Genomic DNA, 72,089 nt, shown 5'->3' with positions numbered 1-72,089 from the left:
GCGGAAAATAGGGAACTGGCATTGTGGCGTCTTGTTAATAGGTTAGTGCCGAAAATGTATAAAAGTATAACGAAGTGTAAGCAAAACATATATAAATTGGTGTAAAACAAGCATGTAGCATCAAAAATTATAGATACGTTTGCAACATATCACTAACGTAGGCCTCTATCCGAGCCTAGCGGAGGCCATGCTCCTCATCATGAAAGAGAGGATCGTGGGTGTCCTGAAATGCCTACACCCTCGCAGGTCTACACGGCATCGTAGTTCGTCTCCGGCGTCGCACCGGTGCACTTCAACGGGGCCTCGGTTCCCGACCTGAACCGGACGCCGAGGAGTGGTGACTCGTACCCGGGCGCGACACAGAAGACACGATAAGTCCCGGAGGAAAGCATGTCGGTGCCCCGTGATACGTCCCAAATGTATCTATAATTTCTTATGTTCCATGCTACTTTTATGATGATACTCACATGTTTTATACACATTATATGTCATTATTATGCATTTTTCGGCACTAACCTATTGACGAGATGCCGAAGAGCCAGTTGATGTTTTCTGCTGTTTTTGGTTTCAGAAATCCTAGTAAGGAAATATTCTCGGAATTGGACGAAATCAACGCCCAGTGTCCTATTTTTGCACGAAGCTTCCAGAAGTCCGAAGAGGAAACGAAGTGGGGCCACGGGGCGACGACACACTAGGGCGGCGCGGCCTGGGCTCTGGCCGCGCGGCCCTGTTGTGTGGGTCCCCCGTGACGCCCCTTGACCTGCCCTTCCGCCTACTTAAAGTCTTCGTCGCGAAACCCCCAGTACCGAGAGCCACGATACGGAAAACCTTCCAGAGACGCCGCCGCCGCCAATCCCATCTCGAGGGATTCAGGAGATCGCCTCCGGCACCCTCGCCGAGAGGGGAATCATCTCCCGGAGGTCTCTTCATCGCCATGATCGCCTCCGGATCGATGTGTGAGTAGTCCACCCCTGGACTATGGGTCCATAGCAGTAGCTAGATGGTTGTCTTCTCCTATTTGTGCTATCATGTTAGATCTTGTGAGCTGCCTATCATGATCAAGATCATCTATTTGTAATCCTTCATGTTGTGTTTGTTGGGATCCGATGAATATTGAATACTATGTCAAGTTGATTATCAATCTATCATATATGTTATTTATGTTCTTGCATGCTCTCCGTTGCTAGTAGAGGCTCTGGTCAAGTTGATACTTGTGACTCCAAGAGGGAGTATTTATGCTCGATAGTGGGTTCATGCCTCCATTAAATCTGGGACAGTGACAGAAAGTTCTAAGGTTGTGGATGTGCTAGTTGTTGCCACTAGGGATAAAACATCGATGCTTTGTCTAAGGATATTTGTGTTGATTACATTACGCACCATACTTAATGCAATTGTCCGTTGTTTACAACTTAATACCTGAAGGGGTTCGGATGATAACCTGAAGGTGGACTTTTTAGGCATAGATGCATGCTGGATAGCGGTCTATGTACTTTGTCGTAATGCCCTGATTAAATCTCATAGTAGTCATCATGATATATGTATGTGCATTGTTATGCCTTCTTTATTTGTCAATTGCCCAACTGTAATTTGTTCACCCAACATCTGTTTATCTTATGGGAGAGACACCACTAGTGAATTGTGGACCCCGGTCCTATTCTTTACATCTGAAATACAATTTACTGCAATTGTTCTTTAATATTCTTCGCAAACAATCATCATCTTCCACACAATACGTTTAATCCTTTGTTTACAGCAAGCCGGTGAGATTGACAACCTCACTGTTACGTTGGGGCAAAGTACTGTGATTGTGTTGTGCAGGTTCCACGTTGGCGCCGGAATCCCTGGTGTTGCGTGATGTCTACGGGTGCTTCTATTCTTGTAGACAGTGTTGGGCCTCCAAGAGCAGAGGTTTGTAGAACAGCAGCAAGTTTCCCTTAAGTGGATCACCCAAGGTTTATCGATCTCAGGGAGGAAGAGGTCAAAGATATCCCTCTCAAGCAACCCCGCAACCACAAAGCAAGAAGTCTCTTGTGTCCCCAACACACCTAATACACTTGTCGGATGTATAGGTGCACTAGTTCGGCGAAGAGATAGTGAGATGCAAGTAATATGGATGAGTATGAGTGGTAATAGCAATCTGAATAAAATATGGCAGCGAGCAAACATGTAACAAAACAAGTAAACAAACGGAGATTCGATGCTTGGAAGCAAGGCCCAGGGATCCTCGCTTTCACTAGTGGACACTCTCAACAATGATCACATAATAGAACCACTCTACACCCTCTTGTTGGATGATGAACACCACTAACCGTGTAGGATTACACGAACCCTCAATGCCGGAGTTAACAAGCTCCACAAGCATTCGATATTCATGTTTAAATAACCTTAGAGTGCAAGATAGATCAACACAATTACACCGAGAACTAACATAGCATGCACACTCGTCACCATCACACTATGAAGGAGGCATAGATCACATCAATACTATCATAGTAATAATTAACTCCATAACCTACAAGAGATTATGATCATAGACTACGCCAAGTACTAACACTGATGCACACACCGTCACCATTACACCGTGCGGAGGAATAAACTACTTTAATAACATCACTAGAGTAGCACATAGATGATATTCAACTAGATCACATAAAGAGAGAGATGAACCACATAGCTACAGCGGAGCCCTCAGCCCCGGGGTGAATTACTCCCTCCTCATCATGGAGACAGCGATGACGGTGAAGATGGCGGTGGAGACGGCGGTGGAGATGACTCCGGGGGCAATTCCCCGTCCCGGCAGGGTGCCGGAACAGAGAGTTTTGTCCCCCGAATTGGACTTTCGCGATGGCGGCGGCTCTGGATGGTTTTCTCTATTTCCGTCCTCTTGGTCGATGTTTTTAGGTCAGGGACGATTATATAGGCCGAGAGTCGGAGTCGGAGGGGCCACGGGGTGCCCAGATGATAGGGGGCGCGCCCCCCTTTGGCCGCGCCGCCCTGTGGGGTGGGGCCCCCTGGCACCCCTCTGACTTTTCTCCGGTGCTCCGGAAGCTTCCCGAAATTATAAGATCTCCGGAGTTGATTTCGTCCGATTCCGAAAATATTTCCTTACTAGGATTTCGAAACCAAAAACAGCAGTAAAACGAAGAATCGGCCTTTCGGCATCTCGTCAATAGGTTAGTTCCGAAAAACGCATAAAAATGATATAAAGTGTGAACAAAACATGTTGGTATTGTCATAAAATAAGCATGGAACATCGAAATTATAGATACGTTGGAGACGTATCGCATCCCCAAGCTTAGTTCCTACTCGTCCTCGAGTAGGTAAACGATAAAAGATAATTTCGAGGTGACATGCTACCAACATAATCTTAATCATACTATTGTAAAGCATATGAGATGAATGCAGCGATTCAAAACAATGTTAATGCAATGAGTAAACAATTGAATCATATAGCAAAGACTTTTCATGAATAATACTTTCAATACAAGCATCAATAAGACTTGCATAAGAGTTACTCATAAAGCAATAAATTCTTAGTAAAAGCATTGAAGCAACACAAAGGAAGATATAAGTTTCTGCGGTTGCTTTCAACTTGTAACATGTATATCTCATGGATAATTGTCAACATAGAGTAATATAACAAGTGCAATATGCAAGTATGTAGGAATCAATGCACAGTTCACGCAAGTGTTTGCTTCTTGAGGTGGAGAGAAATAGGTGAACTGACTTAACATAAAAGTAAAAGAAAGGTCCTTCAAAGAGGAAAGCATCGATTGCTATATTTGTGCTAGAGCTTTTATTTTGAAAACATGAAACAATTTTGTCAACGGTAGTAATAAAGCACATGTATCATGTAAATTATATCTTACAAGTTGCAAGCCTCATGCATAGTATACTAATAGTCACTAGTAGGAAAACCCTTATAGGCGAAGCTTAGTTCTGTGGCGCACCGTTTTGAGTGCGCCACAGAAACTTATTTTGTGGCGCACAAAGCTCGGTGCGCCACAGAAATAGCTTAATTTTGTGGCGCACTACTAAACCGTGCGCCACAAAAACTTGGTGGGCCCCACACCCCGTCACCCCCAATCATTGGTTTTACAATTTCTATGGCGCACAAACCTTGGTGCGCCACGTAAATTACTTTCCGTGGCGCACGGCAACAAGTGCGCCACAAAAATAAGGTATTCCGTGGCGCACCGTTTTGTGTGCGCCTACGTAAATAAGGTATTCGTGGCGCACCGCGCTCGGTGCGCCACGAAATAAGCTATTCCGTGGCGCACCGTGGTTGGTGCGCCACGCAATTAGCGAACCAGATCTACAAAAGTGAGCCAACCTCCCACCTACCACACTACACAAGCCATTCTTCTTCCTCCATCTAGCTCGTCCCCCCTTCTCTCTCATACCATTTTGACTCTACTTTTCACTTGCTTGGGTATTTATTGCACTTACTTTGGTTGATACTTAATTGGAGTTGAGGAGAAGGCTCTCCATACTCTCTCCTCCTCTCGAAGTCATCGATCGCGGTCTCGTCTCGGTATCGAATCTAGAAGGTGAGTAGTTGGAGGAGACATACATATGCTTGGAGGAGACATGCATATGCTTGTAGATCTTGTGTGGCCGTCGTGTGTATGGATGCTTGTTGCAGGTGAAGCGCTTGTGTGTGTGCCGGTGGTGCATGGATGTTTGCCGAAATGTTGATTCATTTCCGTTTCGGCAAGTTTTGCACTACCCATATGTCCTACTTTGAGGAGAGGTCATGCCGAATTTTTCCACTCCATGTAATACCTTGAGGAGAGGTACGGCCCATGCATGTGTGTGCATTTGGTGCGGTTCTAATTTCCTGTTCTATGTATACCATTTGCAGTGCAAGCATGGTCCTCTCGATGAGTTCCGCTCGAATCTCTAGATACAAGATAGACGCGAAGGAGGACATGATTCGGAACAATAGGCGCCGTATAAGATGTCCGTGTCGATCATGCAAACTCGAGCGTTGGATCAACCCCGATTCCGGACAACCGGAGGAGCACCCGCCGAGGCGCGGTTTCATGCAAGACAACCAGGCGCGGCCGGCCCCATCAAATGGTGCGCATGAAGACCATGTCGAGCGAGATGACTATCATCATGAAGAAGACTATCATCATGCCGACGGGGACTATCATCATGAAGAAGAAGTCGACGGAGAAGATCATCATGAAGAAGAAGATGCCGGCGGAGAACATCATCATGATGAAGAAGAAGATTCCGGCGCGACCCCGCTAATTTCGGCCTTGCGGGACTCTCATGTTCAAGATCTTCTCCTCCAGGAGACGAGCAACGATAGAGTTGCAGCTAGAGAGAGAGCCAAGCTGTCGCAAATGGAGAAAGACGGGATGACTCCGATCTTTCCCGGGTGTCGTCCGCAGGATACGCGCTTGCATGTAACGCTTGATTACCCGCAGATGAAGACGCAGTAACAAGTGGACCGATTCCAGCTTCAAGCAAGAGCTTAAAATTCTGGCACGATCGTCTCCCGGAGGGGAACACATTGCCAAGTAGCACCGAGGAGGCCAAGAAAGTCGTGTGTCCCCTTGACCTACCGCACGAAAAATACCACGCCCGCATTAATGATTGTGTGATTTATAGGTGCGAGTACAAGGACAGAACCACATGTCCGGTGTGTGGCCACGGACGGTACAAGGTTGGGAACAAGAAGGTACCTCGAAAGGTGGTATGGTACTTTCCTATCACTCCCCGTCCGCAGCGGTATTTCGTGGACCCTAAGGAAGCAAAGCTCATGCAATGGCACGAGGAAAGGCGAAGCCCGAAGAAGATCCGGAGATGGGCTATATGCCGACACACCCTTCGTACGCCGGACAAGCTGGCAAACATTGGACATCGCCTTCCCTAGGTTCGGGGGCGACGCAAGGAACATCGAGGCCGGGTATGAGCACCGATGGACTCAATCCGTTCGGCAACCGGAGTAGCACGCATAGCACCCGGCCCGTGTTTGTATGGCCTTACAACCTACCCCCGTGGCCGTGCACCAAGCAAAGGTACATACACCCGAGTATTCTCATTCAGGGGCCGAAACAACCAGGTGTCGACATGCATTTGTATCTCGGGCTGCCGAAAGAGGAGTTAGACACGTTGTGGAAGACGCCACCGCGTACGTGGGACGCCTACACTAGAACTTATTTCGATATGGGAGCCGCGTTGATCACGACGGTCACGGACTATCCCGGTTACGCATATGTATCCGCCTGTGTGGGCCACGGATTCAACGGCCGTGTGAAGTGCATGGACGATACCCCGCATCTACAACTACCAAGGGATCCCGGGTCCTCGAAAACCGTCTACCCAGTGTGCTCGAAGGTGGCTTCGCTTGGATCACCCGTGGAGAAAACGCGGTGATCCGTTCAATGGTAAAGATGAGCCCGATGGACCCCCACGCCCAAGAAGCGGCGCGAAATCGATGATCTTCTCGAAAAATTGGAAGGAGTGCCCAGCGCCGGGAAAGAAGCGACCGAAGCCGCAGCCGCCGCTTCGGTGTATGGAAAGCGAGGTCTATTTTCCACGACTTGGAGTACCGGAAGGTCCTCCACACACCCCACAGCCTCGATGTCATGCACATTACGAAGAACGTTACCGAGAGTCCGCTTGGCACTCTTTGCAACTCGTAAAAGTCCAAGGATGGACCGAAAGCAAGATACGATCTTAAACATTTTGGCATCGTGAAAGATCTTCAAGCCCCCGATACCGACGATGATGATGATGATGATGATCGACGGAAGGGACTCAACGTCTCCGCAAAAGGGCTAAGAAGAACGCGGTGCAGCCTTCCCGCCGCTCGCTTCACAACGAGTCCGGAGGAGCTCGAGCAGCTTTTCGTGTGCCTCCTAGGAGTGAAAGTTCCTCACGGTTACTCGGGGAATATAAGCAGATATCTGGACGTAGCGAAGAAGAGGTTCACCGGGATGAAGTCTCACGATTGCCACGTGCTAATGACGCAGATACTTCCCGTTGCGATCCAAGGCATAATGGACGAGCACGTCCGTGATACGCTGTTTGGCCTATGCAACTTTTTTGACGTTATCACCAGGAAGTCGATCGGCGTGAGGCAGCTCAAGATGCTACAGGATGAGATCGTGGTGATACTATGTGAGCTCGAGATTTACTTCCCGCCCGCATTCTCGTGATATATGCGTCCATCTCCTTCTCCATGTCGTTGAAGACATCAAGCAGCTCGGCCCAACGTTCCTCCACAACATGATGCCTTTCGAAAGGCGGAACGGTGTCATGAAAGGATACGTTCGCAATAGGGTCCGTCCGCACGCAAGCATGGCCAAGGGGTTTCTAACCTACGAGTGCATCTCCTTCCGCCGAATTATCTAAGCACCGAGGACGACGAGGATCATGTTGGTCTACCCCCCAGACGCACCTCGGGAGGCTCGCCGGAGTCGGTCACCGCGAGGGCTACCGCTCGGTCCATGTCGGCATTGAAAATCGACGCGACGACTTTGACAGGGCTCACCGGGTCGCGCTACAACACTTAAAATCGACCGAACCTTTCGTGCAAGAGCACAAAAGCATGGTCGAGCAGAATTACATCGATATGGGCCGGCCGAGGAAGATGGGAGACGTAACCAAAAAGCACAACTCCAGCCTTCACGCGTTGGTTCAAGCAAACTCAACTCGGTTGAAGCACGTAGAAATACGCCTTCTACCGAAGATGAAAAACTCATATACACCTTATCACAGGGACCCGCGCATAACGTAAGGACCTATCGTGGGTACGACATCAACGGTTACGCATTCTACACCGAGGAAAAGGACAGAAATAGTGAAAATCAAAACTCAGGAGTAACTATGCCGTCATACGCCGATGACGAGACTAATGTCAAGGAAAGATTTTTTGGAAGGATCGAGGAGATATGGGAGCTCAATTACCGTGGAGAGACGGTGCCAATGTTTCGTGTGAGATGGGCCAAGAAGGTCGAAAAGAAGGCCGATATTTCACAACCATGGTTATACCCGATGCAAAATCGAAGAACGCATCCGCGAAAAATGAGCCATGGGTACTCGGTAGCCAAGTTGACCAATGCTTCTTCATCACCGATCCGTCGAGGCCTAGCCGTGTTGTCGTGAGGAGGGGCAAGAGGAGCATCATAGGAATGCAAGGAGACGCCAACGAGGAAGACTTGGACAAGAACGGTGACCCGAAGATGGAGGAGGAATTCGACATGCACTTCGACATGCCTACTACTAGTAAAGTAAGAAGCAAGACCTCCCTACCCTCTAAAGGTTGTCCGTTCACGCGAAGAAATCTCAAGGTGGCCGGCATAAAGTATTCAACCGCCAACAACCGAAAGGGCAAGAAGATTGCGAAGAGACGCTAGAGCTCGTTGCCGTGACGAAGAAGATCTTTTTTTGGTCTATCACATGTGTGTGAGTGTGTGTGTTAGACAAGTACATGCATGTGTGTGTGAGAGAAACAAGAACATGTTTGTATGAGACAAGTAATTTATAATTCTCTCTACTAATTACTAAATAATGTTGTGTTATTTATTGAAATGTAACTAAAATGTGAAAAAAGGAATAAAAATTGTGTGGCAGCCAGGGTTCGAACCTGGCTACTAACTGCCTAACATTGGCCTTAACCACTAGACTAGTGCTATGTATTTGTCAAGACACAAGCAAGAAACCGTTTTGTTTTGCTAAGTGTCTTAATTCCGTGGTGCACTCCCCGCTAGGTGCGCCACGTAAATAAGGAATTCTGTGGCGCATGTCGTTGTTGATGCGCCACGAAAGCTGAACTCCGTGGCGCACCGAGAGGGATGCGCCACAGAATTTGGACACTTGGTGAAATAACTCGATCAACGAGCAGCTTTCTTCCCCACTCGCTCACTCACAACCCTAGCGCCACAAGACTTCTCTCGCGCAACCGCCACCACCGCCTAGCGCCGTCGCCACCGCCTAGAGCCACCGCCTAGCGCCGCCGCCGTTGAGGAGGAGGACGCCCGAGCCGCCGCCGCCACCGAGGAGGAGGAGGACGCCCGAGCCGCCGCCGCCACCGAGGAGGAGGAGGACGCCCGAGCCGCCGCCGCCACCGAGGAGGAGGAGGACGCCCGAGCCACCGCCGCCACCGAGGAGGAGGAGGACGCCCGAGCCGCCGCCGCCACCGAGGAGGAGGAGGACACCCGAGCCGCCGTCGCCGAGGAGGAGGAGGAGGACACCCGCCGCCGCCGCCCGTTCGGTGAGAGCTCCTCTCCCCCGTCCTCCCCACTCCCCCGTCCCCCGCCCCTCTCACCTCCCCGTGAATGCTCTCCTTGCAATGCCGCTTCGAATTCCCTCTCCGGCTAGCCTAGTTGCTATGGATTGCTTGCAATGTTGCTATGGATTGCTCAAATGTGCATCTCCTTGCAATGCTGCTATGGATTGCTCAAATGTGCATCTCCATTAGTTGTTTGGTTGGTTCAATAAAATGCATCAAGTAGCAAATGAATGCAGTAGTGCCGCCGTAGTCAAATTGAATTTCAAGAAAAACTAGGTTGTAGTGCCGCCGTAGTCAAATAGGTTGTAGCAAAACAAAAAAACTAGGTTGTAGTGCTGCTGTAGTCAAATAGAATTTCAAGAACACCTCAATTTTCTTTGTAAGAGAGAGTCAAAAGAGGGTTAGTATGAATGCAGTAGCAAATAAAAATGAACAAGCTAATGTTGTAGCAAATGAATGCAGTAGAAACTTAGCAGATAAAAAGGTACTTGCTATCAAGAATAATGTTGTAGCAAAATGAATGTAGAAACAAATGACCTATATCTACTTTGGTGGCATGCTGTAGTGTAGTATGTATATGTTATTGCTAGGATTTGTTAGCAATTCTTGGTGAAAGCTAATGATGCTACTGGTTTAAATGGAAATGCAAATGATGCTACTGCCTAGGTTATTGCTAGGATTTGTTAGCAATTCTTGGTGAAAGCTAATGATTTAGGTTCTCTTGTTCATGCAAATGATGCTACTGATTTAAATGTAAATGCAAATGATGCAGTCAAATGCTATTTAATTTATTGCTTGCTATTTTTTTAATTCATTGGTTGCTGTTTTTTTTAATTCATTGCTTGCACTAGAGCTAATAAAGTTCTTGCTATTTTGTTGGCAGTAGAAAATTTAGGTTTAGAAAAAGAAAATGCTTGGGTTAATAAAATGAAATGCTACTACCTAGGATTTGTTAATAAAATGAAATGCTACCGCCTAGGTTTAGAAAATGAAAATGCTTGGGTTAATTCACCTCCGGCCACCTCTCGCCCTAGCAAGAATATTCCTCTCGAACCAAAAATGCCTCTCGCCTAGCAAGAATGGACAGGCTCTCTCGACTCCATTTTGGGGAATATTCCCAATGGCTTGTCTCTCGACCCATTTTGGAGAATATTCTCCCTCTTGTGGATTGACATCACAATTCAAAAAAGAAACCGATGGCATTGTCCTATGTAACACAACCGTTCAGCTTGTGTTCTCATACCCTCTCGTGCATGCCCTCCATCCTATATAAATGCCTAGTGTAGTGAACCCGAAAACCACACCAAACATGGACAACCCGTCCCGGAGTGCAAAGAGGAGGAGCACCGGCTCCCTTGGTGCCTCCGGCTCTAGGGATGCCACTCTTTCCAAGACTTTTTCTATGGGTAGGGCAGTACAAGGAGTTGCTAGTGTATCGTAGGAGAAGTGTGCAAGAGAGGGAAGCTTCGCTGCCGTGTTCGGGGAAGAAGAAGCAGCAGATGGCTTGAACCAGCTAGGTGTGTTCACATACACTACACAAGTTCTCCCAGGCCCAAAATCCGTACCTAAGGGCAAGATCAAACCGAAAAAGTATAAGCATCAGCTGAGGGAAGGAGGACCCACAGAGGTGTTGCCCTACTATGTAGAACCAAATCTTGAAGAAAAGGTTAAAGCTGGAGTTATCTTGTGCTGGCTGAGGAAGGGCATGAAAAAAATCAAAGATTTGCTATCCTAGTTTGTTGTAGTTAGTTGTAGTTTCAGCCATCTAGTTTTAGTGTGTCCTAGGTTGTCCGAATAATTATGTAATGTAAGGGTTGATGTAATGCTTCCATGCAATGATGAATAAAAGGGTTTATGTAATGCTTCTATGCGTATGGTAGGAAATAATGTATGTAATGTAAGGTTAAATGATGCTCATGCTCAAATGTTGGCGTAGCTACCGGTTGGCTTGCTCTATATCGCCTTTTTAAATTTAAGTAATTATCTACTAAAATTTGATTAGCTATTGGTATAATTCTCTTTGAATTTATAAAAAATTTAAGTCACTAGCTACTCGCCTTTTGTAATGTATATTTATGAGTAATAGCATTTTCATTTGAAGTCACTAGCATTTCCATATGATGCTCAAGCTTCGCTATTTAATTATATCTCGGAATAATAGCATTTTCATTTGAAGTCACATGTTGGCAAGTAGCTACCGGTTGGCTTGCTCTATAAGCTTGTATGCTTGTTTATGCTCTATAATGCTACTAGTACATGAAATGCTACTATTTGAATTCATTTATGAAATGATCATGCTCATGCTCATGCTCATTATCTTGTATATGCTTTTGTGCAGGTGTTCGCTATATGTTGTACCAATGGTACTGCCCATATATCTTTGTGAAGTGCTAGCTTTAATGTACTCTGGTTTTTGTAGTGCTCCAGGTTGTGTAGTGCTCCAGATTTGTAGTGCTCCAGGTGGTAGTGCTCCAGGTGGTAGATGCTCCAGGTTAAGAAAGTCATTGTTGTTGTACTGCTCCAGCCTAGGTTAAAAAATATGCTGAAATAGATGCTCCAGGTTTATGTTGGCTTTTGTTTGATGTATTGTAGATGGGCAAGTTTGTATGGTCGATATATGGTGGATATTTTTGCAGGGATTTCATTGAGTTGCCCATTTCTCCCGAAGCGTTGATTAACTTCCGTTTCGGTTGAGAAATGGGCACTCCTACGTAGAAAAATTAGCAAAAGTCATGCCGAATTTTCTCGGTTGACTTTTGTACTAACTTGTTGCCTCTTTTTAATGAAGTGCAAATAAACATGTCGGGCAACACTTCTAAGCCCAGGAGCCAGAACGAAGAAGCGAGAGAGGCCAACAAGGACTTCTGGGAGGGCTACGAGCAGCCCCGGAAGGCCGCCGCCGAGTCGCCCGACGATGAGGAAGAGGGCCCGGACGCCGCCTCCGAGGGAGAGGGCCGGGGGGCCGCCGCCGACACCGGCGACGATGACGATACCTGGGACGACGCCGCCCAGACCGGTGAAGAGACGACCGGTGAAGAGAACGCGGCCAACCGCACGGAAGGTGATAGCGGCGGCAACCCTCGGGAGGGTAAGAAGAAGAGGACGGCGAGGAGGCCAAGGAGGGATCGGAGGCCGCAAGTGCTCTCCAACGTCACCGATCATTTCAACGGTAGTCTCCGAAAGTGGCCTACCCTTGGAGCCTTCGTGGGTTGCCAAAGGGTACGACATGCAACTAGGGTGCATCGTCCGTGAAACCGTGCCGATCCTAACTCAGGACCTCAGAAGCAAGGAGAACGAGGCTATCGCCCAATCCCTCCTCCAGAAGCTTCACCAACGATACACGTTCCCGGAGCCGTTAAATAAGAAGGTGGACTCTTTGGCTCTCACGAAGATGAGCACCGCCTTGAGCAGCTGGAAGAACCGGCTGAAGGGAAAGATCGAGGCCGGTGAAAGCTGGGAGAGGATAAGTAGCAAAGACCCGTCGCTCTCCTTAGAAGACTTTAATGCATTCAAGTCTTACTTACGGAGTGACGCTCGTTAAAAAATGGACCGCCCGGGGGAAGAAAATGCGGGATTTGAACTTAGGGACCCACCATTGCGGAAGCGGCGGTTACCGAGGAAAACAGCCCACTTGGGACAAGGAGGATGCCGAGATGGTACGTCCGGGGAAAGAAAACCCCCGGCACAAAATCCGGGATGAACAGAGCTAGGAACTTTGTCCCGGTCCCGCTACTACTTAGACTCGGAAGACGGGGAATTTATTACGGATCACGAAGACGTGAGGGATTTCGAGAAGTACCGGTAAGGATAGTTCTATATTATTTCGCTCATCTTATTAGGCAATGAAGCCAAATGGGCTAACCTTAAGTTCCTTTGTCTAAAGGATGAAGAGTTGACGAAGGCTGGCCCGTCGTCCCGTGGGTCGACGGAACCGTGGGACACGCCTTTCAACAGGGTGATGAACAAGTACAAGGAGAGGGAGCCAGACAAGCCACCGACGTCGGGTGGCCGTGTGTCCGGCTTTGGCACAAGTATGAAGCTATCCGAGTACTACGGATCGGATGCCAAGATGAGAAAGCTGGAGAGGAGGTCATCGGCTAAGGATAAATCCGAGGTTCAGGAGCTGAAGAAGAAGGTGGAGTCACTAGAGAAGCCTGGTGGCCGAAAAGCCCGTGGAGAACACGGAGATGATGAACAAGTTATTGGACGAGAAGATCCGGCAGATCATCCCCCCTGGGTTGATGGAGGGGTTAGCTGCTTGGAATGCGGGAGGTCAAGTGGGGCCGATACATGTGCCCAGCATTAGCGGCAGCAACTCAAGCTTCCACGTGTCGCCGACGGTGCCGCTCCACCTCGACGCCGGCGTCGGGGCTCCACCGTACGCCGCCGCAGCTCCAACCGCCGCCGCAGCTCCAACCGGTCGCATCGACGCCCCCAACCGCCGCCCTTGTATCGACAAGTAGCCGAGATCGACGCCATCAAGGAGGTAAACTCATTAGTTACTCCTTCGCGTCATCTTCTTTAATTATATATGCCTTTCGTGATCTGCCATCTCACGATGCCCAACATGGCGCCCCGACTCAGGATGAACAATGCATACTTCGCAAACGGTGGAGCCCGGCGGCAAGTTGGTGGAAGTTGCTAGCGGCTATGTCATGGCTTCCCGCGTTATGCACGGCGCTACATTGGCGGAAGACGTGGCGAAGGTCAAGTTGGTAATGGTAGTGCCGGAGTACCGCTACGCCATCCCCCCCTTTCAACCTCCGGGCACAGAAGAAGGCGAGGTTTTGCCCCTTGGGGATTGCACCTCATGTCTTATGAAATGGCCGAAGAACCAGATTCGTCTGGGGGGGTCTTCCGAGTTGTAAGAGAAGCACCGGCGCCACCTCCCCTATCATCCGGCCCAAGATCGCCGCGCGACGACACCCTTAAGGAAACGGCGGTCGCCGCCCCCACTACCCTGAAGGAACCGGCGGTCGCCGCCGCCACCCGAAGGAACCGACGATCGCCGTCACCACCATACGCCACAAACAGTTGTTGGGAGCGCTACCGCAACGACCGTCTACTAGACGCACGGTACGCCAAGCGGCGGCATCGCAACCGCCACCACCTAAGGTCCAGGACATGGCGCCACTTGATGGCAACGATGTAGATGATGATGATGACATCGATGCCTACATCAACACTGGCGCCTGCAGCCAAGATATGTACATGCCTCCTATGGATGAACAAGCCTTCCGCACACACGGCGATCAACTTAGTCGTCCCCCTACGCTCACGAGCAGCGCCCGGTCTTCACGGGTCTTTCTCAAGACACTCCTCCGGAGGCCGGCAATCCAGCTCAAGTCAAGCCTCGCTACCGTTTTCAGCCCTAACACGCTGCGTAAGACGATCATCGGGAGCCACCCAAATCAACCCCAACAACCTCGGAAGCACCACCAAGACCCGAAGCACCACCATCGGCACCACAAGCACCCCCAGTAGCTCAAGTGAAGAAGGGAAGGAAGAGAGGAGCCAAGAAGGGCGCATCTTCGAGCCAACCTGCTCCTAAGAGGATCCGGGCCAACGACATGGTACCACCTTGTTGACGTCAGAAACCCCCTGGCGGGCAGAGACGGGCAACACGGTAGAGCCGGGAACAACTAGGGCTGCGGCTGGCCCAAGTCCCTCAGAGCGACGGCCCGCAAAGCCTCCTGGTCGCACGCACCGATGCCAACTGCAAGGGCGTGCCACCTGACCTATACCTGGTCAGGAAGGTGTGGATGATGCCTCGCTTAGTTTCCTGCAGGGCACACACGTAAACGTTAAATACGAGCCTCGATCGGCTCTCGAGTTATCTCGTGAATCGGCTCAAAGAGCCGATCCACCCATGATTCGGACGAGGTGTCCGAATATATGGTGGTCCCGCTTGATCAAGGTAAAGCCGATGAGATCTACGACGATCCGGGGTTTTCACCGCATAATCGGATCATCCTACTCACGATTGGGCCTCGCGCTCGCGCACGGTGACCGTAAGCCGATCCTAGACAGGGCCTCGAAAACCAACACGAGGTTGATCCCCGAACATCCTTTCTAGGGCCAGCAAACGCCACCCTACACGCCGCCGGATCCTCCAACCCTTTGTAAGGCCTAACTATTGCAGATATTAAACTAATCCTTGTAGAACAAGGAGCAATCGTAACGGATCAGATCTACTAAACTATGATCAAGCGGGGTGCCGCCCCTACACCTAAGGTAGGTGTAAGGGCGGCTAGACATGCAAGGGTTGCACTACGAAAGCATGTAGTATGAAGAACAATGCTAACCCTAACATGTCTAAGATAACTACGTTGCTCGCCATCAAAAAGGCTTCGAGTACGAGCAACGCATGAACAACGTGGGCAGGCTTGTGCTGCCTAGATCGCAAGATGCGATCTAGGCGAGCATGATGCTTACCGGTAGAAACCCTCGAGACGAAGGGGTTGGCGATGCGCCGAGATTTGTTTGTGGTTGAACGTTGGTTGTTGTTTATTCCATAAACCCTAGGTACATATTTATAGTCCGGGGACTTTCTAATGTGGGCGTGCACTAAACCGTGCACGGGTAAAACTCTAACTTTTAATCTAGATACAATCTACTGTAATCAAAGATACACGGGCAACCTAGCCCAAGTTCTCCGTGCAAGGCCGCTTCATAGACCTTCCATGTGTAATCTTCCAAGCCCATCTTGATCGCGGCCCACCTCCTGCTTTAGCCAAAATCTGGTGATAACACATGCCCCCCTGGTTTTGGTAATGATAATTTCAAAACCACTCTGTTTTTTCCTCCGAGGGGTCGTGTCATGGCAGAAGCAGAACCTGCCGCAGCATGCTTCATCATGACGACTTGCCTTCCCAACTTCTCTCGCACGATTTGACAGCTTTGGCACCATGTCCTCGAGAACTCGCTCGAAAATTAAAACCCCCATCTCCCTTTATTTAACCGCATCGAACAGCTTCTCCTCTTCACCCCTTCCGCATTAGCACTCCAAAAACCCTCCCCGCAACCATGTCTTCTTCCTCTTCCTCTTCTTCTTCATCGGATCTTTCCCACGTGTCCTCTCCCATCCGAGAGTCGACGCCCTTGTGGGGTACGCAAGCGGCGTACGACATCCTCGCCCCAACGGCGTGGGACAAAGAGGACCACGACTCCTCCGTCAGGTCCGAGGATGACAAATCCCTGACCGACGGGGAGAGCGACCTCCGCTTCCTTGCTGACGGGGAACCGGAGGAGGAGAGCGATGACGATCGCTTCTCCCGGGCAGACTTCACCACCTCCGAGGAGGTGAAGGAGGAGGAAGAGGAGGAGGAGGACGAAGACAGCCTCCTCCGACGAGCCGCCGGCCAAACGCCGCCACCTCCGGCCCGGGAACCTCGGCCGACGTTGACAGCGACGACGACGCTGACGAAGAGGACGAAGACAACGAGGGCCCTGTCGGCGGCCGCTGGAGCAGCGATGACGAGCCGGTAGGGAGTAGCACCGACAGCAGCGATGACGGTGACGACGACGACGAGGGCAGCAGCGGCCCCTAGATAGGATCTTAGCATAGGGCCAGCAGTACCAGTCGGGGCAATGTATCCCCCTAGTACTTCCTTTTGCGAGCAATCAGCTCTTCTATGTAAGAAATCTGGCTTATCAATGAAGAAATTCCCCAATTTGATTTCGCCGATTCCCTTTATGATAATTTAGCCGATTGTCCTTCATTCTGATTCTGCCGATTACCAATCTGGTCTCTCACGATAAATTTCGTGATAGATCCCCCCGGACCCAAACTCCTTGTCAAACAAGGCCAAGCCTTAATCGCGCAAATCCTAGGAGTCGTAAATGCAGATCTCTCAAGATGGCATGTTAAACTTCGCGGCGACACTCCTGAAATAATGTCCGGTCTCCTTATTAACTTTAAATTCCAGACATTCTTCGGCCGCATTATCCTCTCCGAATTCCGCTCGCTCAGCTCCGGCAGCCTTCCTTCGCAATAATCCACCGTCTTTCGAACGAGCTGTTATGAAGAGTGAGCCGATTTCGACAAAATCGGCTAAACCTCGAGGGCGAGCTGCCCCCGAGCCTCGGCCAAGGCGAGGATAAAGAATGGACCATCACCGGCTTCCAACTGTGGTGCCGCATCTACCGATTCCAACAAATCGGTCCCCGCATCATTGATATTTCGGGGCGGGCTCAACCACGTCCAAGAGAGCTATCTCGCAGGGGCCACCAGCCGATCACCTTTCTTCCGTTGAGAGTCTATACAGCCGATCCAGACAGGCTATGATAATTTTGCAACATTAGCACCATTCTTTAGGTAAGTTGTGATGCAGAGTTTAGCCGATTCCAACGAAATCGGCTCCCCAGAGCAGAGAACCTTCAATGTGAGCTGCCCCCCGAGCCTCAGTCGGGCGAGAATAGCAGTGAGCTGATCACGTCAACCATCCTCGGTTTCCAACTCGTAACGCAGTAGCCGCCCTCCCCCGAGCTTCTTCAGTCCAATCCTTGCGCCTTGCTGATCAGATCAGCTCCTCATCTGTGGCAGGCTGCAGCAACTTCTGGTGAGAACGTCCTCGCATTTCTGACGCCCTCCGGACTCTGGGCGCAACGTCTCCTGGAAGTGACAGTTACTGAGTCAAAACGTGGCAGCCGATGGCTTCGTCATTGGCGGGTCATTGGCGGTTCTCCTGGTCAATTAGGGGTCCTTGAAGGGAAGACCCACTCCCTGTTCCATTGATTCTTAAGTCGATGTCTGCACATCGGCTATGTCTGCACATCGGTTATGCCTGAATTTTTTTGAATTTTTCGGCCGATTTGTATATCGGCCCCCATACTTCAATACTCCATCATCGAAGGATGAGACGTTTCTACTGCATATCCTCGTGTTTTATCCACCTGGGTGCCCCCCGGAGCCGATTCTCGTCAAGAGAATTGATGGTATCGGCTCGTTGGATAACATGTTGAACCCAGGCAGAATGGATGGTGAGGATAATTTTGGCCGATCGCTAGAATCGGCCTCTCATTGCTTTCTCGGTGAAGGTTTTGTGATGTCCCTTCACAAATCTTTTTGGGGGCCGATCACAAGGATCGGTCTCGCTACGTTTATCCATCGACATTTGCTTTTGTTACACGGTCGGGCCGGTGGATAAAACCAGCCTAACCCCGTTCTTTGTCACGTCGATGCGCTCACGGTCGTCCAAATTGATACCCGAGAGCGGCTCTTGGCCTGATGTCTCCCAAATGTCCATGCCGGCCGTTGAAACCTCGACCGAATCATCCGCACGGACGACTTCTACTTCATCTCCATCCCATCGTATCGGGCATTGGTGCATCGTGGATGGAATGCAACGATTGGCGTGGATCCAATCCCTCCCTAGTAGGACCGCGTAGGTACTCTTGCTATCGACGATAAAGAACGTCGTAGGGACAGTTTTTCTTCCTACGGTCGGATCCACATTCGTAACACCTTGTGCGTCGGATGCTTGGCCGTTGAAATCGCTCGGTGTTACGTTGGTCTTGATCGGATCCGAGCCGGAGCGTCCCAACCGACGTAGCATGGAGTATGGCATAATGTTGATCGCCGCTCCGGTGTCCACCAACATCTTGTTGACAGAGCTGCCCATTGATGTAACCTCGCACGTACAGGGCCTTCGGATGCTCGTAACTCCTTTCCTTTGGCTTCTCAAAGATGACCGGCCGTGGGCCGCAGCCTAATTGCGCCACAGAGTGCTTCATATAATCTTGGAGCGCTAAACTCCGATGGAAGAATGAAGACCATGTTTGTGCCAGCCGATGTATCATCATCGGCTTTCCTCTCGCTTGGGGCGCCACTCTTTTCTTTGTGGCCGACCTTCTTCGTCCGAGGTTCGCCGACTCGGCGGCCGGATCGAGCCGTGCCTTCCTTAGCGTGTGCGGTACACTCTTTCAGCCTTCTTCCAACCCACGCAGACGCTGAACCCTTCGCTTTTGGGAACGGCTGAGCCCATCAAGGCACCACCTGGGCCGATGATATTTATCTTCTTCATCATCGTCCTCTCGTTCCTCGAGGTCTTCCACCCGAGCGGACTCAGCGTGTTTGTTCCGAGGCGGGAGAGGCCCTAGACGCTTGAACACGGACACGTTAGCGGCATCCTTCTTCCTTTGCTTGCATTCTGGGCAGTTCTCGATTGTTGGCAATCGGCTCATTCCTGAGTCCCAGCAATGTTTGAAGAACGGACAGTCCCAGTGCTTGTCCATGTCGTCCTGCCCCCTTGACCTTCCTTCAGCGCGACGACTGTACCCGTCGTCGCTTCTATCATGTTGACGGTATCTCCTGACCTCTGCATCAGACCGACAATTCCTTTCATCATCTACGTCGTAGCGCCGACGTCGGTCGTGCTGCTGCTCATATTTGTGGAGGAGGTGCTCGGAGAGTGGACGCTGATACCGCACGCGTCTTATTCCCTCCCCTGTCAGGTACCGCATGTCATCATCTTGGGGCCGGTCGCGTGGATCGGCCTCCTTTTCATCGTTGCCACGGGAGTGGCTGCTTTCTGCTTCGTCTTTGCCGTGGCGGCTTGCAAGCCCTGCCATGTTGACACCAAAGGAGGACTTTGGCTGGCCTATGGAGTGGCTGAGATCCACCATGTTGACGCCGGGCGACGGACTTGAGCCTCTATCGAGCTTGATATCGTGCGGCCAGGTCTTCTCAGAGGAGCCGATGAGTTCGGCTTCGAGGGTTGCCTTGATCTCGTCATGTTTCCTTTTGAGCTCCTCAGGCAGGTCCTCGTAATTGACCGGAGTGCTTTCCGCCATCTCGGATGTAGATGGCGATGTGGTGGATGTTGAAGGTTGTCCCACTGGGCGTGCCAGAATGTGTTGACGTCAGAAACCCCCTGGCGGGCAGAGACGGGCAACACGGTAGAGCCGGGAACAACTAGGGCTGCGGCTGGCCCCAGTCCCTCGCAGCGACGGCCCGCAAAGCCTCCCGGTCGCACGCACCGATGCCAACCGCAAGGGCGTGCCACCCGACCTATACCTGGTCGGGAAGGTGTGGATGATGCCTCGCTTAGTTTCCTGCGGGGCACACACGTAAACGTTAAATACGAGCCTCGATCGGCTCTCGAGGTTATCTCGTGAATCGGCTCAAAGAGCCGATCCACCCATGATTCGGACGAGGTGTCCGAATATATGGTGGTCCTGCTTGATCAAGGTAAAGCCGATGAGATCTACGACGATCCGGGGTTTTCACCGCATAATCGGATCATCCTACTCACGATTGGGCCTCGCGCTCGCGCACGGTGACCGTAAGCCGATCCTAGACAGGGCCTAAAAACCAACACGAGGTTGATCCCGGAACATCCTTTCTAGGGCCAGCAAACGCCACCCTACACGCCGCTGGATCCTCCAACCCTTTGTAAGGCCTAACTATTGCGGATATTAAACTAATCCTTGTAGAACAAGGAGCAATCGTAACGGATCAGATCTACTAAACTATGATCAAGCGGGGTGCCGCCCCTACACCTAAGGTAGGTGTAAGGGCGGCTAGACATGCAAGGGTTGCACTACGAAAGCATGTAGTATGAAGAACAATGCTAACCCTAACATGTCTAAGATAACTACGTTTCTCGCCATCAAAAAGGCTTCAGTACGAGCAACGCATGAACAACGTGGGCAGGCTTGTGCTGCCTAGATCGCAAGATGCGATCTAGGCAGCATGATGCTTACCGGTAGAAACCCTCGAGACGAAGGGGTTGGCGATGCGCCGAGATTTGTTTGTGGTTGAACGTTGGTTGTTGTTTATTCCATAAACCCTAGGTACATATTTATAGTCCGGGGACTTTCTAATGTGGCGTGCACTAAACCGTGCACGGGTAAAACTCTAACTTTTAATCTAGATACAATCTACTGTAATCAAAGATACACGGGCAACCTAGCCCAAGTTCTCCGTGCAAGGCCGCTTCATAGACCTTCCATGTGTAATCTTCCAAGCCCATCTTGATCGCGGCCCACCTCCTGCTTTAGCCAAAATCTGGTGATAACACACCTACACCGGATGGCTTGCCCCGGTGTCATGAAGCTGGTAAACCTATACTGCCTCCGGACATGGAACACCTCGCAAGTGGACAAATGCTCCCTTTGCAGCACTCTATTCATTATCAAGAGAGCGTCCTTCTTAAAGAAAAGGATCCAAATTACCCGGTGTTCTCGGTCAAGGTGCCGTCCAACCGAACTTCGTCAATGAAGACCCCGCGGATATCTTCTTCATAGCGTTCGAGGACGTCTTCAATCTATTTCACTCGAAACGGCTCGACTATAACTTGGTCCGCCTATACGCGATCAATCTTCGGATGAAGATCAACGAGAGAGACCCCGCCACATCGCGGTAGCGGATCCCTACTACATGCGCGATAGCCAGCTCCGGGACGGCTCAAGGACACGGACCAAGGCGGTGCGGTACCTCCGTAACTTCATGCTCATGCACAAAGAGAGCAACACCATTCTTCCGCTCGTCTTTCCCGAGTAAGTACACATCCGCTCACGGCCGTCGTAACTTATGCTTTCTTATATATTTCTTCCATTGCCGATCATTTCCAACATTCCATTTCAATTGCATGTGTTGAGCAGGGACAAATACCGCACACTCATCATCCTAGATCCAAAGTGGTCACTAGCCCAGTATTTCGACTCGTCGAGTACGACGACGAAGAAAGACTACACGAGAATAAGGGGTGTTCTCGATGAGGCTATCCTTGGCTACTCCAAAAGTGGAGGCACCTGACAAGAATGGGCAATATATCAGGCCGAACACTAAAAAGATCGGGTTCAAGCACGTGATCAACTTCCCTTGTATCAAGCAGCCAACTGGCAGCATTAAGGAGGCCTTCTATGTCCTCCATCACCTTAAAGGGTTTGTCGAGGATGCAGAGATGATGTCTCTGCCACCTAGTAAGCGAGACCCCATTAAAATGTCGAGGGAAATCAGTGATGATGATCTTAGAGAAGACTTCCATCGCATCCAAGTAAAGCTCTCGGAAATTATCTTACAAGATGTATCCAACGGATCGGGGCTCTTACACGTAGCCAGAGCGTTGCCTAAGAGGGATATCGAAGAACGCCTACATAAGCGGGGTGATGGAAGGACGTGGACGACGAAGGACTTGTACAAGCCGTTCCCGGAGCCGCTCAAGAAGACGTCTCGTTGACCGAGGCCGGTGTGCCTAGCATTACTTTGAATCGATAGACAATTTGCACCGTGTTGTAAACTAAACTTGCTTAATTTGCTCGAAACGGTGGTCATCGTTGTTGGACTTCAATTACTATTGTAGTCGTTATCGTTGAACCATATTACTTATGTGATACCGATGCTATATTTCTTTTAGGTTTATTATTATTTCCTTGCTTTAATTCTTGTGAATATGTATGCATGTGAACCCTCTAACTCTTTCCATTGCGTTATATACTAATATGCCTTGTGTCCATAGAGATGACGTACTACGTCGTGTTCGAGGGGCGGGTTCCAGGAGTGTACGAGGAGTGGGAGGAGTGCAAGAAACAGATGCACAAGTTCAGCGGCAACTGCTACAAAAGGTACCCGACTAGACACGAGGCGGTTGCCAAGTGGAGGGCGCACCAAGCGAACAAGAGCAAGATGAAGACCTTCCTTGTGCTCTCGCTCTTGCTCACCATCGTCGCGGCGGTACTCTATTTCATCCTAGTGTAGGCGGCGGCCGGTGTCACTTCGTTTGTATCTAGAGATGATGAGAACTTTCTTAATTTGCATGGATTATGAGTTGTATGGAGCTATATGTATAACTCGATCGGGCTCTAAGTAATGTGATGATGATGTGATGATTATATATGTCCATATTATATCCGTCTATATTATATCAGTATATAACCCTGTATACGGTGTATAAAACCAGTATAAAACCCGTATAATACACCAGGGAGCACAAAATCGAGTATACCCGTAGATAGTTCCGTGGCGCACTAAAAAATAATTCCGTGGCGCACCTGTTTCGTGGCGCAGCTACATCACATGCGCCACATAACTACTTATTTCTGTGGCGCACCTGGCCCGGTGCGCCACAGAAACCTTATTTCTGTGGCGCACGACCAGGTGCGCCACAGAAAGCTTATTTTTGTGGCGACGTTTCTGTGGCGCACCGCCCGTGCGCCACAGAATCAAATTTTCGTGCGCCACTGATGAGGCTTTTCCTACTAGTGAGTGCCCGCACCTTGTCCTAATTAGCTTGGACTACCGGATCATCGCAATACACATGTTTTAACCAAGTGTCACAAAGGGGTACCTCCATGCCACCTGTACAAAGGTCTAAGGAGAAAACTCGCATTTTGGATTTCTCGCTTTTGATTATTCTCAACTTAGACATCCATACCGGGACAACATGGACAACAGATAATGGACTCCTCTTTAATGCATAAGCATGTGGCAACAATTAGTGTTCTCATATGAGATTGAGGATATATGTCCAAAACTGAAACTTCCACCATGATTCATGGCTTTAGTTAGCGGCCCAATGTTCTTCTCTAACAATATGCATGCTCCAACCATTAAGGTGGTAGATCTCTCTTACTTCGGACAAGACGGACATGCATAGCAACTCACATGATATTCAACAAAGAATAGTTGATGGCGTCCCCGTAAACATGGTTATCGCACAACAAGCAACTTAATAAGAGATAAAGTGCATAAGTACATATTCAATACCACAATAGTTTTTAAGCTATTTGTCCCATGAGCTATATATTGCAAAGGTGAATGATGGAATTTTAAAGGTAGCACTCAAGCAATTTACTTTGGAATGGCGGAGAAATACCATGTAGTAGGTAGGTATGGTGGACACAAATGGCATAGTGGTTGGCTCAAGGATTTTGGATGCATGAGAAGTATTCCCTCTCGATACAAGGTTTAGGCTAGCATTATTTGAAATAAACACAAGGATGAACTAGTACATCAAAACTTACATAAAAGACATATTACAAGCATTATAAGACTATACATCGTCTTCCTTGTTGTTCAAACACCTCACTAGAAAATATCTAGACTCCAGAGAAACCACTCATGCAATCCAAATTTTAACAAGCTCTATGTATTTCTTCATTAATAGGTGAAAAGTATATGATGCAAGAGCTTAAACAAGAGCACAACAATTGCCAAGTATCAAGTTATTCAAGACATCATACCAATTACTACATGTAGCATTTTCCGTTTCCAACCATATAACAATTAACGAAGCAGTTTCAACCTTCGCCATGAACATTAAAAGCTAAGAACACATGTGTTCATACGAACCAGCGGAGCGTGTCTCTCTCCCACACAAGTATTTATTTAAACAAAAACAAAAGCAAGAACATACGGACGCTCCAAGTAAAGTACATAAGATGTGACCGAATGAAAATATAGTTTCAAGAGAAGGAACCTGATAATTTGTCGATGAAGAAGGGGATGCCTTGGGCATCCCCAAGCTTAGATGCTTGAGTCTTCTTGAAATATGCAGGGGTGAACCACCGGGGTATCCCCAAGCTTAGACTCTTCACTCTTCTTGATCATAGTATATCATCCTCCTCTCTTGACCCTTGAAAACTTCCTCCACACCAAACTCGAAACAACTCATTAGAGGGTTAGTGCACAATAAAAATTAACATGTTCAGAGGTGACACAATCATTCTTAACACTTCTGGATATTGCATAAAGCTACTGGACATTAATGGATCAAAGAAATTCATCCAACATAGCAAAAGAGGCAATGCGAAATAAAAGGCAGAATCTGTCAAAACAGAACAGTCCGTAAAGATGGATTTTATTGAGGCACCAGACTTGCTCAAATGAAAATGCCCAAATTGAATGAAAGTTGCGTACATATCTGAGGATCACTCACGTAAATTGTCATAATTTTCTGAGTTACCTACAGAGAATTTTGCCCAGATTCGTGACAGCAAAGAAATCTGTTTCTGCGCAGTAATCCAAATCTAGTATCAACCTTTCTATCAACGACTTTACTTGGCACAACAAAACACAAAACTAAGATAAGGATAGGTTGCTACAGTAGTAAACAACTTCCAAGAAACAAATATAAAACAAAGTACTGTAGCAAAATAACACATGGGTTATCTCCCAAGAAGTTCTTTCTTTATAGCCATTAAGATGGGCTCAGCAGTTTTAATGTTGCGCTCGCAGGAAATAGTATTCGGAGCAAAAAGAGAGCATCAAGAAGCAAATCCAAAACACATTTAAGTCTAACATGCTTCCTATGAAGAGGAGTCTTGTACACAAATGAATTCAAGAAGAACAAAGTGACAAGCATAAGAGGATAAAACACGAGTAACTTCAAGATTCTCAACATAAAGAGGGGAAACTTAATATTATGAAGGTGCATATAACCATATTTCCCTCTCTTATAATAGCTTTTAGTAGCATCATTGATGAAATCCAAATATACCCATCACTTAAAACATTCTTATCATAGTTCATATGCATAGAAGTATCATTAATTTTGGCATAAGAAGAGTTCTTCTCACTAATAGTAATTGGAGCAAGATTATTATCAAGAATTTGAACATGGTAAACAAGTTGCATATTAAGGGAATTGTTTTTGGTAATCCAATCATGACTATGACAAGTTTCATAAGGATAGTTATAACCTATATCATAGCATTCTTTATAATAATCATCAAAGATCGGAGGCACAATGTCATCAATAGAATAGTTATCTTTCACAATCGGTTTATCTGTGTCCACACCATCATTGTTATTAGAAGGAGATGTATCAAACACATAATGATCAGTAGCAAAAGGATTTTCAAACACCTCTTCCCCAAGCTTAGAGCTTTCTATATCATTATGGGAGGAAGCATGGATAGCACTGACACTATGGCAATTATTATCATCATTTTCAGAATTAGTTTCCTAGAGATTTGTAATATCAAAAGTAGTGTGCTCATTCAAATCATGATCACTAATGTATGTAAAGGGCATAGGAAGATCATCGTATTCAGATTCATTATCACAATAATCATTAGGAGCAACATACTTACGGTTACCTAGCGTTATCTCATTCACGCGGGGATACGCCGTTACCTCTTTCTTTTTATTCTCCTTCTTCTTCTTCTTCTTCTTCTTCTTCTTCTTCTTCTTCTTCTTCTTCGTTCCCTTCTTCTTCTTCTTCTTCTTCTTCTTCTTCTTCTTCTTCTTCTTCTTCTCTTCCTTCTCCTCGTTCCCTTCTTTAGGAGGAAGAGGCTCGAAGGGTGGCTTGTCCGCATAACCTGATTTACTTTCATAAACAATAGAAGAAACTTGGGAGGATCCCTCCTTTTCATTAATTAGTTGAAAACACACAGCGGTCCTATCATATTTTGGCAAGGTGTCATCTTCTAAAATATTTTGTATGTAAGTATTTGTATGGCCATTATCAATGCAATAAGAAAAACACCCATGCAGGACATCATCAATATCAAGATCACTCATATGTAACAAAGAGATTTTTCTCGACACTTCTTCACACCCCAAAAATAAAGTAAGTTCATCATGCTGATTAGGAGTAATTTCATCATCACAATACAAATTTGCAGCACTCATTGGGTTCAAATTATCATTGGAGGGGCATTGAAAATTAAAATGACCCATTTCATGGAAAACTTCACAAATAAAAGGATAGAGGGCACAAACTTTTTTACCAAGATCATCTAGAGCCCTAAACCACTTTCTAGTTTTTTCATTAGCATGATGGATACAATATTCATCTTTGATTTGATTAATTCCACAAGGTCTATGTATTCCACAAAAATTAACATGCTTATAGGAAATAGCATTCTTAGGAGTTTGAGCATGCTTATTACAATAATTAACAACAATTTCATTCTTCATGCAAGCCTCTTTAAAAGGTTCATGATACTTATCAAAATTCTTTTTAGGCAATTCAAAATGAGAAGCAAAGGCTTTATAAAGATTTGCAGCAACTTGAGAGTCAAGACCATAAGTAGCACTCATATTTCGAAATTTATCGGTATCCATAAAAGTTTCAATGCATTCATAATCATAATTTATACTCGACTCTTTACCTTTGTCGTTCTCCCATCCTTCAGCGTTCTCCTCAATCCGATCAAGAAGATCCCACCTAGCTTCAACCTCCTTGCTTGTGAAAGATCCCTCCGAACAGGCATCCGGATAGTCCTTGTGTTGTCCCGAAAGCCTCGCATAAAAATTATTAACAATAACATTACTGGGGAGCTCATGAATGGGACATTTGAGCATTAGTGACTTCAATCTCCCCCACGCTTGAGAAATACTCTCTCCATCACGAGGATAAAAGTTATAAATATAATTCCTATCAATATGCACTTCATGAGGAGGATAAAATTTAGAATAAAAGAGAGATGCAATTTCCTCCCAACCAAGAGAATGACTATTCTCCAACAAGTTTATACCAATGCGCCGCTTTACCGCACAAGCGAAACAGAGAATAGCTTCTTCTTCACTTCATCCATAGAGATACCTGCACACTTGAATAACCCGCATAATTCATGCAAAAACAGTAAATGATCTCTAGGATGGACAGTTCCATCCCCTTTATAGTGGTTATCCATAACACGTTCAATAATTTTCATAGGTATTTTATATGGAATACTTTCAGTAGGTGCATTTAAAATATCACAAGCATCATTAGAGTTATCGCATATGGGAGATAAAGTATTATCAGAGCAAATTTTCTCCCCTAAAGATGGGAAGCTAAAAATATCACAAAAACTAGCTTCCCCAAGCTTAGACTTCTCCATAGCATTAGAAGTAATTGCATTCATACTAATAACATTGCTACTATCATGCAAATAAGGTTCCATAGGTTTTTTAATTTTCGCATCAAACAATTCTAAATTAGGAAAAAGATTAAAAAGCTCACCAAAATTTTTGTTGTTTTCCATTATGCCTAACTAGTGAAAATAAAAACAAGAAACAAAAAGATGCAATTGCAGGATCTAAAGGAAATAGCTTCGAGCACTCACACACCGGAAACAGTGCTAAGAAATAGCTTAGTAGTCGGAGGATGTGAATACCTTTTACCTTACCTCCCCGGCAATGGCGCCAGAAAATAGCTTGATGTCTACGGGTGCTTCTATTCTTGTAGACAGTGTTGGGCCTCCAAGAGCAGAGGTTTGTAGAACAGCAGCAAGTTTCCCTTAAGTGGATCACCCAAGGTTTATCGATCCGAGGGAGGAAGAGGTCAAAGATATCCCTCTCAAGCAACCCCGCAACCACAAAGCAAGAAGTCTCTTGTGTCCCCAACACACCTAATACACTTGTCGGATGTATAGGTGCACTAGTTCGGCGAAGAGATAGTGAGATGCAAGTAATATGGATGAGTATGAGTGGTAATAGCAATCTGAATAAAATATGGCAGCGAGCAAACATGTAACAAAACAAGTAAACAAACGGAGATTCGATGCTTGGAAGCAAGGCCCAGGGATCCTGCTTTCACTAGTGGACACTCTCAACAATGATCACATAATAGAACCACTCTACACCCTCTTGTTGGATGATGAACACCACTAAGCGTGTAGGATTACACGAACCCTCAATGCCGGAGTTAACAAGCTCCACAAGTATTCGATATTCATGTTTAAATAACCTTAGAGTGCAAGATAGATCAACACAATTACACCGAGAACTAACATAGCATGCACACTGTCACCATCACACTATGAAGGAGGCATAGATCACATCAATACTATCATAGTAATAATTAACTCCATAACCTACAAGAGATTATGATCATAGACTACGCCAAGTACTAACACGGATGCACACACTGTCACCATTACACCGTGCAGGAGGAATAAACTACTTTAATAACATCACTAGAGTAGCACATAGATGATATTCAACTAGATCACATAAAGAGAGAGATGAACCACATAGCTACGGCGGAGCCCTCGACCCGGGGTGGATTACTCCCTCCTCATCATGGAGACAGCGATGGCGGTGAAGATGGCGGTGGAGACGGCGGTGGAGACGGCGGTGGAGATGACTCCGGGGGCAATTCCCCGTCCCGGCAGGGTGCCGGAACAGAGAGTTCTGTCCCCCGAATTGGACTTTCGCGATGGCGGCGGCTCTGGATGGGTTTCTCTGTTTCCGTCCTCTTGGTCGATGTTTTTAGGTCAGGGACGATTATATAGGCCGAGAGTCGGAGTCGGAGGGGCCACGGGGTGCCCAGATGATAGGGGGCGCACCCCCCCTTTGGCCGCGCCGCCCTGTGGGGTGGGGCCCCCCTGGCACCCCTCTGACTTTTCTCCGGTGCTCTGGAAGCTTCCTGAAATTATAAGATCTCCGGAGTTGATTTCGTCCGATTCCGAAAATATTTCCTTACTAGGATTTCGAAACCAAAAACAGCAGAACAACGAACCGGCCTTTCGGCATCTCGTCAATAGGTTAGTTCCGAAAAACGCATAAAAATGATATAAAGTGTGAACAAAACATGTTGGTATTGTCATAAAACAAGCATGGAACATCAGAATTTATAGATACGTTGGAGACGTATCATTGCGCCGCACTACACTCCGCCACCAACAACCTTCAACGTGCTTCTTGGCTCCTACTGGTTCGATAACCTTGGTTTCTTACTGAGGGAAAACTTGCTGCTGTGCGCATCACACCTTCCTCTTGGGGTTCCCAACGGACGTGTCAACTACCCGCATCACCCCGCACCCTATTTGACGAAATACCTCCTTCTGCCCCGACGATGGACGACTCGATACGTTAGCTTTCTCAGTGTCTCGGTCTGTAGTGTGTCATTCGTCTGACGTCCGGTGATTCGTAGGCCTTTAAGATGGGACGGAATGAGGGCGACATCCATGCAATGATCTTTGGCGCCGGCTTCGTTGGTGAAGTCGGCACCGGGACAGGGACGCAAGATGAGTGGCCACAAATGCAGGATGGGGTGCACATCTATGGCGCACGGCTGTTCTCCACCCAGCCCATGCAGGCAACAACCGTCTGCGTCAATGACGACGAGGAGACGCCAACAGGGCATGTCCTCACCAGGGATGATGCTACCAAGCATAAGGAGGAGAGCCACAGGACCTGCGGCTTCAACGTCGACGGGGACAAATGTTTGTGCGAGGTGTGGCTCGCGACCAGCCATGACTGCATAAATGGCGCCCGGCAAAAGGGCAAGGTGTATTGGGCCAAGGTGGTCCAAGAGTACCGTTGAGAGGAAGCATCACGCGCCCTATGAGATGAAAAGGGATCGCATGGAAGAGTTCACCAGAAAAAGATGGAACTACATCAAACAACAGACCACCAAGTTTTGCGGCATCGTCGATCATGTTGTTGCCCACCCCGCAGCGGCATTGGCGTGCTTGGAGTGGTAAAGAAACGAGCATCATCATTCCATATATTTACAACATTAGCAAACCATGATCCGGGCTTTAACCAATTGCAGGTATCCACGGCCTTGGAGAAGTTCAAGGCAACACATAAGAAGAGCTTATATATGGTCCATTGCTGGACTTGCTCAAGGACGCGCCAACGTGGAGGGTAGGCTATGTAGCCTACCATGAAGCTATTAAGAATGGGACAATGATGGTTGTCGTCGATGGGGAAGACGGCAATCCTGGGCAGAAAGCCCTTCCACCTCATCCCTGGGAACATAAGGCTACCAAGGCCGATCTAGCCCGGAAAGCATCAGCTCTTGTGTTGAGCCAGACCTAGGAGAAGATCATGGCCGAGAATCAAGCCGCTCAGGACAAAAGGGACGAGAAGAACCGTCTTAAAAAATAGGCCGCAGCTGCCATGTACCTCACCCTCACCAAAGAGTTCATTGAGGTCCAAAGGATGGACATCGAGGCCAAAATGGCAAACGCCGAGGCTAAATTGCGTGACGTCGAGGCCAGAAGGATGGACGCCGATGCCAAGACCCGCGCAGAGGATACAAGAATCATGTTGGCCAACTTGAGCAACATGGACGACAACACATGTGCCTAGTTCGTGAAGAAGCACGACGAAATTAGCGCGCGAGACAACTGATCAGTGGCGGCATTGTCAACCACTATGGCCTCGTTTTGCAATATATTTAATGTTATCACTATGTTTGGGTACCTTTTGGACAACAATTTGTGTTGTACCTTGTGCACAATGTGATGAACTTATTTGGGACATGAATTTGAGCCAATATGATAGCCTTATATTGATGATGTTTCCTTGTTTCTCCTACTTTTTAATATTTCTGAAAATAAATGGCCCGTGATCGAAATGTGTCGGGCCCCTGGAGCCATCCCGACGCAAAAGTACGCATATCATTTTCCATATGTGATCCGATGTGTGTGAACATTTTGGACGTGCCAGAGATACCCTAAGAACATCTCTAATAGAGCACGTAAATCCTGCCGGAACTGAACTTTTCCGGCGGATTTACGGGTTCGGGCCGAAACGCGCGCAGATCAGAGACTGAATACGTGGGCCGGCACGAATACGAAGTTCAGGGGCCCGAGAAACTCCCCGCACGGCCCCTATTAAAAGGTTTCGCAGAGGGGAGTTCGGTTCGCAAACCCTACTTCCCTACGCCGTCTCCTCTCCCTCCGCCGCCGCCAGTCGCCCGCTCCGACGAGCAATCCACGCGCAGCCAACCACCGATCCTCCACGCACCGCCGCACGATGGCCTCCCGTGTAGGTTCGGACAGCCGTGCCACCGGATTGGGCGGCGACGATTCGCCGCCGCGTCCGCCCGTCTTCCGCACCGAGGCAGAGCGGCGGAAGTGGAAGAGGAGCGAGGGCGCGCGCAAGAGGAGTGCTCGCCGCTGGACGAACTGGGGGCTCACGCCCCCAGGGAAGCTCGCGCGCTTCGCCAACCAGGGCGAGGGCTCCTCCTCCGGACAGTCGAGCCGTGCACGCGGCTGCCCGTGGCGGCGAGCAGCGAGGAGGACGACCTCGTCCCCGCGCGGTCGCCTACATTCTCCGCCGGGAACTACGTCCACGGTAGCGACGAGGAGGAGGCCGTCATGGCGCAGGCATGTGCCATCAGCGAGGCGGAGGCGAGGGCGCGCGCTTCCGCCGGGAGGAGGCCGGCGCCGTCCGCCAGGTGAGGGAATACGAGGCGGCCCGCCGGGAGGCCCGCATCCGCCAGGAAGCTCGAAATAGTCGAGCTTGACAAGGACGACGCGTGAAGCTTCCACACCGCCGACCATCTCCGCCAGCACCGGCACCGTTGCGCGCGCCATAGCTCGAAATAGGCCGCATTTTGCTTATTAGCTAGGTTAAGGTTGCCGGTGTATCAGTATTTATGTCAATTGCAAGAACTATGTAAGTATCGATGCTCAATTGGAGCATCTATGTCATCTATAAACTATGATCATCACCTCAAATTACCCGCGCCGGTGGTGTGCGGCGGCTGCTCCAAAAATAAGAAGCCCTGTAGTGGAGGCGGTGGTCTAGATCTGAGCCGCCAGATCTCGACCAGACTAGGGCTGCTGCTATGCCTTTCTCTGCTCCGGTGGTCGGAGGGAGGAGGGGCAAGAAGCAGCACCGTCTTCTTCAACGAATCTGCGGCGACAGCTTCCTCTCTCGACCTCGGCAGCACTGCTGAAGTCCCCCTGGCCGGCCGTGGAGGCGAGGTGGGGTCTCTTCACGGAGCTGAAAGGTGCGCTCCTGCTTTGCTCTTGGCCGGCCTCGGTGGCGAGGAGGAGCGGTAGCACGTCGTGTCGACGTTGAATCGAGGGGCAGTACCCTGTCACCTCTGTCGATGCGGCCGATGCCTGGTGATTGCTTTGCTGAGACGTCTTCTTCCTTGCCATGGTGGTAAGAGAAACGACGACCGCAAGCCTCCCCTGGATCGTCTTCATCGACTTCTACCTCAAGGGTGCTATGGAGTCTCTGTGCAGGAACTCCCTCAAGCGAACCACATGGCGTTTCTCAGCAGCGCCGCGATCTTTGGCCGGACAAGCGGCCCATCTCCAACCTCCATGCTGGAGGTTCCTTCGTGCTCGATCCGCCGGAGCTCGTCGTCTCTCCATCGCCAAGTGGTTCGTCCCAGGAGGAGGAGAAGCGACCGGCGGATAAGCAATGTCGCCGGAAGTATGCTATCGAGCAGCTTGGCAGCGCATCTCGACGGCAACGCCTTGAGGTCGCCGGCAACTGGTGGTGGTTGCACCCAGGGACCTGATTGCTTTTTTACTTTTAGTATCAGGGTGCTTTTTGCAATTTCGGAGGGCCTTTCCTCAAATTCTGGTTTCCCTGTGCAAAAGAAGCCAGATGACTTCCTTGTAATCTTGTATGTGAAGTAATGCATCTTCCAGGGCCTTCCTGGCCCTCCCCTTGTTCAAAAAAAAAAAGTTACCCGCGCCAATTCGAATTTCTTTTTTCAGTTCCATTTTACGGGTTCTATTCTACGCCAATGCCAATTTCGTTAGATCTCGCGTTTTCGGTAAACTGAAGTCGGCGTTTTAAGTTTGAGTTTTTTCAGACTATACTAAGATGCTCTAATGAAAGCGACGCAGTAAACATTTCTGCTAATAACTTCACATGGCGACATGGAGCCGCAGATTCAGCAACTATCGCGCCTGCTTCCAAGCAAGCAACCAGCGCGCCATGCCCGCACGTCAGCAGTACAAGCATGCATGTATCACTGCTCATGGCGGAAGGAAGCCGTCAATGGCCTCTACTGTAGGACAGGACAGCGCAACATGCATGCAGTTTCCCTTCCTTCTCACGACCACTGCTACTCTGCGACTGGTAGTACTGGTAATATTTTAATGGCTCTGTAACAGATGACAATGTCTCTGCTGTTGGCTGCAGGTGCAAGGTCTGACCAAGGCTGAGTGTTCCCCACAATCCTGGCCCTGCTGCACGCTGACAATCACGGAAAAGGTAAAAAGCTGGACAGGATATGCCCACAGTGAGTACAGAGAGACGCACTACTGCTACCTCCACCAAACAAGGCACACACATCAGTGCAGTGCATGCATCTCGCGTTGATCTGCCAATTCAGAGCGGGCGTAGTGAGAAAAAAAAAGAGAGATGAAAAAAGAGTGGGCAGTATAGTAATAGTAGGACAGTACTGTGTACACATCAGATGCAGAGATTGCTTTTCTTCAATTATTTTGAGCTATTCCAGCAGCATGCGTCGTGCACTGTGATCTGTATTCTGACAAGTGATGTGCAATATACGGATTTATCCTAGAGTACAGAAAAGGCAGGTAGTAGGAGAGAGAGCCAAGGGCCAAACAGCTGTGTGGGAACGGCATGGTGCCCCACTAACCCCACCGATTGGAGCAGTGTTTGCATTCGGGCCCGACACACTCAGACTGAAAAACTCCCAGGCTGGGCTTGCATTCGGGCCGGGTTTGGGCCTGAAAGTGCGTTAAATCAGGCCCGTAAAATTTGCTAAAAGATTCGATTATGTTAAGTTTAGTCAAATTTGTAGGAAAAGCTACATCTATAGTGTCGGATTAATCTTATTAGATACTACATTGTTAAGTACATGTCTACTTTATATACGAAAACTATTATAACCGTAGATAGTTATTCTGTAAACTTCGTCAAACTTTATGTTGTCTATCTTTAGGAAAAAAAATCATACTCCTTATTTTACATACGAAAGATAGCAGAATGACTTTTTTTTGGCGCCCAATAGCAAGTATTCGCCATCATCCTCGGCTTAGCTGGGTGAATTTTCTATAATAAACAGACCTTCCTTGGTAGGGTTAACAATTCAAATTTTATGTGTAGAGCAAAGGAAAACAAGTAGGAATTTGATAATTCTTAGCTACCTGATGTTTCATAAGTCTTGGTCAATTGCATTACCAAAATTACACAACCATAGAGCAGTTTTCGTAGATTGCACAAATTTTGCCATCTCGGGTGAACTGTCTTGGTGAGGAGTGGCTGTAGGAATAGAATAAACGAGAAATATTGCTATGCATGTCATCTGATCCCGCACTCTATCGTCTTTCTTGAGAATAGGAAAGGGGACCTAAACATGCTTTGGAAATTTATCGCATGCTTATTCTACCCAACACAACTACAAATAACTCGAAACCACTTCGCTTTCGACCGTTAAAATAAAAAATACAGTTGTGGAGAATTATGAGATGAAGCAACCGGTAAAGTGTAATTTGTAAAATAAATTTGATGAAATTGTTAAAAAATGGTCCAGCGATGAACAACAAAATTAAAATTTGGAATTAACAAAATTCACAATGGATTGACGAAATAAAATCACATCGTTGATGTGCATTATTTTTGCGTAGATCTCATCACGAGGCGATTAACCGGCAAAAAGAATTAAAGAACTAAGAGAGGGGGTACACAAATATTCAAGTATGTAACAAATTGGGTAAACACCTCGAAGGTAAATAACTCATTAGTAGTTCGTATGAGCCACGAAATAAAAAACTTACTAAACATAAGAGTTGTGTCATTGTGTGGAACAACGAGACAAACTTATTTGTGAAACGAATTTTCACCACACTGACTTTATGCGACGAAATCGAGGAATTGATCTAAGATAAGTCCAAACATAAATACAAAATTGATAGTTAACAAACTTGATACCAATCGCTGGAACGCAATCACATCATCAATTTGTATCGTTTAAGTCAAGAGATTATTTTGAATCAAAACATTGTTCTGTTAACTAGAAGAGACGAGGTGAAGTATATTAACAAAGGTGATCTGTGCAAATCCCATGCGATCTCACGTAGTAACACTACATCGTTAGAGCCAACGCATATTGAGCTTTGCTCGGCGAAAATTGCAAATTCAGTTGTTTCTACTAGGCCTATCTTGAATCTGCTTTGTGGTTCGCGGTGGCATGGCCTGGAGAAAAGTGCAGGAAACCAATTAACACAACTTTGCATTGCAAGGGGACCTCCTGCAGCCTACGAAACACACCCTTAGTGAGTTGAAATTATGTCAAACATGTATATGGACTACCACTCGACTTGAAGTGCACATAAGATTCGTGTAACATGGACCAATTATGTAAGTAAGTATGGAGTAGTGCAAGTAATATAGTTATTATTATTCTGTTTCCATGTTTGTGGTTACGTCGATGTTCTATACTATCGACTGCATGAGTTCCTTATTGTGTGATCCGAAGGAAAACTTATTTGCATGTGTGTAATAATCAACAAAAGCCAGTTCCCAACATAGTCAGGCCAAGGCACGAAACTAGGAATTTTTGGCATTGGGTTATCTATATTTTCTACCTTTTCTAGCGGGCTCATGCTCCATAAATTAATATTATTTAACACTAGTTATTGAAGGTTTTACTAGCGTCATTGGGGTCATGACACCCTTGCTTATCAGGGAGGTCCATCGCTGGTCAGGCGTATGCATTTGCTAATTTATTGTTAATGGTCTTGTTTGTTTCTCACCATGTGCATAGTTAATGAGGACCCTGACAATAATGAGGGCACATTACTACAACATGTAATCCTGTTGAGTACCCAGCCAGGGGAGGGCATCCCCCGCGCGCGCAATTTGAGCCATTAGATCTTGGTTAGAAGTGATCAAGGCTGTCCGTTTTCATCTTTAGTCTCAGACTTTTTTCACCGTGCTCTGCCTATCCGCCTTTATGCGGCCCCATCCGTCGGTTTCAGCCCACCCCGACAGCTTGGTAAAAAAATCAAGTCTTCCCTCCGCCCTTCCTCCATTCTCCCCTAATTACCTTGGAACCCTAGATCTTGGGAGGTGCCCGGTGTGGGATGATTGATTCACTGCTTCCTCCCGAGCGTCTTGCCTAGCTCTGGCCGTCACTCCGCCCAGCCCTCTCTCTGGCCCCCGTCCGAGGGCAGCGGAGCTCGGCTCGGCCAGTCGGCCGGTGGCGGTGCGGATCAAGGCGTGGAGGCGGAGCTTCTAGGAGACGCGATGCGAACCGGGCAGCAAGATGCGAGGCCACTGCGACCAACGGCTTCTAGGAGCTTCTGGGAGCTGGCTACGAAGGAGGTCGGGAGAGAATCGTGTTGGTAGGGCTCACCATCCACCGATTGGTTCCGTCCTGGGGTGGTCGCGGCGCGGGAGGCGGCCATCCAGATCCGAGGTGACCGGCAAGTGAGCAGGCCCTACTGCACAGCCCGTCCCCAACGCGCAGGTGTTCGCCACCCATCGTCGACCTCCGTTCCCCACGCTAATGTTGTTGGCTGCGTCTTCCCAAGAGCTTGATGAGCTCAAGGCCGACAGACCTCATCCTTTCGGGCGTGAACTACACCAGTTAATCTCTTATCTATCACCTTTTCTCCTTTTCCGTATGCATCACTCTGTCCTGTGCATCTCATGTGTTCGGCAAAATGCCTATGGGTAATACAGTCAATGCATGTCTCTATTTGGTACCAGAGCAATTGATTGTTGTGTTTTTACTCTAGCAGCCAGAGTCTCCTCTCCACCTGTGTGTGCGCTCCAACGTGTTCCATGCTTGACCTTTATGTTGGCATGTCCTGTTAGAGTTGATTAAAGCAGTTCAACTCAATTGGCAGGATTGTGCATCAGGTCTGATTGGAATCCACCACCGGCCGCCAGTCCCTCCAACTCCCTGCCACACAACATCAAGAACTTCCACCACGCAAATGCGTGGACGTTGCTTCTTTAGACCAGTAGCCTCAATTCGTTCTGATATAGGGCCATCTGATTCATAAAATTTCTTGGGAATCACCCTATACTTATATGCACGTCGATGCTGTAGCTCATGTACGATTGCAGATGCTAGCAGACCAAACCTAGCACAAGGCTTTAGAGGCTAGCAAACCTGAGTTTTTAAACATCAGCACTACAAGTTGTTTTTCTGACCTTTTTCCCTTGCTTTCCTTGCTGGGAATACCCAGCGTATGTTTTCAAGGTCATCTCAATGAAATATCTGAAATGATTATTTTTCTAAACAATGAAAGTAGCTATTTTTTGGTGAAAATATTGTGAATATGTTCAATAAATCTTGATTGATTTTGGCTTGCGGCTAAAATATTAAATATGCCATCAAGTGAACTTAATCATTCCATGAATTTTGTGCATTTTAGGCAATACACACTTCTAACAATTATTTCCCATGTAATTTGAACAAATACCCTATAGGTCATAACGTCAGATGCAATGCCAAGCAGTTATAGTGATTCCTTAAAATTAGTTTCTGCATATTGATTGTTTTTCTTCTACTATTGTAATCTGAACAAACATTAGTTATTTATGGTTTGGCATGTAAGTATATGGCATCTGAATGCCAATGTTATGCTGACATTTACTTTAGAACTGAGAGTTTTCCACACAGTTTTCTCCACTTGAACCAATAATGAGCATCTATTCTATTTACATTGTTATGCATGTCTCTATTAATATGTTGTTATCAAGCAACTTTGATGCTGCAGAAAGAAATGAAAAGAAAATGATTTTACGAAAATTATTCTCCGATATCATGTTCTCTCTCAAAGTTCAATACACCTAATGCTCTGCATGCCCCTTTCTCTAGGTTTCCTGGGGGAGTTTTTCTGGAATTCAGCTTGCTTTGGCAGTGTCTTTATTATGCACATGGTAACGTTTACTTTTTCTAGGATCCATTGCCTTCTGAATAGCTGAATAAGTAAACAACAAGATGCTAAAAGATATCCTAGCTTTTATCGGTTTTATGGATTTCTATTAGATGGTACGTTGATAAACTGGTACATAGCAGATTCATTGTATCAAATATTGATGCATGATGATATGCTAGAAAGCATCAGAAGCAGCTTTCACGTATGTGAGGTTTAACCTCAAGGATATTTCTATATGATTTATACCGTTAGCTCTATTGTTTTGACCCATTAGCATCTTCCATTATTTTAACTCACTAGCACCTTGTGTTTAGGTAATATATGATTACATTAAGTTAGCACCTTCTATTTGCGCCACGTGAGGTTTAGTTTATACTTATATTTGATTACATTTAAGTTTAGCACCTTCTATTTAGGGAATATATTTTTGGTTGTCATACTATTTGTTGACCTAGGCAGCAATCTCAGTCTTTTATTCCCTACCCAGCTGTAATAGGATAATGTATGGAATATGCTGCTCTCATGTTGCTGAAGCTGAGATAGATCACAGTTTATTCACCTTGCACTTGGTCGCATGACAATTCCCTATATACTTACTGTAATCCGCTTAACTTCCCGTCCTTATGACTACAAAAATGTTTGCGACCATGCATGGTTGGACTACAGCTAGATCGCATAAATGCCGACATGGAGAAAAGCCTACCGGTAAGCTATCCTAAATCATGCTTCATTTTTCAAGAATTCCAGTGACGGCAGTTTTTGTGTTTGGCTATTACCTTTTATATTGAGAAAACAAAGGGACATGTATTCAGCTGTTGAACATCAGTTTTAGGCTTGATTTACCAGATGGACAGAAATTTCAGAGATTTGTTCTGTTCATCAGATTTTTCCTTGCTAAATTGCTTCATTGCTGGTAGACTTACTTTTAGAGCATGATAAGTACTATACTCAAGAAACCTTCCTTGAAGGTATACGCACCAATAGAGTTTGGTATGGTATTTGATTTGGATTCAAATTTCTGTTTGCCATCTTGTGTATCTATGAATCTGTGTTGTTTGCTATATGTGCACGCGAGATAGTTACAGGCGTATCACCTGTTGACACCATTTACATGTAAGACAAGCTGACCTCGAAAAGGATTCTGTGGACTGTCACCCCACTGTCAGCTTCTAATTGTCACCTCACCATGAGATTTATTTTAGTGGATCTAAGTCAAAGGCTATCAGGACTTACATCTATCTTTTAAGGCGGGTTCCAAATAACCAAAGTGCATTGTCTTAAGCGCACAATCTTGTGCACAAATCAAGCTGAATAGCGGTAATATTTCAGTCTATGTGCATACATGTATCCACTAATTATATAATCATTGTCTACCATATATCAAAAATTCAATTGTTTAGTAGCTAACTCAAGTAGACCAGGTAGTGTTCATGTGCTGCCATCTTGGCTTAGTACATGAATTTACATATTTTGGTTTTCATGACATGAACATACGTGTGAGTTAAGTGATCCTGATTGTTCTGTAGTTAACTTATGCTTCCCCGTGATTCATATGGGCACGGCAATACACCTTTATTATCATCACCGTGCATCCATACAAGTAATATTTCTTGGGCTTTCACCTTTCTTATAGACCCCTTTTGCCTCTTGCCAAATGAGTGAACTCTTTTTTGAGTATAATCCTGCTCAATGTTGCTTAGTACTTCGCTGAAAAAAGCGAGCTATGCTTAGTAACTTATTTGGGTGAACCTTTTTTGGGATCCATTTGACATTATCAATTCGATAACTTTGATGTTAAAAGATAGGAATAGCTAGCTGGTGATGTTACATATTAAGTTATTAACTATTTTTCCAGGATTTCTTGTGTCAGAGATTGTGAGGTTTCAAGGCTGAGGTACCTGTGAAAGATGACAAAACTGATGTAGCTTTTACTTTCATATTGACTTTTAAAATTATCATCAGTTTACCTAAGCAACTCAGGCCCCAACGAAATTGATGTAGCTTTTACCCGAGCAAATCAGGCTCCAGTAGGAATGCGGGGTACACAAATATTTTATGATGTTACAAGTTTTCAGTCAGTTAGGTGCTGATCTACCAATTCTATCTTTCTCATTTATCAGCAGTTATTTTGTAATTTGTTTTAGCAACATGACCAAACTGCTTGAATGAAGGCTGAAAGCTAGCCATGACTATCCAAGATGGAACTACGATGAGAAGTGGCTGGACAGCGAAGAAGAATGCTAAGGTTAAAAAGAAAAGAGTAACTTCTTGGAACTAGAAGATGGTTAGCTGTGCAAGTTGCTGCACCCTGTAATTCTAGGACGGGAAAGCTTCACTTCTCTAGATGTTGCGCTTCCAAATTGAAATTTTGCCAACATTGATTGATGTATATATTGGCTGGATACTTGATGAAGTCTGAATTAATTCTTTATCAAGGAATTAACACAATATGCATTGTTTGGTCTCTGTATAATATGTACTTAATATGTGACCAATCTTACTATGTTTGATTATTTGTTGAGGTACTCCAGTTGTTAACCATTTCCCTGCAAAATTGTCACTTTTTATTAGGTACCAGAGCAACAATAACTAAGAGACAACGCAATTCTATTTTGTTTATTAACCGGGAAAGACTAAACGTGTCATAGATGGCAAGACACGACCATAACACATGTGTATGGTAACCGGGAAAGGCTAAATGTGTTATATATGGCAATGACAGTGCGAAAACGCAATGTATGAAAAAGCGCAATGTAGACTCACATGGCTACCATGGAGTGCAAAAGAACGCAATATAGGCGCCCGACAAAATGTGTCATAGATAACAATGACAACCAAAAAAAAAACTAGCCTATCAAGGGGTGCAAGACTGCATTGTAGCCGGCGCGGCGAAGCGCGCATATCCATCTAGTTGTAAGAGTAAGATAGGTGTTGGATAGCCCCACTTAGGCCTCGTTCGGTTATTCCCTTCCCCAAGTGTATTGGCCGGGTTTCCCGGGGGTCAACGCGACGGGGATTAATTCTCGGCCCAACCATTTTTTTGCGTTCGGTTATACCCGGCCGGGTTCAATACCAGGCCCGAAACCCGTCAAATCAGTCAATTACATGGGGGTTAAAACATCCGTGTCTCCACCCGTGGATGAAATCCCGAGCGGTGACAGACACAACGCTGGCCCGGGCGGACTGGGCGGTGACCTTGGTCGGCGTCAGCTCCGACGGCGCCTCCGTCGGCGTGATCTGCCGTGCTGGAGCCTAGTCTCCAGCATCGACCGGTCCCGCAGCAGCCCATCCTTCCCCTGCATGCGGTGGCGGCCCGCGCTGCAAAGCTAGAACGTGATTGGCATTCGGTTCACGCGATCGCCGGCGTTCTCCGCGTTCCCGTGGCTGTCATCCACACCGAGCTTAGCCATGTTGCCCATCACGATTTTCCATCATTCACTCGCTCACCCAGCCGAAGCAATCGACCTGCGTCAGCCAGAACCGCTGCCGCCGTCGTCATCTTCTCCGTCTCCGGCCCCAGCCGCCGCCGCATCGTGAGGGACGCATCGGCCACCGCTGGTGGTGTTGGCGCTCTCCTGAGGAAAGGGCACGCCGCAGAGGAAGAGGAGGACAAGCGCTCAGTGCCCTGGATGCGTCGCGGTCACGGCGGCGAGTCGGCGAGAGTAGCCTGGTCGACCGAGAGTCGGCGAGATGTGTTCCCCTTTCCTACCAACCGAACGACAAAAACGGGCAGGGCCTACATCGTGTGCCAAGTTTTAATACCTGCAGGGATCTGGGTGTGGAGAGGGGTTTCACCCGATTCCTCGGTGGATTAATTTCACTAGTGGATTATTTCCGCTCAAACCGAACGAGGCCTTAAGAGATGCTGCGAGATCACCCTGTCAATATGTTGTCGGTATCTTCTCATAATGTCCTGACATTTACATGCATCTTTAGACCATGACAATGTCATGAAACGGATACAGGATAGTTAAGTTGGAGACACGAAACGTTATTCCGTAACTGGGTAATACGTGAAGCAAGACGATTTACTACGATAGTACAATGTTTCGTCAATAAAGATCTCCAACGACATGATGCGATTCGTGACCAAAAGAGTTTTTTTTTTCTTGATATGTCCACGTATGGTGAACATGTAGGGTTACACCCTAACCGTTTAGCGTCATATAGAAATGGTATGGTGAAATGGAGAATTTGAGAGAATGGTTCCGAAAGTGTTTTGGAGATTCTTCGAGGTGTTATGGGAAGTCCATGGAATATATTTGTGTGTGATGAAAGATATTTCATGTGACAAGCAATGTTTTATTGTTGAATGAAAGCAAGTAATTGACCAACTAATGGGGACCAAGGTGGGCCAGGAAGCCGAGTCAGCGGATGCTCGCCAAAAATAGCAGCATGCTATTGTGGGCGGAGGAAGGGGAGGAAAATTGCCTATATCCTTGTCTTTGAAGGAAAACACGAAAATTCTACAAGAAATATCTATAAAATTCCAAGGGTAGACGAATGTCTTTACTGGTAGCTTAATAACATATGATTGTACTTTACCATGTGGGTTAACATTGATGTGACTATATATATTATGATTTCTTTGGTTTTCTATATTTGTTTGAACCAACCACCCTACTTTACAGAATTACCGTGTCTTTCAACTGTCCGTTTTGCACTTGTATTTCAATCGTATCGTTGTGTTCTTGTTGAGTTTGTGCCAAAGCTAAACGTATGACTTCACTAGATTAAGATAGTATAGTGATATAGATAATTTGTAAAATATTCCATCAAATTTAACAATATTGACTTAGGCCATAGTTAAAGTGTGACTTCACGTCGGGCTGAACGTGTGAACCAGCCACGTTGAACTTGGGATAAACTGCAGTAGTAACCGTAAAGAAATCAAGTTACTGTAGTAGTTGTTGTTGTACCGTGTTGAGAAAACAAGAAGCTTTGAATACGTCTGGCCCTCGTGGCCCATGGGGCAGGAAATGTACTCCCAAAACGCAGCAGTCTCAACCGTTGCGCAGCTAAGCTGGCGCCGTGCATGGCATGCTATTCCGTGGACTGTTCCCGCCTTGATATCGGCACAGCACGGGGCGGGGGACCGCGACGACGGGCGATAGCATGCATGGCAGTACATGGAGATACACTGGGCGGGCGGACGTGCTGGACCTACCGGCGCGCTGTGTCCCGTGCAGCCCTGCGCCTGCGGTCCTGGATCTAAATCGTCTGCTGTTGCAAGGTTGAAAGAAAACAAACGCCATAGTTTTGTGGCCCTGTGGCGTGGGGTCAGGTCAGATCGATCAAGTGACCTGTGCGTGCCCTGTGCATGCATACTTGTATAGGGTCTGGTCCATCGCTGCCATACTACATTGTTGCGTGCTTGCGTAGTCTGTAGCAAGGAATCGTACGTGACGACGTATGGATGGATGGCAGCTGCTTCCCATCTCGAATGGTCCTGGCCACGGCACCTTCCCGCACCACAAGGTGGGCACGTAGAGTACGTACGTACGCGCCCAGTAAAGACATTATTATTCGGACGTGTCAACCCACTGTATGCGTGCTGCTGCCCGCTAGCTAGACACTGTGTGTTGGATCGGCAGGTCATAGGCATATGCATGTGGCGGCCATGTGTGACCGACTCCGCCAACTGTGCACGGCACGGCCACGGGTGGAGCAGCAGCAGCGCACCTATTACAACGTGTCGGCCCCTCCGCGCTGCTCGCCCGCACAGCTACCCCGATCGAGAACCGTACGCGTAGCAGCGGTGCATCGTGTCACGTCAGTATGGACGCCCGAGCGCACTAGCGTCGTGATCATTGCGGCTCGCTGCTTCGCCGGGGTACGGCGCCCATGCATGCACCATGCACAGGCCGCTACTATAGCTTGTACCGCATGCATCATTTACGTGCACTGTGCGCGGTGCGCCTAACCTCCACGGCTCCATCGTTTACCGAGTGATGCTGATCGACACGGACGGATGGCCGGACGGTCGGGGTACCCGGCCACAGCTACACAGTGCGCGCGCTCCCAAGGATGGATGTGTGGATCGATGGATCGGTGCACGCTGCGTTATGGGCGAGATCGCGACCCGTCGGCGTGGCCGTCGACCCTACGCTGTAGCAGTACCCAGCAAGCGTAGTACGGGAACAGATCACCCAACAGGGTCACAGCCGAGCCGAGCTGCCTCCTAGCACTTGCTGATAAAGGTAGGGCTGCGAAAGGACAGACACCATGATTAAGTCTGTCAACTATGTAATGCCTGTAGGAGCAGTTTTTTACCTGACAGCCCCGCGCGCGCGCGTACATGCATGCATGCATGTGTTGCGATTAATGTCGTCCATCCAGGATCGTGATTGTGTACGTAGGGCGGTGTCCGGTCGATGCAGTGCGCGCAAGCAGATCGCAGAGGTACAGCAGGTAGCAGTGGCGCCGCTCGTCACGCCATTCCCGCTGGCGATGTTTAATGCGCGGCCCGAGAGAGATGAGAAAGTGTAGAACTTCCTCCGTCCACAAATAAGTGCACATCTAGCGTTCTAAAAAATCCACAAATAAGTGTACATCTAGACTTCTTGGTATATTTTTTTTACATTTAGACCCCTAGTGCATGCCTTGATTTCAGCCACCATTAATTATTTTGGTTTCTCAATATTGTTTTATTGGTTACTAGCATGCACAACATTTATTAGCGCCTAAATCAAAGCATCTTTTTGATTAATGATCAGATTGATTGAAGGAATGAGATTTTTTTTACAAAAAGCTTAAGATCTCTTAGAAACCACGCACGTCCACTTATTTGTGGACGGAGGGAGTACGTGTGCACGGGCACAGGCGCTGCAGGGTTGGCAGCGTGGTGCTCCGTGCCTCGCCGTGCCGTGCCGTGCGCTGCTGGTCGCAGGCATGCGTGCCTCCGGGTCAGATCGAGTCGGGCCGTGCCAACGGGGACGGACGACCGACGGGTGCGCGCCTTGATGGATTGGCGGGAAGGACAAACGGACGGACTCGTACGCGAGATAGTTGATCTGACGTAGTAGTAAATGTGGGCACTGACCCGCCCTGGTGTTTAGTGCGCGGGATCTAGCCATAGGGAGCGGGATTAATTACCGGTGGCCGTATGGTCGAAGACTGACGCTGCCCGTGATTCACGCATCTAACTGCAGTTTGGTGTAATCACTTAAATTTCTGTACAACGTAGATCCGGGTCTGGGGGACACACATCGCGGTCACGCGCTTGGCGTTTCGGGAGGCGTATTCAAACCTCCTGTGCTGTGCGTGCCTGACCTGACCGACGAGGCATTCAATGGCACGCCACCACGTTAGGTTGTCTGACTCGGCGTGAGTGGGTGGGCGCGCGCGTCTGCGGCACCCTGCACCTTAATTCTCGGTCGCACCGCGCCGTGGCCTGTGCCGTTGAAACTGTTCCGCATCTCAAAATGCAATACGGAGTAGTAGTACTTTTCTTTATTGTATATTTGGTGGCTATCTAGATTTTGTTTAGTCAGTCGGTCCACTAGCAACAGTAGCAATGAAGCACGCAATGTTTGACAAGCATTTCCTCCTTCAGGTGAACGCTCATAGTATAAAATAAATCCAGTTGGTATTTCCGCGCGTGTCAGCATCCCTGTCACTGCAGCTGGACCACACAAATAATTCATGTTTAAATTACAGTAATATAAAATCGAGAACAGCGTAACCATCGGAAAACGTCAAAGCGCCGAGAAGTGAGAGGCCCACCTTCATTATGATGATCATGCAACCCCCACCAGGCCCACTCTCCACATCTCACATCCACGAACGAATCAATGGCCTCAGCAGGCAACAAAAAACGGGGCAGGAAAAAGAAAGCAGGAAAGAGGAAAAGCATTCCACACCGATAGCACCCCATTATTAAAGGCGCGGATGGGAAGAGGCATCGCATCCGTCCAAGCAGTCCGCTTTGGTTGCTGCCACCCCCGTCCGTCCCTCCGTCAAAATAAACAAGAGGCAGACAGCTTTTGTCCCCTTGCAGGCACCCAACGTGTCTCTCTTCCCTGCCACGCCGTATATATAACCACCTCCCCCATCATCCTCCACGCCTCCCACTCTCTCCAGCCGTTTCCGCTCCCCCACCCAACTCCCCTCCCTCCTCACACGCATCTCGTCTCTTTGCGTGACCTTGCCTTCTCCGCCCCGCTCTTCCATCTCCTCTACAAGATAGCGGTGCCGCTGCCATCGTAGCAATGGCAGTGCAGGCGCGGTTCCTCTCCCACGCCTTCCCCCACGACCTCACCGCCTTCAAATCAATGGAGGACCCCTCATCCCAGTTCTTCCAAGACTGGGCGCCCGCGGTGCCCGGGAACGCGAACACCACCGTCCTCAGCGACCTCCCGCGGAGCGAGCTCACCTGCAACGACAACTACGGCTTCGTGCCCAGGAAGCGCGCGCGGATGGCCACCGAAGAGCCGGCGGCGGGGCTCGCCGAAATCGCCAGGCAGCGCCTGATTCTGCAGCAGCAGCAGCAGCAGGAGGCGGCGGCGATGCACGGGCTGGTCCTGCCTTATGACGCGCAGACCACCAGGGCCGTCGGCTCCGGCGCGGCGTCCACCAGCGGGAGGATGGCCAATGCCGCCGCGGCCGTCTCGCAGGGCCTCACCGCGCTGCTCTACAACCAGGGCGTCGAGACCGACGCGCTCATCCGGCTCGAGGTATGCGCGCGCCTGCCAATCGTCTCGCTGCTTTTCCTCCTGCCCTTGTGCAATCATTTCTGGTCCACCCGATCATTTCTGAATCATTTCTCCGTGATTGTTGTACAGAGCGAGCGCATGCGAGCGGGGCTCGAGGAGGCGCGCCGGCGCCACGCGCGGGCAGTTCTCGCCGCCGTGGAGCGCGCGGCGGCGGGGCGGCTGCAGGCCGTGGAGGCCGACCTGGAGCGCGCGCGCTACCGCAACGCCGAGCTGGAGGAGCGGCTCCGGCAGATGACCGCGGAGGGCCAGGCGTGGCTCGGCGTCGCCAGGAGCCACGAGGCCGTCGCCGCGGGACTCCGCGCCACGCTGGACCAGCTCCTGCAGCCCGCCTGCGCGGGCGCCGTCGAGGCCGACGCGGAGGACGCCCAGTCCTGCTGCTTCGAGACCGCTGGCGACAACAACGCGGACGACACGGCGTGCAAAGTGGCCGCGCCGTCGTGCAAGGCGTGCGGCCAGGGGGACGCCTGCGTGCTTCTGCTCCCGTGCCGGCACCTGTCCGTCTGCGCCGCGTGCGAGCCCGCCGTGGATACCTGCCCCGTCTGCGCCGCCACCAAGAACGCCTCGCTCCATGTCCTGCTCTCCTGATCCGAGCCGGCGTACGGTCAACTTCGACGTTCTACCGTGCGTGTGTTTTGTTGTGCTGCGTGTAGTTTCGCCAGCGTGGCACCAGGGGTCAAGTCATCCAGGCATGTAGTTCCAAGTGCTGAATTTGCATGTACTACAAGAGCCTAGAGTAGTTTTTATTTTATTTTAGTTATTAGGTTTACCTGTTAATTTTCTGGGCTACTGACTTATTACTTTTGCTGCGGTTTAGTAAAAACATTTCCGTTGTTGGTGAAATAGTACAGCAGTTTCGGTTTCAAGAGTTCGTATTGCAAGTAGTACCAAAACTGTGTTAATTTTTCATCCCCTCCCGTGTGTGCGAAGATGCTCATCAGCTCATGGCATGTTGCGTTGCGCTGTACTGCTGATGGAAATGATCCGTTCACAATATCTTTATTTTGCGTGAGTGTCGATCTTGACCAGTCTAAAGATGCGGAGTACTGTGAGTGCCCACGCACGTCTGTTCAACGAGGAGCGCTCCGCACCGGCCGTACTAGGCGTGAGTTGTCAGTGTGTCGCGCGTCCAGTCCCACTGTCTGTTTGCCCACACCGCATAAATTGGCATGCAGGTACAAATTGAGATTAGCATTGTCGATCTGCGCAGATTTGACTTGTCCTGCGCGTCAAGCCATGTACTCGAACGTTTCACACACGTCAGGGCATCTCCAGACGCATTTTAGCGTCCGCGCGCGTCCGTTTGCGTTGGTCCTTTTGGTCGAAAACGACCGCGCGTCCGTTTGCGTCGGGGGTGGCTCCAGCGGCACGACGGATTTTTTTAGGATGAATCACTTTTTTTGAACTGAAACATAATTTACAAAAACTGAAACATAAACTTACATACTTGAAAACATAAAAAAAACCTAAAACGCCTACTGCTGCTCATCGTGGCCGTGCTGCTCCTCGTCGCTGTCGAGCAAGATGACCTCAGGTATGTCCCACGGCCGTAGCCATCCGGGGAGCGTAGGCCGGGCGCGATGGCGGTGCTCGAGGTTGAGGAGGCTGCGGCCGAGGCGGCGGTGGAGGCGCCCGTGGCCGCGGCCGTGGCGGCGGATGAGAGCCCAGCCGTAAGGCCGTTGCGGCGATGGGAGGCGCCCAAGGCTGTGGCGGCGGTGGAGGAGGCGCCGCCGAGTCCAGGAGCGCCTGTCGAAGGGCTTCATCCGCGGACAGGCCCGGCGGCATGACAGCGGTGGCGTAGCGGGGCAACGGCCGCTGGACAGGCGCGTCATACTCGAAGACGAGTAGGCCGACCTTGGCCATCTCGTCGTCCGTCATGTTGTCGGGGAACTCGAAGTTCCGGCCCTCCGCCATGGCCTGCTGCCATTCGTGGAAGACGAGGCCGACGTAGTCGTCGCTGTCGTCCTTCACGTCCTCGCTATGGTACGCGAGCGCCTCGATGTAGTCGTCGTCGTACATGGCGTAGGCTTCGTCGTCGTCGTCCTCATCCTCGCGGTCGTTGTGCTGCGGCTGCTGACGACGCGTCGGCGCCTGCTGACGACGAGCCGGCGGTGCGGGCCGAAGGGATAATCCCCGCCGCCCATGAAGCCGGCCCTTCGTCTCGCTGTCCGTCTCCGTGGACAGTACGTACGCCAACTCTCCGAGTCGATGGCGTACGCCGGATCGGCGAGGAGGTCCGCCGGCGGATATCGCCTCCGCCGCCGGATCTCCTTGGTCCGCTCAGTGCTCGCGCGCCGGTACCGGAGGGATGGGCACCCGGCGGCAGCCGAGCCGCCAGCCGCCGAGCACCCGCACGCCGGACCGGGCGTCGCACGGCACCCATTTGCCGTGCATGAGCCTTCCCACCGTGACGGGGAGCGGCACCTTCTTGCCGCCGCCGCCGGAGGCCTCGAAGTCGTTCTTCTTCCCCATGGCGCAGCGGCGGTTGTGGTGCGAGTGGAGTTGTGGGCGAAGGAGCAACGCGGCCGCCGGACTTTAAGGGCGGCCGCGCACGGGATACGATGCCATTGAAGGCGGCGCGAAGCCCAGCCGCCGCCCGCCGGTGCACGCGCTGCAACGGGAAGTCTGCGGCATTCATGGCGGCGCACGCGGAAGCGCCGACCGCGGAAGCGATGGCCGCGGAAGCGATGCCCTCCATGCGGTGCTCGGCTGCCGAGCGGGCCCGGTGGAGACCGCAGCGGACACTTTGCGCGTCCCGCGCAGCCGTCCGCCGAGACGCAAACCCGGCGCATATTTGGGCCAGGTTTGCGTCTCCGCGGACGGCCCGGTCACTTTGCGTCGTGCCGCTGGAGACGGTGCCAGACGCATTTACGACCAAAGCGGACGCAAACGGTCGCTGAGCGACCGTTTGCGTCGCGCCGCTGGAGATGCCCTCACGTGCCTACTGCCTGTTTTCACCGCCGGCTCCGCCTTCAAGGCTCGCCCCGCCCGTCCCATCCATTTACCTGCAAAATTAACAGCTCACACCGATCTGCTGGAGTTAGGGCATCTCCAGCGGGGCGACGCATATTTATGTCCGTTTGCGTCGGGCACGGACACAAAAAACGTCCGCATGTCCGCGTGCGTCTGCCCTTCTCCAGCAGCAGAGACGCATTTATTTGACCGCATGCGTGATTAGAGAGGAGAGAGAGGGAAAGATTCTGTTTGTGTGGCTAGTAATAAGCGCATGCGTGATTAAAGGAGGAGAGAGAGGGCTGCATGCAGCCCAACCGGACACAAACGGACGCGCGAACGCGTCCGCAGAGACGCATTCCTGGCGCATATTTGGTCCACGTTTGCGTCAGGACGGACACTGCGGATGTTTTGCGTCGCCGCTGGAGGGCATTTTTTGTCCGCGCAGACGCAAACGGACGAAAAACGTCCGTTTGCGTCGCCCCGCTGGAGATGCCCTTACAGCTCAATTGCTCGGTCTTTTTTTTGAACAGGGATTGGGTCCTGAAGGACCGAGAAACTATTGATAATAAGCGGTAGAGTTACAATTTGTAATACAAACCATAAGAAAAATAGCAATTACAACCAAGCCCTCACTATTTGCAATAAGAACCCTAGGTCTAAAACCCATAACGCAATCGGGTCCCACTCCTTTTCCACCGCATCGTTGCCATGCATCACAGCTAAGAACACCGTCACCAGGGACGCTACCACTTGGGACGGAGCTCCAGGAGCTAGCTCTAATGGAGCAAAGAGGCCTCCTTGATGACATACCAGCCTGGAAGTTGTAGAACACCTACAACTGATGGTCGGAGGAAACCATCGCCGGCGATTAAGGGTAGAGGGGTCGCCTTTCGACCATCAAAGGCGACAACCAAGCCATGACTGCCGCGAATGCCCTCCGAAGAGAAGCTATGGAGCTCCCATGCCACTGGTCCGCCATCCAGCATCCAAGGAGAACAAGCTCGCATCCCTCAATGTCACCGTGATGAGAAAGACGGAGCTTGAGATCTGAGCCAACACCACCATAAGAGACCCCAACCAAATCTTGCAACTCATCCCTCCCTCCACCTCGATGACTAGGATGAATCAGTATAAGAAATTTGGGGCCTTCTACTTTATTGAGTGAAGTGAAAAGAGGGGGAAAGGAGAAAGGAGAGCCGATGCTACTCCCTGCCATGAATTTGGCCGGTAGGTGCTAGCATCGGAGCCAACAAGACCCTCAATCCAACCATGAACGGCTGAAGGAAGAGCATGAGTGGATCCATGTCTGGTCGCCTGATTATTCGCCGAGGAAGGAGAAAGCACTAAACAACCTACAACTACTAAAAACCATGGCCACCGGTAGCGAGGGGAGAGAGGGCGGCGATGGGATCTGAGGAGGGGGTCAAGGAAGAGAAGGTCCACATGGTTTTGTGTCATGCGGTGGCGGCTGCGTGTTTTTAAGTTTTGGTTGTGTGCGACGGCTGTGTAGACGAAGATGTAGACGGAGACCATGTTGATGTTGACCTTGGCTATGTAGTTGGCGATGTAGTACACGACATAGATCTTGATATTGTCGTACAACTTAACGTAGTTCTTCAGCTTGATGATGTTCTGCTTGATGATGTTCTGCTTGATATTGTTCTGCTGGATGTAGTGTAATTTTGTTCTCGGTGAATTTCTCCGTTTGTATTGAGAACTCCAGCAGGGACGGCGCCCTCTCTCCTTGTTCTTCTTTAGTTGTGCAGGGATGATGCTACCTTGTGGCGAGGGCGTTTCCCTGCTGCACAACACCAGGGGGTCGATGCCTGGCATGTCTGCCTAGGCGGTACCTAAAACCCTCCATCCTTGTGACCCCTCCTCTGTAACTCTCTATCCCTTGCTGTAAACGATCCGGGGTTTGCCCCTTTTTTCAATATATTCAGGTGGGGAACCTCTCCCCCCCGGTGAACATTCGAAAAAAAAAATGAAAAATAATATTTTTATAAATAGAAAACCGTAAATTTAGATATATATTAAAAATAAGAAAAAAACTTTGAAAACTAACTAGCCTAAACCCACGCGTGTGGTCCACGATTTTTGACATCGGCCACGGCTAGTTAGGGACCGGTGCAAGCAAATGGTGGATAAGCCGTGGAGGAGGAGGGGCTGCTTCTGTTCCTTGCTGCTCCCAGGGTCAGTTGGGCGATCAAGAATGCAACAAACACCGTTAGGGATGCTGGAGGATAGGCCGTGACTTGCAGGCCACTGATCCCACTTTGATGGTGTATATATAAGTACTATTTTAGTTCTGTCTATTTCAATTTTGTGTATGTCTATTTTAATTCTGTCAATTTTCATTATGTGTATGTCTTATTGCAAACGACCATGTATTGGCGGCCCCACCGTGCAAGCGGTTCCCACGGAGACTGTATATGGGCGGCGCCACCGTGCATTTGGTGTAGAACCACGATAACATTGTTTTTAATCTGTGTAACCACATGAATTAGTGGAGAACGGCTAGTCAAAAAGAACTTCTTTTTATTCAAATATACGTAGTCTAGAACGACTAGTCGACGAAAAACAACAACATTTGCTCAACAATAATTTTCATCAAGTGCTCCACATGACAATAATATTTGCTCATAGATTAAACACAGACTAATTAGTTGAACACCATCAACTGCTTGCTAGCAATTTCAAGATCTTAGGACACCAAATTGTTCAACAACATAGCAACTACTAACCTATTACAACCACACATCTCATAGATTAGACACAAACTAATTAGTTCACCTAGCAAGTTCAACATCTCAGAACACCATCATTCTTTCAGTATATTAGCTATCTTCTTCAACTTGTGCTTGTGAACATGTCCAGCATTGATAAGATCAGATACACAATACTCCAACTTCCACTTTTCTTCCTTCAAAATGGCCACTTCTTGTTCTGCCTTCACACCCATTGCCTTCTTAAGCTCCAGGTCATGGTTGGTAAGCTCTGCAACATGCTCCAATGTGTTACCCAATGGTTTATGCTGCTCGGGGTCCCTCTTCTCTAATTCCTTTTATTCTAACGTAAGATGGTAATTATTTGTTGCATACTCCATATTTCCATGGATTCTTGTGGCTGGCTCATCCTCTTACATATTCCAAACCTTCAACAAACACTCCTTCATTGTAGATGGTCATTCACCATCTACCCAATGTACTTTGTCTCAAATCCCATCCTCATACTGTCCTACACATACAAGAAATAAAATAGGCATTACCTACAGCAATATATAAATTATCTACACAAGGCAGTAACTACATTATCTAGATGTAGCTATATTCTGCAAATACCTTAATTATGTAGGCACTAACTAAAGTAAAATAACCAATACTATCTATTTGGGCAGTAGCTAAATAATCTACACAAGGCAGTCAAATAATCAAGGCAAATACCTAAAATAATTAATCAATGCTATCTAAATAATCTAACACAATTTTCTACACAAAGCAATCAAGCTGCAGTAAACAATTAAGCAATTGATATCTATATATACAATGTACCAGAATTATATGGCTAGTACCTAAATTATCTACACAATGTAATCAACCTACCATGCATCCACATCCAAGAAATCTCCTCCCGTGGTTTGCGTCTTCAAAGCACACATACTTGTACATAGGCATTTCATGCTTACAAGGCAAATCACAATCATCATAGCCGGTGTAGTCTGGGTTCGTCAAGCTTTCTAGAATCTAAATCAAGCTAGATGAAGTAGATTGAGGCAGACATTCGACGATTCGAAGCTACGATGCAAGAAATACCAAATCGGAGAAAACCCTAACCTTAATCCCTATACATACTATTGGACGAGGACTGATATCGTGCCCCTCGGTGAAACCCGAGATCAGGGTGTCGTCGTTGCTTTCTCCGTCATTCCAGGATGGCATGGCGACGGCCGGACTCCGCGGCGGTGGAGAGGCGGCAAATGAAGAACTAGAGCAAGCCAATGCGGAAATCTGGTCTTGACCAACTGGTCGATGCATTCCGACCGGTCGGAACGGCATATCCTTGACTGGCCACGAAAGTGGGTAACGGCCGTTTGCCACATTCGCACTGTCAGTGGGGCCGCAACGCCTAATTTGTTGTCGCCTGAAGTTTTGCGCGATCTGTTGCTGGCTGCCGCTGGAATGATACGGAAACGAAAAAATTAGCAAAAATAGTATTTGCCCGTCTAGTTCTGCTTAAATGCGGTAGTTCTGTGTAATTTACGTTTTTAGGCGAGGTGACGACAGCAAACTCGGGGAAATTGATCCGTACGTTTGGTGAAGCGAGGCCAAAGGCACCTTGCATGTGATGGAATAGGAAAATTTAGCGGAGAAGAAACGCAGCGAAAGAGACGAAAGCGAGCAAGGCGACGGTGGCGCGCGCATCTCGACGCAGAGCAAGCCTTGCACTGTTGCACACATGCATGATTCGCTCCGTGCGTGCGTGAAGCCAGGGTGGGGCCACGCATGCATATGCATGGGCATCGGGAGGTGCCGGCACCACTTGGAGCACTAGGGTACAGAGTGGAGCAGTACTAGACTAGATTAGATTAGCGTGCCGGTAAAGATAAGAGCACTTTAAGCACTTTTAAGGCATCATCTGCAGCCACTTTGGTCGCTGCATCAGCAGTGGGAGCAAGTAATTTACTGCCCCGCTTTTGTTCCGCGTACGCCTTGGCCTTTTTTCGGACAACTCGAACCGTGTGACAGTGGGAAAATGAAAAGAAAAAAGGAAACGGAGAGGCGTGTTAAAGCCGGAGGTGCCAGTCCACCATGCATGCCCTCGCTTTGCTTTCCCGTCGTTGCAGTGGGACGTGAGGCGTGACGCGTCAAAGCGATAGAGGGACAGCAGCAGGAGATCGACGTACAGATCGAATGGATCGCCACCCGTCTTTTCATCTTTCGTCCTACTCCTCCTGCTACCGGAGTACCACCGCCACTGCTTGACCGTCTAGCTGTACCCCTCGACAACGGACACTGTGCTCTCTCTCTCCGTGTAGGGTCTGGTCCCTGCTGCCTGCAAGCCCTTTCTACGTAGCAACTCTGATCTGTGCGTCGTTGTTCGTGCTGGCTGAGTAGACGTATAGCAGCCTAGTACTAGCGCAGCGCAGTGCGGATATGTGATCTCCTCTCCCGCTGCTTTCGCCTTTCTTTATTCTGCTGTGGCCTGCACTGCACTGGTCGCTGCCGTGCTTTCGCATACACTACGGCCGGCTAGGCTTTGGTTGCTTGCTTGCTTGTCAGCTCTCAGTCCAGCCCGGCTGCTTTCCTGCGTGGGGAGCAGTAAACTATCCTCTACGCCTTTTTGGCTTTTCAAGTCGCCCGGATTTTGATTTGATAATTGCCGTACGGTTGGTTTTGGGTGGACCAATTAATGGATCATCTCTGCATGCGTGCCTAATCGGTTCGCGTGACGCTCTGACCGACTCTCCCTATCTAGTCTAGGCAGGCTCCAATCTCCTTGACATAATCAAATGTTTAAAGCAGGTGGTTGCTTTGGCGCTTTTTGCTCGTACACACTTGCGCTGGGCCAACACGTGACAGTGGAATCCTCTCGTTTTTTCTTCTGCGCAAGACATGACGACGGATTCTATCGTAAGATATGATTCCGCTTCAAAATTTGTTAAACCAGATTGCTGGGTATTTTAATCACCACTCGGAATGGTGCTTCTGCCCTGGTGGAGTGGACCACATGTTTGTGCTTACATTTGGGGGAAAGCTCGTGGTGGACTTGGATAAAAAGGCCATGATGATGTGATTAGATTGCTCAATTGTTGTTAAGTCCATAGAATAAATATATTATTGTTGGGTGCACAACACAACTGCATCTCCCTATATATCTTTGCTCAGAATATTATACTACAGAAAACCCAAAGTTGGGTCTAGCTAGCAGCTATAATTAGCTAGTGCTCATTAGGCAGGAGACTAAGATTAGTTACAAAGCATTTCTTTCTTTAGAGAGGACTAATTAGAGGCGATCCGTGTTGCAGTTACACAAAGGTGCTGCTGGTCGTCTCGTCTGGACCCCTCGCAGATCGCAATTCCCTGACTGAATAAAGGTAGCCAGCCGTTCGCTTTTCCTTGCAGGGATAAAGGAGCTATGCTAGTAGTGGTACGAGGCGAAAGCGTGCGTACCCTTTGCCTGTGTTGGAATGTGGGCCTCACGCGATTCCGTGTGCGAGAGAATGGACTAGTCTCGATGGGCCGTTGAACATCTGTGTTTCGGTCCACATGGCACTCATGACCAAGCCCGGTTGGCCGCAACGCGTGAGCTTTTGCCCTGTCATTCACGGACGAAGCTGCTGTGTGTTTTCGCCTCTCTGGGCAATGGTTGTCGACGAGAAAGAGAAACAAGATGGATTGAGAAGGCGGCCAAAAACACCACGACTGAGGAGTTTCAAGGTTTGTTTGTCAAGGACAATGTTGTCAGGGGAACAGAAAACCATGCCTCAAAATTAAATTGGATGTTACCCATAATTTCAAGTTTAATTTCAGAATATAAAGCATAACACAATCAAGAACTACCATATAATCGAAGTAAATAGTGACTGTATGGAATATGTCGAAACGATGCTGAATGGGAGAAATTCAGTTGCGAGTGCAGCAACAATTTATGAAGAATGCTCCTTTTTAGCTCGAAACTTTACTCATGTTAGTTTTTTTTTTTTTTTTGCGGGTATTCCTTTTCTTTTTTTGCGGGTCATGTTAGTTTTGTTTATTGTTCTAGGAGAGCAATTGTGTGGCTCATACTTTGGCTTGTAACGCGGAAGGACCTCAATCAGTATGCTGGCTCGAAAATCCGCCTGATTTTATCACTAGACTCATGGCAAACGATGTAACATTATTTACCAGCCATTTACCAATTAATAAAGATGTCGTGGTGGCTTTCCTCCAAAAATTAAAAAAAAAACAAGTTAACACGAGCAACACACGTACTGATCATTTGCATGCGCAACAACGGTTCTTGCAGCAACAACGGTGCTTTCAGCGAGTCAAAGACGAAAATGCAATCTAGCCACAATAGTTGAAAACAAGCCGTCAGGAATATGGCGAGCAGTCCCGCGTAGCGCTTATGAAAAACTTAATTCACCCTCTCTCTTACAGGGTCACGAAAAGTGACTTGTTCAGGACACCTGCTCTCACGTTTGTCGGTACACGCCGGGGTGCACGATGGAGTATACCACGGTGGCGACTGATATGTTGCAAACATATCTATAAATTTTTGATGCTCCATACTTATTTTACACCAATTTATATATGTTTTGATTACACTTGGTTTCACTTTTATACATTTTCCGGCACTAACCTGTTGACAAGATGCCACAGTGTTGGTTCCCTGTTTTCTGCTATTTTGTATTTCAGAAAAATTGTACAGGAAATATTCTCGGAATTTGATGAAACAAAAGCCGAAGTTCATATTTTACCGTAACGAAGACGGAGTCCAGAGGAGAGATGAAGGGGCGCCACATGGTGGCTACACCTGCCCTTGGCGCGTCCCAGGCCCTAGCCGCACCATGGGGTGGTGTGGGCCCCTAGGCGTCCACCGACCTTGCTCTTCCGCCTATTTATTCACGATCTTGGGAAAAACCTAAACACCGAGCCTCCAGCCATGAAAAGTTTCGTCGCGATCGCCATCGCCGATCCTAACTCGGGAGGGTTGTGAAGCTCTTCCCGTGAAAGTTCAGAGATGGTAAAACCTAGAGGGGGGGGGGGTGAATAGGTTTCTACATATTTTAATTCTTTCTTTGCAATATTAGACTTTGCGAAATATAAAGGTGAGCCTAATGCAAACTAGATGAGGCACCCTAGATGATGATACAAGTAACTGTTGCGGTCAGAAACCCACCGGCGAGCAGCGACGGGCAACACCGTAGAGCCGGGAGGCTCCCAGGACTGCGGCTGGCCCTGGTCCCTCCGAGCGACGACCCGCAAAGCCTCGGCACGCACGTCCGATGCTGATGCAATGGCGTGCCACCTGACCTATACCTGGTCGGGAAGGTGTTGGATGTGCCTCGCTTAGTTTCCCGCATGGCATACACGTAAACATTAAATACGAGCCTCGATCGGCTCTCAGGTTGTCCCGTGAATCGGCTCAAGGAGCCGATCCACCCATGATGCGTACGAGGTGTACGATCGGATGGTGGTCCCGCTTGATCAAAATAAAGCTAAAGCGACCTACTACGATTTAGGGTTTTCACCGCATAATCGGAACATCCTACTCGTGATTGAGCCTCGGCGGCCACGCACGGTGATCGTAAACCGACCCTAGACAAGGCCTAAAAACCAACACGAAGTTGATCCTCGAACATCCCGTCTAGGGCTAGCAAACTACACCCTACGCGCCACCGGATCCTTCAACCCGTTTGTAAGGCCTAACCATGCGGATATTAAACTAATCCTTGAAGAACAAGGAGCAATCATAACGAATCGGATCTACTAAATAATGATCAAGCGGGTGCCGCCCTTACACCCAAGATAGGTGTAAGGGCGGCTAGATGTCTAAGGGTCGCACGACGATAGCATGTGATACGATGAACAATGCTAACCCTAAAACACCAATGATAACTACGTTGCTCGCCATCAAAAAGGCTTCAGTACGAGCAACGCATGAACAACGAATAACGTGTATCGCCTAGATCGCAAGATGCGATCTAGGCAGCATGATGCTTACCCGGAAGAAACCCTTGAGACAAGGGAGTTGGCGATGCGCCTAGATTGGTTTGTGGTGAACGTGATTGTTGTTTATTTCATAAACCCTAGATACATATTTATAGTCCGTAGACTTTCTAACGTGGGAACAATCCCAACCGGGCACGAGCCCAAACTCTAACTAACCGACACGTATCCTACTATGGTACAGATACACGGGCAAACTAGCCCAAACTTTGTATACAAGGCCGATTCATGTATTCCTTCTATGTATATTCTTCAAGCCCATCTCCAATCGCGGCCCACCTCTGATCCGGTCAAATTCTGGTGATAACACATGCCCCCCTGGTTTTGGAAATGACAATTCCAAAATCACTCTGTTTTTTCTTCGTCGGGTCATGTCGTGGCAGAGCAGAACCGCCGCAAGTATCCTTCATCATGATGCCTTGCCTCCTCCACTTCTCCGCGTGACCCGGCAAATTTTTTTCTTTTCTCGTTGGGCACCACTTCCTCGGAAACTGCTCGTGGTATTGAATCTCCACTATATCCCCTTTTATTTAACCGTTCCAAACAGTTCGCTTCTTCATCCCCTTCGCATTAGCACTCCAAAAGCCCTCCTGCGCCACCATGTCTTCTTCTTCCTCCGCCTCATCGGGTCTTTCCATCGAATCCTCCTCCTCCTCCCGCGAGCCGACGCCGGAGTGGGACCCGAAGGAGGCCCACGCGGCCAACATCCGCCGCGCCATCGAAGCCGGGGATGAGCCCAGTCACGACTTCTCCATCTGGTCAGAGGACGACAAGTCCTCGACCGACGGGGAAAGTGACCTCCGCTTCCTCGCCGACGGGGAGACGGAGGAGGAGAGCGATGAAGATCGCTTCTCCTGTGATGACTTCACCCTCTCCGAGGAGGAGGAGGAGGAGGAGGAAGAGGAGGAGGAGGAGGAGGACGACACCTCCTCCGACGAACCGCCGGCCAAGCGCTTCTGCCCCTGGCCGGGGAACCTCAGCGACTTCGACAGCGACGACGACGACGCTGACGAGGAGGACGAGGACAACGAGGGTCCTGCCGGCGGCCGCTACAGCAGCGACGACGAGCCCGCCGGGAGTAGCACCGACAGCGGCGACGACGGCGACGACGAGGGCAGCGACGGCCCGTAGATAGGACCCTTAGCATAGGATCAGCAGTAGTAGATGGGGCAATGTATCCCCTTAGTACTTCCTTTTGAGAGCAATCAGCTCTTTATGTAAGAAATCTCGTTTATCAATGAAGAATTTCCCCAATTTGATTTTGCCGATTTCCTTTATGCCAATTTAGCCGATTTCCTCTCATACTGATTTTGCCGATTGTCCACTGATGTCTACGTTCCCCCTCCTTTCCTGTAGACAGTGTTGGGCCTCCAAGAGCAGAGGTTTGTAGAACAGCAGCAAGTTTCCCTTAAGTGGATACCCAAGGTTTATCGAATTCAGGGAGGAAGAGGTCAAAGATATCCCTCTCATGCAACCCTGCAACCACAAAGCAAGAAGTCTCTTGTGTCCCCAACACACCAAATAGGTGCACTAGTTCGGCGAAGAGATAGTGAAATACATGTGGTATAAATAAGTATGAGCAAGTAGCAACGGTGCCAGAAAAGTGCTTGGCGTGTAGTTGATGGTGGTGGTATTGCAAGCAAGTAGTAACGCATAGAAACAAGAAACAAGCAGTAGTAACTCAGCAGTATTTAGGAACAAGGCCTAGGGACTACACTTTCACTAGTGGACACTCTCAACATTGATCACATAACAGAATAGATAAATGCATACTCTACACTTTTGTTGGATGATGAACACATTGCGTAGGATTACACGAACCCTCAATGCCGGAGTTAACAAGCTCCACAATAATGCTCATGTTTTAGTAACCTTAAGTGTAAGATAGATCAACGAGACTAAACCAAGTACTAGCATAGCATGCACACCGTCACCTTCATGCATATGTAGGAGGAATAGATCACATCAATATTATCATAGCAATAGTTAACTCCATAATCTACAAGAGATCATGATCATAGCATAAACCAAGTACTAACACGGTGCACGCACCGTCACCTTTGCACACATGCAGGGAGGAATAAACTACTTTAATAACAAATCACTAGAGTAGCACATAGATAAATTGTGATACAACATGCTGCAATCATAAAGAGATATAAATAAGCACCTCACTATGCCATTCAATGAGTAAGTATTCTCGTGAAATATGGCCTAAGAGACCCACACGGTGCACACACTCGTCACCTTTACACACGTGGGACTAGGAGTCTCCGGAGATCACATAGGTAAAACTCACTTGACTAGCATAATGACATCTAGATTACAAGCATCATCATATGAATCTCAATCATGTAAGGCAGCTCATGAGATTATTGTATTGAAGCACATAGGAGAGAGATGAACCACATAGCTACCGGTACAGCCCCGAGCCTCGATGGAGAACTACTCCCTCCTCATGGGAGCAGCAGCGGTGATGAAGATGGCGGTGGAGATGGCAGTGGTGTCGATGGAGAAGCCTTCCGGGGCACTTCCCCGCTCCGGCAGGGTGCCGGAACGGAGATCCCGTCCCCCGGATCTTGGCTTCGCGATGGCGGCGGCTCCGGAAGGTTTTCGTGGGTTTCGTCAATTGTCGTAGGGTTTTCTCGATCCAGGGGCTTCTTATAGGCGAAGAGGCGGCGCAGAAGGTCGAAGGGGGCCCACACCCTAGGGGGCGCGCCCCCCTTGGCCGCGCCGGGGTATGGTCCGGTGGCCCCGCCCCTCTTCTCCGGCGGTTCTCGTGTGTTCTGGATGCTTCCGGGTAAAATAGGAACCCGGGCGTTGATTTCGTCCGATTCCGAGAATATTTCGTTACTAGGATTTCGAAACCAAAAACAGCAGTAAAACGTGAACCGGCACTTCGGCATCTTGTTAATAGGTTAGTTCCGTAAAATGCACGAATATGACATAAAGTGTGCATAAAACATGTAGATAACATCAATAATGTGGCATGGAACACAAGAAATTATCGATACGTTGGAGACGTATCAGCATCCCCAAACTTAGTTCTCGCTCGTCCCGAGCGAGTAAAACGATAACAAAGATAATTTCTGGAGTGACATGCCATCATAAACTTGATCATACTATTTGTAAAGCATATGTAGTGAATGCAGTGATCAAAACAATGTGTATGACATGAGTAAACAACTGAATCATAAAGCAAAGACTTTTCATGAATAGCACTTCAAGACAAGCATCAATAAGTCTTGCATAAAAGTTAACTCATAAAGAAATAATTCAAAGTAAAGGTATTGAAGCAACACAAAAGAAGATTAAGTTTCAGCGGTTGCTTTCAACTTGTAACATGTATATCTCATGGATATTGTCAGCATAGAGTAACATAATAAGTGCAATAAGCAAGTATGTAGGATTCAATGCACAGTTCACACAAGTGTTTGCTTCTTGAGGTGGAGAGAAATAGGTGAACTGACTCAACATTGAAAGTAAAAGAATGGTCCTCATAGAGGAAAAGCATCGATTGCTATATTTGTGCTAGAGCTTTGATTTTGAAAACATGAAACAATTTTGTCAACGGTAGTAATAAAGCATATACATCATGTAAATTATATCTTATAAGTTGCAAGCCTCATGCATAGTGTACTAATAGTGCCCGCACCTTGTCCTAATTAGCTTGGACTACCTGGATTATCACCGCAATACATATGCTTTAACCAAGTTTCACAAAGGGGTACCTCTATGCCGCCCGTACAAAGGTCTAAGGAGAAAGCTCGCATTTGGATTTCTCGCTTTTGATTATTCTCAACTTAGACATCCATACCGGGACAACATAGACAACAGATAATGGACTCCTCTTTTAATGCTTTAAGCATTTGACAACAATTAATTCTTTTCTCATTAGAGATTTGAGGATATTTGTCCAAAACTGAAACTTCCACCATGAATCATGGCTTTAGTTAGCGGCCCAATGTTCTTCTCTCACAATATGCATGCTCAAACCATTCAACTCAGTGTAGATCGCCCTTACTTCAGTAAAAAAGCATAGCAACTCACATGAAATTCAACAATGAGTTGATGGCGTCCCCAGTAAACATGGTTATCGCACAACAAGCAACTTAATAAGAGATAAAGTGCATAATTACATATTCAATACCACAATAGTTTTTAAGGCTATTTGTCCCATGAGCTATATATTGCAAAGGTGAATGATGGAATTTTAAAGGTAGCACTCAAGCAATTTACTTTGGAATGGCGGGAAAATACCATGTAGTATAGGTAGGTATGGTGGACACAAATGGCATAGTGGTTGGCTCAAGTATTTTGGATGCATGAGAAGTATTCCCTCTCGATACAAGGTTTAGGCTAGCAAGGCTTATTTGAAACAAACACAAGGATGAACTGGTGCAGCAAAACTCACATAAAAGACATATTGAAAACATTATAAGACTCTACACCGTCTTCCTTGTTGTTCAAAACTCAATACTAGAAATTATCTAGACCTTAGAGAGACCAATTATGCAAACCAAATTTTAGCATGCTCTATGTATTTCTTCATTAATGGGTGCAAATTATATGATGCAAGAGCTTAAACATGAGCACAACAATTGCCAAGTATCACATTACCCAAGACATTATAGCAATTACTACATGTATCATTTTCCAATTCCAACCATATAACAATTTAACGAAGAGGAAACTTCGCCATGAATATTATGAGCTAAGAACACATGTGTTCATTCGAACCAGCGGAGCGTGTCTCTCTCCCACACAAGCATGATGTAATCCAATTTATTCAAACACAAACAAAAATAGAAACAAACAAACAGACGCTCCAAGTAAAGTACATAAGATGTGGCCGAATAAAAATATAGTTTCAGGGGAGGAACCTGATAATTTGTCGATGAAGAAGGGGATGCCTTGGGCATCCCCAAGCTTAGACGCTTGAGTCTTCTTGATATATGCAGGGATGAACCACCGGGGCATCCCCAAGCTTAGAGCTTTCACTCTCCTTGATCATAGTATATCATCCTCCTCTCTTGACCCTTGAAAACTTCCTCCACACCAAACTCGAAACAACTCATTAGAGGGTTAGTGGACAATAAAAATTAACATGTTCAGAGGTGACACAATCATTATTAACACTTCTGGACATTGCATAAAGCTACTGGACATTAATGGAACAAAGAAATTCATCCAACATAGCAAAAGAGGCAATGCGAAATAAAAAGCAGAATCTGTCAAAACAGAACAGTCCGTAAAGATGGATTTTATTAGGCCACCAGACTTGCTCAAATGAAAATGCTCAAATTGAATGAAAGTTGCGTACATATCTGAGGATCACTCACGTAAATTGGCATAATTTTCTAAGTTACCTACAGAGAATTAGACCCAGATTCGTGACAGCAAAGAAATCTGTTTCTGCGCAGTAATCCAAATCTAGTACTTACTTTTCTATCAACGGCTTAACTTGGCACAACAAAACACAAAACTAAGATAAGGAGAGGTTGCTACAGTAGTAAACAACTTCCAAGACACAAATATAAAACAAAGTACTGTAGCAAAATAACACATGGGTTATCTCCCAAGAAGTTCTTTCTTTTTAGCCATTAAGATGGGCTCGGCAGTTTTAATGATGCACTCGCAAAAAATAGTATTTGAAGCAAAAGAGAGCACCAAGAGGCAAATTCAAAACACATTTAAGTCTAACATGCTTCCTATGCATAGGAATCTTGTAAATAAACAAGTTCATGAGGAGCAAAGTAACAAGCATAGGAAGATAAAACAAGTATAGCTTCAAAAATTTCAGCACATAGAGAGGCATTTTAGTAACATGAAAATTTCTACAACCATATTTTCCTCTCTCATAATAACTTTCAGTAGCAACATGAGCAAACTCAACAACATAACTATCACATAAAGCATTCTTATCATGAGTCTCATGCATAAAATTATTACTCTCCACATAAGCATAATCAATTTTATTAGTTGTAGTGGGAGCAAATTCAACAAAGTAGCTATCATTATTATTCTCATCAAGTGTAGGAGGCATAGTATAATCACAACAAAATTTACTCTCAGCAGTAAGTGGCATCAAAGGACCACTATCATTATAATCATCAGAAATAGGAGGCAAAGTATCATCAAAGAAAATTTTCTCCTCAATGCTTGGGGGACTAAAAATATCATGAAAACCAGCTTCCCCAAGCTTAGAACTTTCTATATCATTATCAACAATGGTGTTCAAAGCGTTCATACTAATATTACTACCAGCATGCAAATAAGATTTCATAGGTTTTTTAATTTTCGCATCAAACAATCCATGTTTTAAATCAGGAAATAGAATAAGAAGCTCACTCTTGTACATTATGCCAAACTAGTGTAAACAAGAAACAACAAGATGCAATTGCAGGATCTAAAGGAAATAGCTTTGAGCACACACACGACGGCGCCAGAAAAATACTTTACCTGGGACCGTAGTATGAGAGCCTTTTACCTTTCCTCCCCGGCAACGGCGCCAGAAAAGTGCTTGATGTCTACGTTCCCCCTCCTTTCCTGTAGACAGTGTTGGGCCTCCAAGAGCAGAGGTTTGTAGAACAGCAGCAAGTTTCCCTTAAGTGGATACCCAAGGTTTATCGAACTCAGGGAGGAAGAGGTCAAAGATATCCCTCTCATGCAACCCCGCAACCACAAAGCAAGAAGTCTCTTGTGTCCCCAACACACCAAATAGGTGCACTAGTTCGGCGAAGAGATAGTGAAATACAGGTGGTATAAATAAGTATGAGCAAGTAGCAACGGTGCCGTAAAAGTGCTTGGCGTGTAGTTGATGGTGGTGGTATTGCAGCAGTAGTAACGCAGTAAAACAGTAAACAAGCAGTAGTAACTCAGCAGTATTTAGGAACAAGGCCTAGGGACTACACTTTCACTAGTGGACACTCTCAACATTGATCACATAACAGAATAGATAAATGCATACTCTACACTTTTGTTGGATGATGAACACATTGCGCAGGATTACACGAACCCTCAATGCCGGAGTTAACAAGCTCCACAATAATGCTCATGTTTTAGTAACCTTAAGTGTAAGATAGATCAACAGACTAAACCAAGTACTAGCATAGCATGCACACTCGTCACCTTCATGCATATGTAGGAGGAATAGATCACATCAATATTATCATAGCAATAGTTAACTCCATAATCTACAAGAGATCATGATCATAGCATAAACCAAGTACTAACACGGTGCACGCACTCGTCACCTTTGCACACATGCAGGGAGGAATAAACTACTTTAATAACAAATCACTAGAGTAGCACATAGATAAATTGTGATACAACATGCTGCAATCATAAAGAGATATAAATAAGCACCTCACTATGCCATTCAATGAGTAAGTATTCCGTGAAATATGGCCTAAGAGACCCACACGGTGCACACACTGTCACCTTTACACACGTGGGACTAGGAGTCTCCGGAGATCACATAGGTAAAACTCACTTGACTAGCATAATGACACCTAGATTACAAGCATCATCATATGAATCTCAATCATGTAAGGCAGCTCATGAGATTATTGTATTGAAGCACATAGGAGAGAGATGAACCACATAGCTACCGGTACAGCCCCGAGCCTCGATGGAGAACTACTCCCTCCTCATGGGAGCAGCAGCGGTGATGAAGATGGCGGTGGAGATGGCAGCGGTGTCGATGGAGAAGCCTTCCGGGGCACTTCCCCGCTCCGGCAGGGTGCCGAACAGAGATCCTGTCCCCGGATCTTGGCTTCGCGATGGCGACGGCTCTGGAAGGTTTTCGTGGGTTTCGTCAATTGTCGTAGGGTTTTCTGATCCAGGGGCTTCTTATAGGCGAAGAGGCGGCGCAGGAAGGTCGAAGGGGGGCCCACACCCTAGGGGGCGCGCCCCCTTGGCCGCGCCGGGTATGGTCTCGGTGGCCCCGCCCCTCTTCTCCGGCGGTTCTCGTGTGTTCCGGATGCTTCCGGGTAAAATAGGAACCCGGGCGTTGATTTCGTCCGATTCCGAGAATATTTCGTTACTAGGATTTCGAAACCAAAAACAGCAGTAAAACAGGAACCGGCACTTCGGCATCTTGTTAATAGGTTAGTTCCGTAAAATGCACGAATATGACATAAAGTGTGCATAAAACATGTAGATAACATCAATAATGTGGCATGGAACACAAGAAATTATCGATACGTTGGAGACGTATCATCCACTTAGCCAACGCTCAATGAACCGATGGCCACGCATCGGTCCCTCATAATCCGCCCTTCATCTCTTCGACTACAGAGTGATCGTAAACTTGGTCAATGCTCAATAAGCCGATGTCAACGCATCAATCCCTCACGATCTATCCTTCATCTTTTCGACCGATGCCTTTGAGCTCTGGTGGACAATGTGGAAGACCAATGCCTTCAAGAGAGCCCTAGAACTGCTGCTGAAATGACTTGACGCTGAAGCCGATACTTCTGCAGAACAGATATCACCTGCTCGCTAATCTCCTCAGTGATACTTCAGAATCCTACTCTGTTCCTTTGCAGCAACCAGATAGCCCAGAGCCAACTCCCTATCGGCGATGATGGATCCCTCTTTTGCAAGAACTCACCACCCTTGAAGAAGAAGATTGAGACGCAGGACCAGCCGATGACACTCCAATCGGCTTCTAAAAACAGAGCATCTATCAGGTCAGCTGCCCCCGAGCCTCAGCTAAGGCGAAAACAGTGATGAGGACACATAGTTCAGAGCTAGCCAAACTTGCCACCATCGATGTCCACCCCCTCCAGGAAGCAGAAGGCCATCCGTGTCTTGCAGTGTAATTGTACTAGAGTCGATGGCCGTGCATCGGCTTTGTTCCTTAGCTCTAAAGTCGATGTCCGTGCATCGGCTGTATATCATGAGAATTTTTTTTTACGGGCCGATTTTTCTATCGGCCCCCAATGTTTCACTGTACATGTATCGCACATGTTCATCCGATTAGGTGCCCCCGAGCCGATTCCGCCGTGTAACCGCCGATATCGGCTCTGTGGTTAGCCAAGGCACTATATGTGAACGTCGGCTCTGTTAGGACCAGTGTGGACTTCTTCCAGCTCATCAGCCGACGCAAAACCCTTGCCCATTAGATCGACGTTGAACCCGGGCAGAATGTATGGTGAGGATAATTTTGGCCGATTGCTGGAATCGGCCTCCATGTTGAATGCTCAATGAAGGTTTTGCAATGTTCCTTCATAGATCTTTGGGGCCGATCACATGGATCGGCATCGCCACGTTTGTCCATAGATGTTGCTTTTGTTACACGGTCAGGCCGGTGGATAAAACCAGCCTAACCCCGTCCTTCATCACGTCGATGCGCTCGCAGCCGTCCAAATTGATGCCTGAGAGTGGCTCTTGGCCTGATGTCTCCCAAACGTTCATGCCAGCCGTTGAAATCTCGGCTGAATCATCTGCGTGGACGACTTCTACTTCATCTCCATCCCACTGTATTAGGCATTGGTGCATCGTGGATGGAATGCAACAGATTGGCGTGGATCCAATCTCTCCCTAGTAGGTCAGCATAGGTGCTCTTGCTGTCGACAATAAAGAACGTCGTAGGGACGGTTTTCCTTCCTACGGTCAGATCCACGTTCAGAACACCTTGTGCGTCAGATGCTTGGCCGTTGAAATCGCTCAATGTCACATTGGTCTTGATCAGATCCGAGCTAGAGCGTCCCAACCGACGTAGCATGGAGTATGGCATAATGTTGACTGTCGCTCCGGTGTCCACCAACATCTTGTTGACAGGCTGCCCATTGATGTAGCCTCGCAAGTACAGGGCCTTCGGATGCCCGTAGCTTCTTTCTCGTGGCTTCTCAAAGATGACCGGCCGTGGGCCGCAGATCAAGTTGTGCCACAGGTGCTTCGTCTAATCCTGGAGCACTAAACTCCGTTGGAAGGATGAACACCATGTTTGTGCCAGCCCGATGTCTCATCATCGGCTTTCTTTTGTCCGGGGCGCCACTCTTTCCTTTGTGGCCGACCTTCTTCGTCCGTGGTTCGCTGAATTTTAGCGGCGAGATCAGGCCGCGCCTTCCTCAACGTGTGCAGGTATAACCTTTCGGCTTCCTCCAACCCACGTAGTCGCTGAACCCTATGCTTTTGGGAACGGCTGAGCCCATCAGGGCACCACCTTGGCCGATGATACTTGTCTTCTTCATCATCGTCCTCTAGTTCCTCGAGATCTTCTACCCGAGCAGACTCAGCGTGCTTGTTCCGAGGCGGGAGAGGCCCTAGACGTTTGAACACGGACACGTTAGCTGCATCCTTCTTCTTTTGTCTACATTCTGGACAGTTGCCGATTGTAGGCAATCGGCTCATTCCTGAATCCCAGTAGTGTCTGAAGAAGGGGCAGTCCCAGTGCCTATCCAAGTCGTCTTGCTCTCTCGACTTTTCCTTGGCGTGGCGCTCATATCTCTCCTCGTCACGATCATGCCGACGGTGTCTCCTGGCGTCCCTAGCCAGACGATCTCTTTCATCATCGTCGTTGTATCGCCGGCGTTGGTCGTATTGACCCACATACTTGTTGAGGAGGTGATCGCAGAGAGGTCGCCGATATCTTACGTTCCTCACTTCTCGCTCCGTGATGTAGCGCTTGCCATCGTGACGGAGCCGATCGCGTGGAGCGGCTTCCTCTGTATCCTTGCTATGAGAGCAGCTGCCCTCATCTCCGTCCTTACCAGAGTGGTGCCCAGGTCCTACCATGTTGATATTGCACGAGAATCCTGGTTGGCACCCTCCATGGTAAGTGTACTCCACCATGTTAACGGCGGGGAAGGGGTGTGTGTCGACCTTCATGGCGTACTGGCTGAAAATTAGACGCCCTTGTTCTATCGCCATTTGGACCTGCCGACGCCACACCCCGCAGTCGTTGGTGACATGGGTGAACGTGTTATGCCACTTGCGGTATGGCTTTCCGTTCAGCTCCTGCACCGTGGGGATCTTGTGGCCTTCGGGTAACCTTAGCTGCTTCTCCTTAAGTAAGAGGTCGAAAATTTGCTCAGCCTTGGTGACATCGAAGTCAAACCCTTTTGGAGGACCTTGTGGCTTAACCCATTTACAGGACACGGGGCTTGCCCCCCGAGTCCATTCAGCCACTGCTACCTCTTGATCTCCCGCAGCACCTTCATCTTCATCCGCCTCAACCAGGACCACCGCACGCTTGAATTTATCCCTGGTAAACATCCGGGTGGCGCTGTTCATATGCCGACAGCCTTCGCACCATGTGCGCCGGTGAAGGGTAGTCTCGCTTGGGAGGCCACGTCCTTGATCGATGATGAGAGACCCACCACCGCCAACTCGATCGCTTCTTTTTCGGTCACATGAACCGAATAGCATCGGTTCCTAACGGTCCCGAAGCGCCGGACGTATTCCGACACCGTTTCCCCGCGCTTCGTCGTACTTGTGCTAGATCGGCAATGCCAGCCTCGGAAGCCTCCGAGTGATATTGTACGTGGAACTGCTCTTCCAACCGCTTCCAAGTCCGGATTGAGTCCGGTGGCAGCGATGTGTACCACCCGAAAGCCGATCCTGTGAGGGACCGTGCGAAGAACCTCACGCGCAGCCTCGTCCGATGCCGAGATCGTGCCCAGCTGTGCCAAATATCGGCTCACATGCTCGATGGAGCTGGAACCATCTGATCCATTAAACTTGGTGAAATCAGGGAGCCGATATTTGGGTGGTAGCGGGATCAACTCGTACTCGTTGGGGTACGGCTTGGAATAGCCGATTGTCCTCCTTTTCGGCATTATGCCGAACTGGTCTTTCAGGATTGTACAGATTTGATCCGCGGTGCTGGCTGCAGGAGTCGAACTCTGAAGATTCGCCGGGGTGGCATACTTATCCAGCCATGCTTGCTTTTCCAGCTCTGAGCCAACTGCAGGAGCTGAGCTCTGGAGGTTTGTCGGAGTGGCATACTTAGCCAGCCACGTCTGCTTCTCAAAATCTGTTCCCGAAGTTCCTCCTGCTGTTCCGGAAGTCCCTGTCGTTGCAGCCTGGTTCGAGAGTGCCCGAGTTCTTGCAGCTCGGCACGTATGTGCACGTGTATCCGTGAGGGATCTCCTTAGGCGCCTCATGCAAGAATTGGTAGTCACTAGGGTCACCACCGATCTTGTAGACGACGTATGCCGATGAACTCGGCACTTCTGGTGCTGCCAACGCAAACGGCAGCGGTGGACGGGACCGGAGTGGCATCTCCCCTTGGTGAGTCCCAGAGCTGGTCCTGACGGAGAATATTGATGGCTCATGATTTCCTGGATCACGCGCAGAGCGACACGCTCCAAAGTGTTCACCAGGCTCTCACAATGGCGGTGCAGCGAATGAGCCACCATGAAGTTAATCTCCTGACGCAGCGACCTGGTGTGTTCTTCTGACGGGGTGGACAGGTCCACTCCATCGAGCGCGCCTTCAGGTGAGAACCCTTTCCACCTGATGCCATGTGAGCGGGTTCTGTGGAAAAGAGCCGATGAGGTCGGCTTCGAGGACTGCTTTGATCTCGTCATGCTTCTTCTTGAGCTCGTCGGCCGGATCCTCGTACTTGATCGGAGTGCCTTCCGCCATCTCAGATGTAGATGGCGATGCGGTTGATGTCGAAGATGGTCCCATCGGGCGTGCCAGAATGTGTTGCGGTCGAAACCCACCGGCGAGCAGCCGACGGGCAACACCGTAGAGCCGGGAGGCTCCCGGGACTGCGGCCGGCCCTGGTCCCTCCGAGCGACGGCCCGCAAAGCCTCGGCACGCACGTCCGATGCTGATGCAAGGGCGTGCCACCTGACCTATACCTGGTCGGGAAGGTGTTGGATGTGCCTCGTTTAGTTTCTGCATGGCATACACGTAAATATTAAATACGAGCCTCGATCGGCTCTCGAGGTTGTCTCGTGAATCGGCTCAAGGAGCCGATCCACCCATGATGCGTACGAG

General features: G+C 48.4%; 1 protein-coding gene and 1 long non-coding RNA gene across 2 annotated transcripts; both read left to right on the top strand.

The window, feature by feature from the left end:
- The first annotated feature begins 36,870 nt into the window (after positions 1-36,870).
- Positions 36,871-41,165, top strand: LOC124675202. The gene is made up of 2 exons (XR_006993219.1): positions 36,871-37,448; positions 38,692-41,165. It is a non-coding gene; the product is annotated as an uncharacterized LOC124675202 (long non-coding RNA).
- Positions 41,166-46,835: 5,670 nt separating this feature from the next.
- LOC124678047 (probable BOI-related E3 ubiquitin-protein ligase 3) lies at positions 46,836-48,335 on the top strand. The gene is made up of 2 exons (XM_047213987.1): positions 46,836-47,427; positions 47,536-48,335. Exons 1-2 carry the CDS (start codon positions 46,963-46,965, stop codon positions 48,049-48,051), a joined length of 981 nt encoding a protein of 326 aa, XP_047069943.1. The 5' UTR covers positions 46,836-46,962; the 3' UTR covers positions 48,052-48,335.
- Positions 48,336-72,089: the final 23,754 nt, after the last annotated feature.

Source organism: Lolium rigidum, chromosome 7 (genome assembly GCF_022539505.1).
Source record: "Lolium rigidum isolate FL_2022 chromosome 7, APGP_CSIRO_Lrig_0.1, whole genome shotgun sequence".
NCBI lineage: Eukaryota > Viridiplantae > Streptophyta > Magnoliopsida > Poales > Poaceae > Lolium > Lolium rigidum.
The sequence above is the reverse complement of the archived record's forward strand: the minus strand, read 5'-3'. Positions and strand labels throughout refer to the sequence as shown.

What these genes read in the sequence shown, in the direction of transcription:
- LOC124678047 (XM_047213987.1), top strand. Translation starts at nt 46,963, where the DNA reads ATGGCAGTGCAGGCGCGGTTCCTCTCCCACGCCTTCCCCCACGACCTC. An exon ending in ACGCGCTCATCCGGCTCGAG is followed by an intron (nt 47,428 to 47,535) that starts GTATGCGCGCGC and finishes ATTGTTGTACAG; the next exon opens with AGCGAGCGCATGCGAGCGGG.